Source organism: Dryas octopetala, chromosome 8 (assembly GCF_963921425.1).
Source record: "Dryas octopetala chromosome 8, drDryOcto1.1, whole genome shotgun sequence".
Classification (NCBI taxonomy): domain Eukaryota; kingdom Viridiplantae; phylum Streptophyta; class Magnoliopsida; order Rosales; family Rosaceae; genus Dryas; species Dryas octopetala.
Genome location: NC_141373.1, coordinates 13856851 through 13927584, shown reverse-complemented (window position 1 = coordinate 13927584; position 70734 = coordinate 13856851). Strand labels below are relative to the sequence as shown.

The 70734-nt window shown below is 35.5% G+C and overlaps 6 protein-coding genes and 2 long non-coding RNA genes across 17 annotated transcripts; 3 read left to right on the top strand and 5 right to left on the bottom strand.

Annotated features, from left to right (window-relative positions):
* Nucleotides 1-6710: 6710 nt before the first annotated feature.
* On the top strand, nucleotides 6711-9080 carry LOC147277440 (exocyst complex component SEC15A-like). Its single transcript, XM_086254845.1, has one exon. It carries the CDS (start codon nucleotides 6711-6713, stop codon nucleotides 9078-9080), a length of 2370 nt encoding a protein of 789 aa, XP_086110971.1.
* A 433-nt stretch (nucleotides 9081-9513) lies between these two features.
* On the bottom strand, nucleotides 9514-14399 carry LOC147277439 (uncharacterized). Of its 3 annotated transcripts, XM_086254847.1 has the most exons (10): nucleotides 14268-14399; nucleotides 13273-13320; nucleotides 12712-12781; nucleotides 12468-12558; nucleotides 12311-12372; nucleotides 11265-11569; nucleotides 11148-11178; nucleotides 10934-11065; nucleotides 9838-10027; nucleotides 9514-9720 (listed from the first exon to the last, which is right to left on the bottom strand). In XM_086254847.1, the coding sequence occupies exons 2-9, from the start codon at nucleotides 13318-13320 to the stop codon at nucleotides 9840-9842; spliced, it is 927 nt and encodes a 308-aa protein (XP_086110973.1). In that variant the 5' UTR covers nucleotides 14268-14399; the 3' UTR covers nucleotides 9514-9720; nucleotides 9838-9839. The 3 variants fall into 3 exon arrangements, with proteins under 3 accessions (XP_086110973.1, XP_086110972.1, XP_086110974.1); XM_086254846.1 differs by having other exon boundaries at nucleotides 9514-10027; XM_086254848.1 differs by having other exon boundaries at nucleotides 9514-10027; nucleotides 14278-14369.
* Nucleotides 14400-27377: 12978 nt separating this feature from the next.
* EMB2768 (Tyrosyl-tRNA synthetase, class Ib, bacterial/mitochondrial) lies at nucleotides 27378-32568 on the top strand. Of its 6 annotated transcripts, none has more exons than XR_015124039.1 (4): nucleotides 27378-28891; nucleotides 30247-30321; nucleotides 30440-30526; nucleotides 31286-32566. XR_015124039.1 is itself a non-coding variant. In XM_086255358.1 (1 exon), the coding sequence occupies exon 1, from the start codon at nucleotides 27409-27411 to the stop codon at nucleotides 28870-28872; it is 1464 nt and encodes a 487-aa protein (XP_086111484.1). In that variant the 5' UTR covers nucleotides 27378-27408; the 3' UTR covers nucleotides 28873-29020. The 6 variants fall into 6 exon arrangements, 1 of the variants encoding a protein (XP_086111484.1); XR_015124038.1 differs by having other exon boundaries at nucleotides 30406-30526; XR_015124040.1 differs by having other exon boundaries at nucleotides 30406-30526; nucleotides 32071-32561.
* A 7540-nt stretch (nucleotides 32569-40108) lies between these two features.
* SERK2 (somatic embryogenesis receptor-like kinase 2) lies at nucleotides 40109-47947 on the top strand. 2 transcript variants are annotated; one of them, XM_086253711.1, is made up of 11 exons: nucleotides 40109-40599; nucleotides 41518-41650; nucleotides 41768-41839; nucleotides 43538-43681; nucleotides 44401-44472; nucleotides 44609-44680; nucleotides 44767-44879; nucleotides 45325-45456; nucleotides 45532-45873; nucleotides 46114-46508; nucleotides 47368-47947. In XM_086253711.1, exons 1-11 carry the CDS (start codon nucleotides 40509-40511, stop codon nucleotides 47680-47682), a joined length of 1881 nt encoding a protein of 626 aa, XP_086109837.1. In that variant the 5' UTR covers nucleotides 40109-40508; the 3' UTR covers nucleotides 47683-47947. The 2 variants fall into 2 exon arrangements, with proteins under 2 accessions (XP_086109837.1, XP_086109838.1); XM_086253712.1 differs by lacking the exons at nucleotides 40109-40599; nucleotides 41518-41650; nucleotides 41768-41839 and having other exon boundaries at nucleotides 43567-43685.
* Nucleotides 47948-51704: 3757 nt separating this feature from the next.
* ATPD (F-type H+-transporting ATPase subunit delta) lies at nucleotides 51705-52686 on the bottom strand. Its single transcript, XM_086253713.1, has one exon. The coding sequence runs from the start codon at nucleotides 52592-52594 to the stop codon at nucleotides 51857-51859; it is 738 nt and encodes a 245-aa protein (XP_086109839.1). The 5' UTR covers nucleotides 52595-52686; the 3' UTR covers nucleotides 51705-51856.
* Nucleotides 52687-53611: 925 nt separating this feature from the next.
* Nucleotides 53612-61471, bottom strand: LOC147277435 (Regulator of Vps4 activity in the MVB pathway protein). Of its 2 annotated transcripts, XM_086254002.1 has the most exons (7): nucleotides 61332-61471; nucleotides 61120-61187; nucleotides 60556-60688; nucleotides 60296-60399; nucleotides 55239-55410; nucleotides 54939-55079; nucleotides 53612-54839 (listed from the first exon to the last, which is right to left on the bottom strand). In XM_086254002.1, the coding sequence occupies exons 2-7, from the start codon at nucleotides 61167-61169 to the stop codon at nucleotides 53850-53852; spliced, it is 1590 nt and encodes a 529-aa protein (XP_086110128.1). In that variant the 5' UTR covers nucleotides 61170-61187; nucleotides 61332-61471; the 3' UTR covers nucleotides 53612-53849. The 2 variants fall into 2 exon arrangements, with proteins under 2 accessions (XP_086110128.1, XP_086110126.1); XM_086254000.1 differs by lacking the exon at nucleotides 61332-61471 and having other exon boundaries at nucleotides 61120-61303.
* A 3671-nt stretch (nucleotides 61472-65142) lies between these two features.
* Nucleotides 65143-66904, bottom strand: LOC147277434 (uncharacterized). Its single transcript, XR_015123963.1, has 4 exons — nucleotides 66653-66904; nucleotides 66500-66566; nucleotides 65535-65594; nucleotides 65143-65374 (listed from the first exon to the last, which is right to left on the bottom strand). It is a non-coding gene; the product is annotated as an uncharacterized LOC147277434 (long non-coding RNA).
* A 66-nt stretch (nucleotides 66905-66970) lies between these two features.
* On the bottom strand, nucleotides 66971-68457 carry LOC147277433 (uncharacterized). The gene is made up of 3 exons (XR_015123964.1): nucleotides 68052-68457; nucleotides 67527-67585; nucleotides 66971-67156 (listed from the first exon to the last, which is right to left on the bottom strand). It is a non-coding gene; the product is annotated as an uncharacterized LOC147277433 (long non-coding RNA).
* Nucleotides 68458-70734: the final 2277 nt, after the last annotated feature.

Genomic DNA, 70734 nt, shown 5'->3' with positions numbered 1-70734 from the left:
TACTTATTTTTTCCGTTAACAATTATAATATTTCTTCTTCTTTAATTTGTTTTTATTTTTTCTTCTTTTAGTTTTTATTTTTTATTAATTTTATTATTTTAGTGTTATTTTTTAAATTTTTATAAATATTTTAATAGTGAAAAATAATATTTTAATATTTTTAACGAAAAATGTTAACGAATTTGACAGAATAACCTCATTTGACGCTTAAGTGAAGTACTAGTCATGACAGATGCACTTTTGAATGGGAAGTCTTGATCTGACTCCGACACGCAAGTTGGAGTTCTTTCCTCAAATTTTCCCTTTTTATTACGCTTTTATCCATGTAAGCATTTATTTGTGGGACCCACAATTGTCATGTTAGCAATTTACACGGAATATTAACAAAGTGATCGGAATAGACCAAAATGAGACAAATATATGGAAAAGTTTGAGGACCCTAAAAATTTAAAAAATTAATTAAAGGACAAAAGTGTCACTCTTTGAAAAAAAAAAAAAAAAAAACTTTATATATTGACGAAATGGACCAAAGTGTCACTCGTGGAAAAGTTCAAGGACCCTAGAAATTAAAAAAATAGTTGAAGGACCAAAGTGTCATTCGTAGAATAGTTGAAGGACCACTGCTGGAATTAACCCAATAAATAAATAAAAAAGTGTTGAGCGCTCGGCTCATTAAAAAGCATATCGGCTCATCAACGCAATTTTGCAGGTAGGCCAGCCTATCATGGTATTTTTGTTTATGGAATTATAGAAAAAAGCCAAAAAAAAGTGTTGCCCTCGGTGAAGATTAAAAAGCGTCGCATTTTTGTCCTTACGATTATGGAACAACTTCCACTTTTTTTTGTTAAGAACAATTTTCACTTTGTCAAAGTTGGAAATCAATTCTCTTTTGAGTATTGTTGAGAGATTGTTAGTGTCTTCTGGTACTTTAGTATTAATTAATGATAAATATGTAAATTCTACACTCCTCAATGTTAAATCAATGCACTTTAGTTTGTAATATTAAAAAGATTCACCAATTTTCTATAAATAATAAACTCACATTATAAGTGGAGGCGTCAATTCTACAGCGTTGACCCACTCCAAAGTGTCCTATATTATTTTGAGCAAATTACAATTTAGTATCTCAACTTTACATGTTGTTTCAACTTATTACCTCAACTTTGAAAACTTGCAAAAAAGTACCTCAACTTTCATTTTGTGTTAAAATAGTTACTCCGTTAGTTTAATCTGTCAAATAAACCGTTATCTACTGACGTGACAGAGGTATTTTCATCTTTTTATTCAAATTTTAAAAATAATAATATTTTTAAAAGGTCCATTGACTTTAGGTACCAAATTATAATATTTTTTCATTTCAACTACTAAAACATTTATGTCATTTCACTTTAGGTACTAAATTTCAGTTTAGGTACCAACTTTAAAAAATATGGTTATATCGAACTGTGACTGTCTAACAGTCATAACTTTTTTATTGATTTATTGTTTTTTCAATATTTGCAAGGCTTAAACTTTAATATTTAATCTTTGGATTATAGGACTTCATCCCCCAAACCTAAATCAAAAGTATGAAACCCTTAAAAATTTTGATTTTTTATAAATTTTAAATAGTCACAACTGTGACTGTTCGACAATTACAACTGTAACTGTTCGACAGTCACAACCGTATAACAAACTGATTTGTGACCTAATCCAAAATATTTTACTCTAGGTTAGTACCTAAACTAAAAAAATTAGTGTCTTGCTGCTTTATTAAAAAACTATTGATATTTGGTATTTAATCCTAATTTTCTAATTTTTAAAAACTTTTGAATAAACTTTTTTTAAAAAAGATTACAACTTTTAAAAATTAGAAAAAAAAAAAAAAAACAAAGAAATTGGGGGGGGGGGGTCGGGGGTTTAGGTAAGCGGTGAGGGGGGGCTGGGTTGGGTTGGGTAAGGTGGGGAAAGGGGCGACGAGACTGGGGGTGGGTCGGGCATGGAGAGGGGGGATGATGGCTGCGGCGAGCTGGGATGGCTGGGGGAAGGCTGGGTAGGGGCGGGGAGGGGAGGGACTGGGGCTGGGGGGATGAGTGTACGACGGAGCTGGAGCTGGAGCTGGGGTTGGGGGAGGAGGTGCAAAGGGGGCTGGGGGTTGGGGTGCGACGGCGCTGGGGCTGGGGGAGGGGGTGGGTCGAGCAGGGAGAAGGGGAGGGGGAAGGGGAAGGGGTGAGGCTGGAGGGAGGGGGAGCGATGGGGCTGGGGGAGGTGGTGGGTCTGGCAGGGAGAGGGAGAGGGGGAGGGGGAGGGGGAGGGGGTGGGGTGGGAGGGAGGATGGGTCGGGCAGGGGGGCGGGGAGGGGCTGAGGGAGGGGACTGGGTAAGGGGGATGGGAAAAAAAGTTTAAGAAATTTTGTTAAGAAATTTTAAAAATATTAAGAAATTTAAGAAATTTTTTTACTCAAAAGTTTTTTAAAGTATTATTATTTTTTAAATTTAAAGAAAAAGATGAAAATATCTCTACCACGTCAGCAGATAACGGTTTATTTGACAGAAAAACTAACGGAGGTACTACTTTGACACAAAATGAAAGTTGATGTACTTTTTTGCAAGTTTTCAAAGTTTGGGTACTAAATTGAAACAACATGTAAAATTGAGATTCTAAATTGTAATTTGCTCTATTATTTTTGTGTACTGAAAGATAATCATTGTTTGATAGTAACAACTATTATTACTGATTGATAGTGTCAAAACAATAACAATTGTTACTGTTGAAATTATGGTTGATGTGTCTCCATAAGCTTGAATTTTGTGTTTTATGTTAATTTATTAAATTTTGACATGTTTATGTAAGATAAAGTCAAAAAGTACTTGTAAGTATCAGTTTTATGCGATCTTTTGATAGTCACTGTGCATCATCATGTTTATGCACAAAAAAAAAAACTCGAAAGAACACAATAAAACATCAAAAAGAAAAGCTATAACTATGTTGGGGATTGCATTATCATCTATAACTATATTGTAAAACATGGGGGGAAAAAAAAGAAAAAAAAGGGCACCAAATGCTCAACTCATTAAAGTGGACTAGCTCATCATCATGTTTTTGCAGGTGGGTTGCCCTATCAAGCTATTTTTGAGTTTAGGCCTTACAAAAAAAATCACGATAACACCTCATTCAGAATTTAGAGGTTTGTCGAAATGTGAATAAGGCTGTAAATCAGCTCGATAGTTTGAGTTCAACTCCTATTCAACTATTTTGGGCTTGTAAAAGAAATGAGTCTAGCTAAAAAAAATATTAGGTCCATTAGAAAAATGAGCCAAGCTTGAGTATTATATTAGGTATACTCGGCTTGTAAAGGACGTAAGTTACTCGTATATTTTATGAGACAACTCGAGTTTGGTTTGAGCTTTACTTGTTTGCTAAAACTTGTCACATAATGGTTAGATATTTTAATTTTATAATTAATATATTAAAATAAAATATATGCCCTTTGTCATTAAGTAGAGTCAAACTTAAGTTCGAGTTTGTTTGAAAAATGAGGCAAGCAAAGCCAAGCATAAGCTCGAATTCGTTCCACAAACGTTAGGCCGAACTGAACTTAGAGTGGAAAAAAGGAAACGAGCTGAGCTTGAACATAACTCGTTGACGACGTTGAGCTTCATTCGAGTTTGAGCCGACCTCGAACTCAATAAATATATTCAAACCGAGTTCGAGCAATTATTATTATTATTTTGCTCACCCTTTACTGGCAGATATTTTCCAACTAATTCATTGGGTTCGAATTTTTGTCAATTTCAATTTGACAAAAATAAAAAAGTTAGTAATTAAATTTGTGCAAACTATTTAAAACCCCCAAGTTTGAACTTGGTTATTTATAAACCTCCACCCTTAATAAAACTATTTTCCAACCCCCTATTGGACATTTAATCTCTCCCAAAACCCCCTAGTCAACTAATAGTTTGACCCATATTTTTTTAATGTTCCAGTTTTACCCTTTTTTAATTTATCCCATTGATTATAACACAATAGGGGTTAGAATCACTCAACTCACTCAGACTCTCTCTCTGTCTCTTTGAGTTCTGTACGTTCTCTCTCTCTCTCTCTCTCTCTCTCTCTCTCTCTCTCCGCGTGGCTGTCCCCGGTGCTTGCTCCGTCGTCCGGCGATGGTTGCCGGCGATACCAGTCTCGATCTTCTCGTCTCTCCTCTCTCTTCCTCCCCCTGTATTCCACTCGCCATGAAAGCTAGCGTACACACCGAATCGGGTCTAGGCAGACCCGAGCTCCCTCGCCGGAGATCCGCCAGTTCCGGCGACGAAGAGGTGTCGGACCGTCATGGATGGCTTCCTCTCGTCGTCCTAAGTCCACTGGTGCCCTCAGAAGATTTGGACGACCCCTAAGTCTGCCGTTTCGAAGGAGAGAAGCCGGCGACATCCTCGCCGGCGATCTCTGTTTTCCGGCATCCATTTCCGTCGAGTCAGGTACTAATATTCTTCTCCTCATTGTACTCTTCAATTCTATGTGTTTGGATTGGACCAATTGTTGATGAATCAAAAAACCCCAAATCGAACCTCATTGTGTGTTGTTGTAACTGTGTATTGTTGTAAATGTGTGTTGCTCCAAAAATGTTTGAGTTCTGTGTTCTGTGTTTTGTGTTCTGTGTTTTAGTTTACATTTATTGATTAAACAGTTTCAGTTCGTGAAACAGTTTCAGCTCGTGAAACATGAGTTTTAAATGAATTTTGAATGAAATTATGGTTCTGAAATATGATGAATCAAATTTGCAGGTAGAAACAGATCGAGGCAATGGCGGCTGTCGTTTACTCATCGCGCGTGAGGTGATCGGACGACGTTGTATTGTTGGCTACTCCTCTCATCTCAATGACTTGTTGTATTGTTGGTTTTTTTTTATAAGGTTGCTGTGTTCTTTTTAGTGAAACGGAATTCAGTAAAGATGTAACTGTTTTAGTGAAGTGTAATTGTTTTAGTAAAGGTGTAATTGTTTTTTAATTAAGGTGTAATTGCATTTTAGTCGAGGTGTAATTGTTTCATCACTTAATTTAGTTTCAGTAAGTGAATTCATAACTGAATTCTTCAATTTAGTGTAACTGAATTTCTGAAATTCAGTTTCAGTGTAATTGAATTCTTGAAATTCAATTTCAGTGTAACTGAATTTTTGAAATTCAGTTTTAGTGTAATGAAATTCAATTTCAGTGTTTGATTTTAGTTTTAGTAAAATATTGAGTTTTAGCAAAAACTTCAATTCCAAAAAAAAAAAAACAGTTTCACCAAAATACAGTTACAGTGACGTCAGCATGTGTCAGCATGCGTCAGCGCGCGTCAGCATGCGTCAGAAGAGTAATTTAGGATTATAAGTTTTAGGGGGTTTTGAAAGAGTTTCTAGATGGGTGGGGGTTTAGACAAATTTTTTTGGTGAGTAGGGTGTTTAAAATTAGGCACTAATTAAATTTCAAGACATTTGGTTCAAACATATTTATCGGAAAGCTAATTCATCTTATTTTAAAGACTTTAGACGAGGTTTGAATATTCCTCATCTTTTTGCGCATTCCTTTCCTTGTACTGTGCTCGATCGATGTCGACGTGATGCCACGAGGTGGTTCTCAGCACGGTTGTCGTTATTAGTTTTATTTTCTCTCAACAAATTAAAAATGTGAAATTATACTCTTCTTTCGTAAAATTATTGTGCAAAGATAATAAGGAAAATAACTGCTGCGCTCTGTAAGTAAGTCTCTCTCACACAATCAAAGTTTCACATTTTGTTGAAAACATATCTGGGTTTTTGCTTCTCTGTTTGTCTTCTATTTTTGAATTACCTGGTGACACATTTGGGTGGACAACATATCTGCGTGCTGTTGTTTTGTTGTCTTTAATAATTGTGGTTCAACTAAGAGTAAAATTTGTATATGTTTATTGTTTTGTTTCTCAGTTATTTTTGTGATCGATGGACTTATATGATATTTGATTCATTGCCATCTATGCCCAGTGCCCATTTTGATCAAGCTTTTTCTTTTATTTTTGCTTTGTTTTGTTTTGTTTTTTGTTTTGTCTTTCTGGGGTTGTTCTTTAGCTTATTTCTGTTTCAACTTTCAAAGCTATCAATTATTTGACGAGAACCCATTTAGATATTTGCTGAAAGGGGACATTCTAATCCCTGTAATCTGGTATGCATATGTTGTTCAGGTACTTATTTAGGTTATGAGAATTTTTTTCCTAGAATACCATATTTTGTTTTCTTTGTTGGCTTATTCGCATAAATGTCCCTTGAAAGTAACTTTTATTCTCACTTTGTCCTCTTAAAGTTTAATCTTCTCACTCTACCCGCTTAAAGTTTAATCTTCTCACTTTACCCTCCGAACTTTATAAACTCTTTCAGTAAGTCATATTCTTTCAAATCCGACAATGACTCCGTCAAAAAAGCTGATGTGTCGCTCATCCACGTAAGCGACACGTCGGATTTTTTAACGGAGCCATTGATGGACTTGACGGAATATTGGATTTGTAAAGTTTGGGGGGCAAAGTGAGAAGATTCAAGTTTAAAGGGGTAAAGTGAGAATGCAAGGTACTTTCAAAGGACATTTGTGCGAATAAGCCTTTTTTGTTTGATTAGGATGAGTAAGATATAACTTTGTTTGTATCCTTCGCTAGCGTATAATTTTTATTTTATGTTTTCCTTTCGTATGATTTGATTTCAAAAGGATTATTTCAGACTAATAATGGGTTCAAAAGCAAAGAGAAGAATTGTCACAGAGAATGGGGATGCTGGAGAGGACTTGGTTCTCGCTACATTGATTGGGAATGGAGATGACCTGGGTCCTATTGTCAGGCATGCATTTGAGACGGGGAAGCCAGAATCACTCCTCCACCAACTCAAGCATGTTGTCAAAAAGAAGGAAGTTGAAATTGAGGAGCTCTGTAAGACTCACTATGAGGAATTCATTCGTGCAGTTGATGAACTTCGTGGTGTGTTGGTTGATGCCGAAGACCTAAAAGGCGAGCTCTCTAGTGATAACTTTAAGTTGCAAGAGGTTGGGAGTTCTTTGTTGATTAAACTTGAGGAGCTTCTTGAATCTTTTTCAGTAAAAAAGAATGTTACTGAAGCTATCAAAATGTCCAAAAACTGCGTACAGGTGTTGGAGCTCTGTGTCAAGTTTAATAAATACATATCTGAAGGCCAGTTTTACCCGGCATTGAAAACTTTGGATCTGATTGAGAAAAATTATTTGCAGAATATTCCTGTCAGGGCACTTAGAAAGATTATAGAGAAGAGAATTCCGGTGATTAAATTGCACATTGAGAAGAAAGTAACTAGTCAATTCAATGAATGGCTGGTTCACATAAGGAGTTCTGCAAAGGATATTGGCCAAACGGCAATAGGTCATGCTGCATCTGCGCGCCAGAGGAATGAAGAAATGGCCGAACGCCAAAGGAAAGCTGAGGAACAAAATGTTTCAGGGTCGGGAGATTTTGCATATACTTTAGATGTTGAAGAAATATATGAAGAATCTGTTTTGAAGGTTGACCTAACTCCTCTATATAGGGCATATCACATCCAAACTTGCCTTGGAATTCAAGAGAAGTTCTGGGAATATTACTATAGAAATAGATTGTTGCAGCTTAATTCAGACTTACAGATTTCTTCAGCACAGCCTTTTGTTGAATCCTATCAAACATTTTTGGCTCAAATTGCAGGATACTTCATAGTGGAGGAGCGGGTGCTGAGGACTGCTGGGGGCCTATTGTTGGCTGAGCAAGTTGAAACAATGTGGGAAACAACAATAGCGAAAATGAAATCTCTGTTAGAGGGGCAGTTCTCACAAATGAATTCCGCAACCCATCTTCTCTTGGTGAAGGATTATGTGACTCTTCTTTGCTCTACTCTTAGACAATATGGGTATGAAGTGGGAGCACTTCTTGAGACGCTTGACAAGAGCCGAGACAAATACCACGAGCTTCTTTCGGAAGAGTGTCGTAAACAAATTTCTAATGTTATTGCCAATGACACCTATGAGCAGATGGTCTTGAAAAAGGACACTGACTATGAAAATAATGTCTTGTCATTTAATCTCCAGACGTCAGATATAATATCAGCTTTCCCATACATTGCACCATTCTCCGCCACAGTACCTGATGCCTGCCGAATTGTTAGATCATTCATCAAAGGATCCGTTGATTTCTTGTCTCATGGGGCACATACTAATTCTTATGATCTTGTGAAGAAGTATTTGGACAAACTGTTGATTGATGTGTTAAATGAGGTGATACTTAATACAATTCAAAGTGGTAACATTGGTGTCTCTCAAGCCATGCAGATTGCTGCAAACCTAGCCGTACTTGAAAGAGCTTGTGACTTTTTTATTCGACATGCAGCTCAACTATGTGGGATCCCAATCCGGTCAGTTGAGAGGCCTCAAGCTTGTTTAACTGCTAAGGTGGTTCTAAAGACTTCAAGGGATGAAGCTTATCTTGCTTTGCTGAATTTGGTAAACACCAAGTTGGATGAGTTCATGGCACTTACACAAAATATCAATTGGACTTCAGAGGAACCAGTGCAGAATGGAAATGAGTATATGAATGAAGTTGTTATTTACCTCGACACTCTTTTGTCCACAGCACAACAAGTTTTACCTTTGGATGCTTTGTACAAGGTCGGGAGCGGGGCTCTTGATCACATTTCCAACTCTATAGTATCGGCTTTTCTTAGTGATATCATCAAGAGGTTCAATGCTAATGCAGTTATGGGTATCAACTATGATTTGAAGATGTTGGAGTCTTTTGCAGATGAGAGGTTTCATAGTACTGGCTTGAGCAAAATTTACAAAGAAGGTAGTTTTAGAGGTTGGTTGATAGAAGCACGACAATTGATAAACCTTTTGTTGAGCAGTCAGCCAGAGAACTTCATGAATCCTGTTATAAGGGAGAGAAACTACAATGCTTTGGATTATAAAAAAGTGGCTACTATCTGTGAGAAATTCAAGGATTCTCCTGATGGGATTTTTGGGAGCCTTTCAAACAGGAATACCAAGCAAAGTTCCCGTAAGAAATCAATGGACATGCTTAAGAAAAGATTGAAAGACTTCAACTGAGACTTGAAACGTCTTTCTTCCTTCTTCATTAGAATTAGGAGCTTCGTTTTTTATCCCCCTTGATTATTAATATAATTCTTTGCCATTGTTGCCTCTTGTTTCTGTTTAGGATGAATGGGATTCTTTATTTTTTTTCCTGCTAATTTGTGTTCATATAATAAAGTTTCTGCACAATCCTTCTCCTATTCAGTTGAAGTTTTTCTTTTTATTATTGTAACAATGATTTTACTTTCCATAGTAGCAAATGTGTCCAATATGACTTTCCCTAACCTTAGACTCTTGGTAGTTGTTGTGCACAGACTTTGGTTTATTTTCGTGTATGAAGATCTATATATGGTGCCATCAGTTTCTGTCATACTTCAAGATATCTATATTTCTTTTGACACAATGTAACCTGGTGTTTGCAAGAAATGTTCTGTGTTTTTTTCTTGGATCCATTATTAGTCTAGGTAGATAAGCACAGTGCAGTTTACGAGTGTTGAAGGGTTGGACGCTCAAGTTACAGGAGAGGATCAAGGGACCAAAATCAGAAATTTTAAGATCTGTTTTCTCAAAAGTCACAAACTAAACCAATGGGCATCAACTCCTCTACAAAGGAGATCTTTTTACTTTTCTCCAAGTCCTACATGCGGTCAGTTCCCTGGTATACAGCCCAAAGGCAGTCAGTTTCATCTTTTCACATTCTCACTGTCACATTTGTTAATTTACAGAAACAACTCAGAATTTCACTGTTACAAACAGAAACCCAGTCACTCACTATTAGGAGTGCAGCTTGACAAGTCGGGATACCCTTTCAAAGAAGATAGGGCACATGGTTGTGCTGAACATAATGGCACCCTTCATCCATTCTGGTGCTACCCTCTCAAATGTCCCCAAGGATAATGCACGGTACAGAAGTTCTGCTTCCCCAGCAGCTCTGTTCACCCATGTAAGACTGAAGGAGTAACCTATTACAACCATATATAATCATCAACTTTGATATTAAGTTGAAAGAGATTAATAGAAACAGGAAAATATGCGAAGAAGATTTCATAACTGCCATAATCAAATATCAAGACAGATCCCCTAAGTGCAACACCCTAAATAGTTGGGGGTCATCTTGGATGATTATATAGGAGCCTAGGAGGTTATGTCAATTCAGAACTGATACATGGACCTTTATCTACAAGCCTACATCTGATCTTCAATTGTAATCTAATCAAAATGATAAATGAACACTGACACAAAAAACTAAACCTACAATTGCAATCCTAATCTTGAAAACATCCTTCCCCTTGATAATTTGTGGGTTTAGTTTCACTAGAAACAAAACAGTTGTTACATCAGTTTATCTACTCAGCTTCTCCTTTTCTGGGTGGAACAATTGTTTAATTATAAGTCTGTAGAAGGATAGAAAAGACTATCATATTTAGCAATTCCAAGACATCAGCTGCACTTAAATGGTCTCACAAGCACATCTGATCCTAAATCATTTGCAGGCTTGATTGCATTAATAGCAAGCCAATCCTGATTTGTCAAGTTGCGGCTTGGCTCATTAGCAGCTCTGACTCAATTCCAGTATCCAACTGTCCATGCTACCTTCGAGAAGTGTTAACTAAACCTAGGTAGTTATCGATTCATGGTTCAATCCTATAGATGACCCTTTTGATATATTGTCATTCCTTAAAAACAAAACAAAAAAAACCCTTGAGCTTATTAAAGTAATTATAGGATCTATGGCAAGTGGCAAAACAATAGAATCTTAACAGAGTAAAACAGATAAACAGTCAAAAAATTTGAGAGAAATATTAACAAAAACAGTTTCAAAACTGAAATGTTGAACTGTAGATCTTTTCTCATATTCTAAGGATTACCACTTGATGGATGCACAGCTGAAATGCAAAATTCTTCAGTTTGATCAACAGTGGAGAACTTTATGCCCACCAGGTACTCAACAAGCACTTGAAAAAGGCAGTTAGCTGGGCCAGTCTGATTTATACTGCTCCCTGGAAACCACATATAGCCCATAAAATAACTTATACCTTATGAATAAGTAAAATAGAAGAAACTTCAAATTTAGACACAGACCTGATCCTTCAAAAGTTTTAAAGCATGGTGGCTGAAAGTTTACATTAGTCAGAGAAGAAGGAGAAGCCAATAAGTTTCTGCTAAAAATACATACTCAGATAGAATTTTCAGAAATACCTTCTGAACACCTACAAGAGCCTCCCTAGACACAGCTTCCTTGTGCAAGTCTTGTGCAGACTCTCTTAATATTTCATCATCTTGATGACTGCTAGAAGGCATAACCAAATCCCCTGTCTCAGACCCAGAATGCCTCCTTCGCTTATTTGTCTTCCTTCTCAGTGAACTATTGTCGACTCCTGCAACTTGACCACCACCAGGCATACACAGTTCTCTGTTGTCTGTTTTGCTATCCTTCAATCCACTCAAAATTCCCACCTGTTGTAACTTTTGGAGCCTCTCTACTTCTTCAGAAAGTTCTTTATCTGCCATTAATTTGAGCCATCAATAAACAGAAAGAGGTATTGGATGATAGATGTGAAGGCTTAGGCAAAGTAAACTACAGAGGATCTTAAATGTGGCACAATGGTAAGAAAATGGTGATCTCTGTTGAATACATTTAGAAAGACTAATTCCTAGTGCCAAAAGTTGGACTGCAGGTGGCCATAACATTTTAATACACTACTTAAGATTATCAGAGGAAGTAGGATGAGTATTCCGAAAGATTATTAAAATGATCTGCCCTCAAGAAAGAACCAGTTAAAAAAAAGTGACCTATTCATAGAAAACAGTCCCCCACAAGTTCAACTATTCCTAACAATTTCACTATAAAGAAATAGCTACCAGTTTGAACATGAACTCTCATTCAGTTCATTTTAGTCTTCAATCTTATTAAATCCAGGTAAATGGTAGCCTGGGTATCCTGAACTAAGTTGCAAGTGGCAAGTTCAACATGAACTTGAGCACCAACATTCCACATGTTTAATAATAAAAACCCATATTTTCTATTATTCTTTCTAACAACTACATGCCAAATTTGTGTTCATGAATTTTCCAAAATGCAAATATAGGCATCACCAAGATCACATTCCATAATTTACATGAACAGATAATTCCTATAAAACTCATCCTTAGAACAGACAAAGAAACTCAAGGACCCAGATGCTTTCACATGGATTATAACAGTTAACAGGCATCATTAATTAGATAAAACAGTGTTGACTTACTCTTTTGATTCTCTTCCATTAAAAGCTTCTGGTACTCGGAACATTGTTCATCTTTGGTGGACCTGCAATTAATGCAACATATGTTTTAAGAGCCTGTTATTTAGGCTATAATAAAGGTTGAATAATTGGAATTACAATGGAATTTAGAATTGCATGCCTAATAGAAGCCACTTCACTTCTCAGGTCATTAACTTGTGAATGCAACCTCTCATTTTCAGTTTTCAAGTGTTGTATTAACTCCTCTGCAGCTGCAACAGAGAAAATATTCAACAAAGTTGGGTCAGAGAGAAGCACTAAAGTTCGAGCCTTAGTTGTGGCACATACTAATGCAAAAAAATGTGAAAATGAGATGAAAAATAATGATAAAAACAAATTGTAAGGTGGAGAAAAAAAATATATACCAGAGACATAATTCAAGAACTTTACTTCTTGATCTTTATTAAGCTGATCCAACTCCGACAATTTCTTTGTCTGACATAGCATAGAATAACAACCACCATTAATTAAACAAAGAAAGCTGATACAATGGATTAGATTAAAGATAAATTCGAAATTTAAAATGTCTAAGGTATATAGGTTCGTATCCACATGTTCAAAATCAACCCAAAATTCAGAAATAAGAAAAAAAAAAAAATTAAAATTTACTTTCCATTTCCTTAACCTGAAATTTTCCTCAGAAAGATAATAGAATAACAACCATCACCAATTAAACAAACAACGCTGATACAATGGATTAGATTAAACAGAAATTTAAAATTTAAAATGTTTGTAGCGTGTAGGTTTGCATATGTTCAAAATCAACTCAAAATTCATAAATATGAAAAAAAAAAAAAAATTACTTTCCATTTCCTTAACCTCAAATTTTCCTGAGAAACCCTAATAGCAAAATTCAAATTTAATATACAATCGAAAAAGGGAGCACCAAAAATAATAAAAATAAATGCGAAAGAGCACTAGGATACCTTGAGTTTTGTGTACTTGTCGTAGAGTTCCGAGTAGAGAGTCTCCATCTGCAAACAAAATGTAAAAAAAAAAGTAAAGAAGAAATTAGCTACATCTTTCAGATTATATGGTAATTTGCAAAGCTAAAGACATTTTTCAGAAGCCCTAAACGGAAATCGAAATGCGGAGGCCTCTAAGAGGTGCAAACCCTAACCCTAATAGTTCTACTTGTAAACTGTATATGGAGGACGATTTTTGTGATATTCAGGTCGTGGTGGTGGTGGTGTGTAAATAAAGATGCGTAGAGAGAACAGAGACCAAGGAAGTGATGGAAGGAAATTGTCTGTCAAGGTAAGATTGACATTTGCTACGCTACTACGAATGATAAATTTATAGTACAAGAAAATTGTCTGTTAAGGTAAAACTCACTTACAAGTCACAGCCATGTGGATGAGTTCAAGTTTACAATGATGGATTTATAGTACAAAATAATAATAAAGATGAAGTCACAACCCATTTGAGCACTGCAAATTCTGAGTAGTAGTTGGGACTTAGGTGGGATTTTGGGCTCTAAAGTCTAGACTTATAGGTGTTGTAGTAAACTCCAGCATTCAACATCCTCCAACTTAGCATACGTGCTAAAAAGAGAACTACGCACATAGAACTACAAAATCGAACTAAATCGAACTAGAAATAAAACAAACCATAGAAGAAATGCACAGAACCAACAATTTGTACCCTTCAAAAGAGCAAATAATAAGAGAGCAGTGTAACACAAGCAGCAAGAGAATTGTCAAAACAGAGCAAGAAGGTCGCAGCCACAGAAACAAAATCAAACCAAAAGAAAAAAAATCATCTGAAACTCAAAAGATCTCATTCCCAAATTCACAGGAGAAAAAGAATGAACAAATCACCAAAAATGCAAGATTAAAATGAATAATCATTAAAAACCCATCACACATCTCATTCCCAAAATCGTAGGACAAAAATCTAGGGCAAAAATAAACGAGTTTACCTTCTAGTACCTCTATGGGTGAGACGAGAGAAGACAAGGCGGGAAACTGGAATGAATGAATTTCAAAAAGGAAAGATGGAGATAGTGGGTTCAGTGAGCTTAAGACCGGAGAGCAGCGCGAGAAAGTGTGAGAAAATAAATTATAAATCCGGTCTCCGTTGTTTATAAAATATTTCGATATAAAAGCAAAGGTTAATTTGTGTAAAATTTTAGGGTTATTTCATATTTAGTACTTAAACTTTGACCCTTGTCTTAATGTGGTACCTAAACTTTTATTTGTCCCAATTGAGCACCTAAACTTTTATTTTGTGTCTAATAGGTACCAAAATGAATTTTTGTTAAAATTGTCAATAAAAATTAAGGACAATATAGTCAAAGTATATTTTAATTATTTTTTTTATATGTTTAAAATTATTAAAAAAAAACACACAACAAACAAAAAAAATTAAAAATTAAAATGAAAATATAAATTTTTTGAAGTGACTATATTGCCCCTAACTTTTGTTGATAATTTTAACAGAAATTCATTTTGGTACCTATTAGACACAAAATAAAAGTTTAGGTACTCAATTGGGACAAATAAAAGTTTAGGTACCACATTAAGACACTGGTCAAAGTTCAGGTACTAAATATGAAAAAAAAACCCAAAATTTTAATTTTGAACTTAATTGTAAATTGTAATAAGGGATTAATGTCATTCTACTTCTCAGATTATTACATTTTCATCCGTTTGTTTAACAGACTTCTAATTTGAAAAATTAAATACCTGTTTGGTATCCTACAATCCTACTCAAATTTTTTTCAAAAATTAAGATTTTTTTTTAATGTAAGTTTTCAAAATCAATTTTTAAAATTTGAAAACTTGTTTGGTATGAAATTTGAAAATAATTTTTAAATTTTAAAAATGATGGAAACTAAGGGAAAAGAAAGTGTAAAAAAAAAAAACGATGTTTTATCGTTTAAAAAGATGCCTATTTTTAAATTTTTTTTCCTAAAAACTGTTTTTGAAAATGGTCTACCAAACATGTTTTTTTGTTTTTGAAAACAAAAACAAATTGGTTTATGAATAAGATACCAAACAAGCCCTAAGGACTTTGACTTTTTCAATTTTTGCCAATTGAAGATATTCCGTCAATTTACATATTTTTCATCCAAAGCTTCATTGATGGAGGGATGATCAACCCAAATTTAGCGGGAAATGAAGGAGGGGAAAATAATAAGATCTAAATGGAATGAACCATTTTGCCCTCAAAAAGGACCCTACGTGATTGACACATAATGTTATACAAACAGAAATTTGGATGAAAAATGTGTAAATTGACGGACGAACCTCACTTGGCAAAATTAAAAAAAGTTAGAGTCCTTAATTTTTCAAATTAGAAGTCTATGGAATAAACTGATATAAGCTAGTGTAATAATCTGAAGAGCAAAATGACATTAATCCCTTATAATAAAATATAAACTATGAAGACTTTAATGAAAAAAATTGATATAACGGACACCCAAGTGAAACTAGGAATAGACTACGAGGACCATATTGATTATTTACCCCAAAAAAAAAAATAGCGCTTTCAGGGCCTTCAGGCCCACACCAAATTCCAAGAGAAATTTGGAAAATTAATCTATTTTTGTTTCTATTAAAGACTTTTAACATTTTTTAAAAGATATACATATAAATTTGACCATCAAGTAATGCATGAGCTTCTCTCGAGAAGTGTTCGAACACCCCTCGAGTAATATAGGAGTTTGAAACCGCATTCAATACTCGATAAACCAAATTTAATATTTGAGTAAAATAAACAAATCATATATATAAAATCATGAACTAAAACATAATTTAAACTTGGCTTCTTGAATAACTTGGCCAAAAAAAAAATTTGGCTTCTCGAATAACTAAGTATGGAATAACTTATTTAAATTCTCAACACTACAAAAAATATGAGTAAAGCACACCCTCATTGGTGGCATAAAATGGGGTGGCAATTAGGCAATAGGGGCTGAAGTGTCTCGATTTTAACAAAAATGGGTGTCAATTGGGTAATAGGAACTGAAGTTCCCAATTGACACCTCATTTTGTGCCACTAAAAAAGGGTGTGCTTTGCTCACATTTCTTGTAGTGCAAGTTAGTTCTAGCTTTACTAAAACCTTGAAAATCATCAAAATATAGATATATAGCTTGCAAAAATTAGAATACCTTATTTTCATTTTTGTGAATCGATATAACGACCATGCATAATTAGATAAATATAGTTTGTCCAAAGAAACCATGATATGAAATCTAAAGACATGAAAAAACAAAATTTGAAATTTCTATCTATTTTAATAATTCATGCATTGAAACCTCGAAAAATAATCGTCACACATAAGTTGAACTCCTTAAAATTTAAATAGAATATTTCTAAAATCATGTATCGCCAAACTCATAATTTATTTATTTTCATGCAAAAATGTAACTCAACATGTCAATCACTTGATTTAAAACAATTTCATGAGTGCATAAGATCTAAAAATTTAAGCACAACCATTAAATCATCATGCAAGATCCTAAGATAATACTTCTCAAAACTATAAGGCTAAAAAAATTATTCAAAAATACTTATATATTCTTTTCCATAAACGAATTTCTCAAGTTTAATGATTATGAAAATGTTTCATTTAATTTCTTAGAATAAATAACTATGAAAGAAATCTCAATTTAAATAAGCTTAATTATGAAAATCATTGAAAAACCAAAGTCCAACTCATTGTACGAGCATGCTATGCTCGATCTTCCTCAGAATCATTTTGAACGTCGTGATAAGCGATGTCGTCTATACAATATATAAAACAATCGGTTTAGACTCACTCCAAATATACAAATTAAAAGTGAGCATGAGGCCTAATCGTCTCACCCAAACTTATAGATTTCCAAAATAATATTGGCATGTAAATTGAGGCGTTCATTATCCGAAATGGCATGATTATCGATAACATATATCGATAGATGTCGTATAACTTATAATTCCTAAGAAAACCTTTATCATGCGTTACGTCCAAACATTCCGAAATATTATAATCCGTCTAAGCATGCAACTCATTGTTTTAAACACACTCAATAATCTTTGGTAACGTTCGGTTAAACAATTATTCTCTAATTTATGATTAAAAAAAACCCTATTTAAATCCAATTCCTTTTCGAATATTCCAACTCACCAACACATTTTAATTCATCACATAAATCGAAATAAAGGTGTGGGTTATACCTCCATCACAATTCCGTTCAAAAGTCAATTTTGTATCGAAAAAAGTTTCCAATCACGGTTCCATTTATATTTTGATTTCTCTGAGCAACTTTATTAACATATTCAAATTGAACAATTGACTTGTTAGAAGTCTAAAAATGGACTAAAAGCTAGCCAAGGTCGGGGTGGTCGTGAGGCGGGCTCAACCACCATGGTGGCCTCACCCAATTTCACATATCCTCACAGTTTTGGGTTGGGGTGGACCTCTAGATGTCCCTAGGGATCGGAAATTGCCCAAAAACCACCTAGGGCCAACAGATTCAGCAAACCTGCGTGGCTCTATATGCCCAAATTGGAAACTAGCTTTCAAAATACCAAGTTTATACATGATCGGTGATATGAGTTTTGAAGCCCAAGAAATAAGAGAAGAATTGTGGCGGAAGCCATAACCTTCTCGACGTTGATTCGCCTTGTGTGGTGGTCGGCGAAGTGTGAGACCGGCTTGCGGAGGACTAGCTAGCCGAATGACAGTGGTCTCGCCCAGAATGGTGGCAAAACGGATAGAACGAGTATGTGATTCAGGGGGGGTCGAGTCCACTTATATATAGCCCTCTTCAAATTACCAAAATGCCCCTCCAGTACTTTAAACTCTCATAATTTTGGGACATAACTCGGATTCGCGATCCATTTTCACCAACGCACCCGTGGACTCGAGCTCTATCTAACCATGCCAAAATTAGAGCTTAAATATTTATTTTTCAATTATATCCTTTGAAAAATCCAAACTTTTCTATTAAGGACATTTGCATCCAAATTGTTAAGATCGAATTTCACCATTAGCGTCCGAAAAATGTTCCGTAGAATTCTATGGACTCCTATTTTTCAACAACTTCAATTTCAACAAATTCCAAGTCCTCTAAAAATATTTTAATTTCCACCAATATATGCCACATATTCAAAATAACTCAAATAACCTTAATTAACTAATTAATGCTTAAAATTCAAAGTAAATTGAATAAATTCTAGGGAATCACCAAACATTCAATTTATCTTGAATAAATTCCGCAAATCTTCAAAATTTCTCATTGTTTCCAAATTAATTTAGAAAAAATTTATGGGGTTACATAACCCACTTTCATGTTAGGGCTTTTTAATTAAGTCTAAACTAAATAAAATTTGGATCAAGTTGTTACACATCATGTAAATCGATCATGAAACAAAATTATATAGTGTACGTATGTAGATAGAATAAGTCAAACTTGATGGGATCGAGGATATGCAAAATTTATTCAATAAATGTAATATTATGATTTTCTTTTTCTTTTCTATTTAAGAAGATTAAAGCTTGAGAAAGAAATTAAGATGTGTAGTTACAAGCTTCACTACAACAAATCTGGGCAAGAGCAACTATTAATTTCCTATCTCTTAGCCCCCTTCAACAACTGATGTTAGTTGTAAAATATCTTAGCCACCATACATCAACTAAATTCATGTTAGTTGTACAAAGTGTTCGAGGTGGCATAAGGACAACAATTTAAGACTACTCCTGGGCATTGGTGGCTTCCAAAGATGAATATTCCTGACTTTGATGTAGACATGGTGGTTTCCATTTGTGTCTGGAAGGTGCCTGGTTAATCTACCATTTAAACAATAGTTTGTCTTGGAATTGCTATTATTAATTTATACTATACCTTTGACCAACCAATATTTCATAAACCAATGATTTTTTGGTTGAAAAATTCTCGATCCACGTACTGTTGTTTAATGGTTTGAGAGGCTTTTAATACTTTCGCTAGAGCAATTGGTTTGCACATTGCTTACTGGACAACCCCCAAGATTTTGCTTACATTTTATGCAACTATTATATTCATTAGTTGTGGCAGTCAATTGTTAAATGGGGATCACCATTTCTCACCCACTCTCAGTCCATTATATATATATATAGTTGCATACCAACAGAAAAAAAAAATAGCATTAAGCTTACAGCATGAGCTTCTACGTAATATTATTTGATTTTGTAGTACAAATAGCATTAATTACTCTAAATTAAATCAACAATTGTAACAAAAACAAAATCAACAAGTAACAAAATAAAAATAATCACTTCAATTTTACGTAGTCTAGCTACAATGTAGGGAAGCACATAAGCACAATGAGCAAATACAAATTAAAATTAACAGATTGATAGATAATCTATGCTTAATTTCCAGAATTCTTTACGTGGTAGATCGATTAATTTACGTAACAAGCTTCTGAATTCTACACATATCGAATAGCTGAGAGAGCGTCACGTACGTACTGATCATGGTTTAACAGAAGATCAGCTAATCAATCAATTAATCTCACCACCACGCCCTGTGCTTATAGGTGGCTTACTCGCACTAACAAGAATTTCCTGCACATATATAACAACAAATTAATGACCTAAATTATCAGCTTGAGAGAGAGAGAGAGAGAGAGAGAGAGAGAGAGAGAGAGAGAGAGAGAGAGATATGACGAGTAATTTTTAAAGTGACACTGTAATATCACTGCATGGTATTATTAATTCTATAGTTTAAAAATATGTAGTTCATTCCTAATCTTCATTATATATAGTACGTGAATTAGTAATAATATTACGTACGTACTGATGAGTGTACGTCACACTAAAAACTTCTCAATCAGAATGGAGTTATATATACCGTGCTTTCTGGGGCTGTTGGAGCGGGAGGATCAGCTTCTGGGTTAGCTGGCGTGGCTGGTGGATCATCATCAACTTGTTCAGTTTCTGGAGTTGTAGGTGAATCTGCAGCTTGTTGTGTGGTACATGAAGGATCAGCTGCCTCAATACCCAAACACTTGAACAGAGCTCTTAAAGCTGCTTTAAGGAAATTGCCGTAGGGCTTGGGCTTGGGAAGATAGAAGACAACTATCTGCTCACTCATCTCCTCTCCTGATTTTGATGATGGCTTTTCCATTTTTTGATTCTTTCATTTCTTCGATCTTCCCCTCCCATTAGCATTATATAGTTCATATTCCTGGTCTTCGATCATTACAAATTGAATAAAAGAATTGGGTTCTTTGGGTTACGTAAAATGTACAACATTGTCCTCTTTTTTCTTCCATTCACCACAAATTAATATATCGTTCACACAGCAGTACAGCACACAACCTATTCTACTAGCTAGTACGCGGCTAATTAACTATCATATATATGTCATAGTAGATGGTATAGTACATGCATGTTTATTAACAACTATTTAGTCATAATAATTAATTAATGTAATAACTAATAATTGGACTACATGCACCTGTTATTGATTACATGCATTAATTAGTTAATGCAATATGGAAATTAATGGAACCCCTCGGACACTTTGTCGTATTTGATTACAAGTTAGGGTTCTGTATTCCCAAAATATCCCCCAACAACTTACCTAGCTAGAAGGCCAAAGTTGCGTTTATAGAAACATATTATAGCATGTGTTGACTGCTAGCTATCATAGTATATACTATACATATTGCAAGTAGGGGGCAATGTTGTCATTTTTGTAGATAGTAGGCTACAGGTTGACTAGTTACCCTAAAAAAAAAAAAGTCCACAGGTTGACTGGTGCATATGGGTCATTTTTTATCTGGAATATCAAAAGCCCATTGTATAGGACTAGTGGAACTCAAATCAGGCTATTTGTTTTAAGATCAAGGATAAACTATGACGACTTTGACTTAATGCATGTGTTAGGGGGCCTTAACAGCTATACATGCAACCTACTCGATCTTGAAGAAGGAATATGTCAGAAAAATAGTATTTACTCATTGACTTCATTTTCTAGCTTATATTCCTAGTGTAACCCATAGATAATAGTCGATGTGAGGGTGATTAATTTACTACAATTTTTATAAGTGATGGTAGAGTTTAGTTAACAAAGTAGTATACGAGACAAGTTACTAATTAAGAATAAGCATACACAAAGATAAAGCTTCAACCAACGGGAATGGTTTCTTTGAAACAATTGTTAAGAGAGTCACCAAAGAGGGGAAAGATACACCAACATGAGGAAAGAGGACGAACCCTCTAACATTGGTGAACGACCTCTCCCACCTGCTACAGTTAATCATTGAGAACAATTATCGAGCTAAAGAAAATATAAATTGAGAGCTTTGAGAGAGAGGAAAGCAAGTCACGAACTGAGAAAAAAAAATGGAGGTCTATTTTTCTGGTCATACTTCTTAATCTTCAAACTCTAAATCTGTTCTATTATAAAGTCAAAGAGAATTTGGTGTTGTTTCACCAAAATTGAAATTAAAAGAACATTTGCTAAATAAAACAATCATATAATAATAGTCTAATAAAATGAGGTCTACAAGTTAGTTATAAACAAAATTTAAAAATTAAGAAGTGTTGCTTGAACTTTGAAGTCATCCACTGAAATGATACTAGCTTAAGCTAATTTGAATGTGTCTGTTTGTTTAATTTGGGGCCTTTGGGCCTTCAGGTAACGTGGCCCGAATTTATTATCACAAGAACGTGGTCATTGTATCATGGGAGACAAATACCGATTGACCATAACACTAGTGGGTGAGTGTAATTCGTCTCGAGGATATAGTGTCGAACACTAGCCTTAACTAAATTTTGGAGGTTTTTCTAACCTAGCCTTTTCCTTGCAATTATTTCATACTTAGTGTGATTAGTTGTATGCATTAAATTTCATATTTAATATGCATTATTTTTATTATTTAATAAATATAGCAAATCGAAGTCGTGTTGAACCTGCTAGTTTTGCTTCTTGATTTTTTTGTTTTTCTAGTTTTTGTTTAAATAATACATTGTACAAGAAATAGTGCCACACCAATATCTAGTTGGTAAAACGTACATATTGCATTTAAGGGCTGTGTTAGTGAATTGGGGTTGGCCTAGTTAGCCGAGGACAAAAGTTCTCCCCTACACACCTGCAGGGTTGTTTGAACCATCCCCCTCACCTGTAATAAAAATAAATAAATAAATAAATAAAAAAGGGTGTGTTAATATCCCTGGATTGTATCCCGGCCTACTTTTTCTCTCATTCTTTCTTTAACATGATTTTCTCCCTTATTATTCTTATAATTACTTCCTTATAATATAGCTCAAGTGATGAGGGTAGGTGAGATAATGAGTTAGAATTAGGATAGTGTGGCTAAAAAATAAAATAAAAAACTTACTTATAGTACGTGTAAGTTAGTTGTATAGAATTAGACTTTGCACCATTTGAATATATAATATCGAATAATATCTTCCACTACTCATGTTTTAACAATGTTGTGTTTCTTGGCGTACGACCCTTTGGATAGTAACGTCCCGAAATTTTTTTGAGCCTTTAGTTTGTGACTATTTAATTTTTGAGTAATTATTTGAGGTTATTAGAATTTTCTATAATTTATTTGGTGAAAATATGAACTTTATCCTCTTGAGTTTCAAAGAATTTTCACACTTTTTTGTGGGCAAATGGTCAAAGTGAGAACATGGTTGCACAGTACTCGAAGATACCGGTTGGACAAAATTTAGTTTGTGTGAATAGATTTTGGGAAGAAGTATTATGAATTTTTGAAGTTGGAGAAGCATTTATGATTATTTTGAATTTTCCTAGAATTTAATTTGAGGGGTTGAATTTTTCTTAAAAGTTCTGAAGGTCAAAATATTGTTTTGAGCTCTTAGGTAAATAGTACTCACGCACTGAGACGAGTATGTATGATTTCTCTCAATCCCTAGCTATTTTTGTTGAGTTTTCAAAATTTGAATAATATTGTAAATTAAAAGAAAATTAAAAATTAAAAATGTGCTGTCTTGGATTGACAAGTACGTATTGCCCACGCGCGCTTACGTGAGAGGCTAAAGACGTTGATGAAGCGCTGACTGGGCGTTGATGAAGCAAGAGACAACCGAGAATCTCGACCGTTGGATTCATGCAAGCTAGTGACATGTGAAGCCTTGAGGGGATGTAGAACTAAAGATAACATGCATGTTTGCATTGCACCGAATTTGATACATTTTTATCTCGACCGTTCATCATCATTTACGAGATTAGATTTGGGCTGTTGATTCCAGATGTGGAAGAAGTTGTCGCCTTAGCCAAAACAACGTCGTTTTGTCACGCAACCCATGCCTCGACCATTTCTCTCTCTCTCTCTCTCTCTCTCTCTCTCTCTCTCTCGACCCACGTGTCTCCAACCGGTTTTACCTGGACTTCTCACTTGTTTACTCACATAAATACCCATTTACACTCTCATAACAACCCAACATGTTGACCTATTGATTCCCGCACAATCCGACTTAGTTTATCCTTTGATTTGTGATTTTTTGATCAAATAGATATGAACCCTCGATGCACGAAAAACCATTTAAACCATCTATTTTTTATAGATCAATCCTAGCCATTCACTCCAACCCTTCAAGTCTATAAATAGAGGCCACCCCCCTTTCTCATTCACTCCATTCAGCTGAGTTTTGAGAGTTGTTTGAGAGGTTTATTCTCTAAACTCTCTCTCTCTCTAGCTAGGATTGTGAACACAAATCATTTTTTTGGGAGTTTTCCAATTCCACCCTTTAGGACATTCCACTTGTTGGGAGTCCTTGAATAATTTTCCCTCCCCCTTGGAACAAACTTCATTTTAATGCATTCAAAAACCCATAGAAATATAGAATATTAATGGTTGAAACCAAGAAAAATATTTTGCATGGAGTCCAGGGCTTATACAATGTTTGGTGATCTAAAATAAACTGACATTTTCTTTTAATTTAAATATTGTATATAGAGAGCCTTTTTTTCTACAAATTATTACTCATCGTTAGATTTCTCCAAGTTGCACCATATACACGAGAGAAAGAAATTCTTCCCACCCCCACACTACAAATTCTTTTCTTTCCACTATCATCATCTTTACTGATAAGTGATAACAGTTATAATTTATAAAGACCAACTATTAAAGAAAGCTCTGTTTTCTAGATACATGGAGAAGATGAATGGTGAAACAAAACAAAACTGTCACTTTTTTTAGGCTACAAATAAGGCACTACAAGCTAGTGAAGCTAGCCGTGATCAAACCACGGGTCCAACATACGCGCGTATGCTTCAAGAAACATAAAAACATGCAACTACAATATAATTTGGAAAGAAAAAAATGTTGTAAGTACTAATTAACCTCGAGCTTAACACATCTCCTCTCCTCAATAGAACAGTAAGTTAAGAAACTTAATGGCACAAAAAGGAACTTTGCTGGTCTATCTTAGGAAAATATATGAAACCCAAAACAAATCATTAGCTATGAAAGAATAGGTATTCAGTGAGTTCAGTTTTTATATCTAAAATCATAGAAATTAAAATAGTTTCTTTCTATGAAAAAGGAAACACATTACTCAAGACTCAAAACACAAACATATAATAATAGTTTGCAAGTTACTACAACAAAGAATAATTATCATCATGTTTGCCATTAGGAGATTTGATAAACGATGCAATATTATGAGTCACGAGTTTTCAAATAATTAATTATAAACTTCCTCCATCAAGACTAATTACAGTACGTACTTGACAATAATTTACTGCCCACTTCCATGCAATGCATCCACTAGTGAGTAATTTCTTTATTATTATCGTAAGCAAAAACTTCAGAATCCAAATTGTTCAACCAGAAATGTCTTTGGTGATCAAGTTAATTAGGATGATAGAGAGACCTTCACAAGGGCACCGCCAACACCTAATTAGCTAGATAGTCTTAGGTACTCATGAGGCTTTTTCCTTGTCAATTCAATTAGAAGCATATCATATGTATGACCTTCAAACTTAACCAACAAGAGGGATAGATGAAGCTTGGGGTTGGAGAGTAATGTACAAAAGATCGAAAAAGGTCCAGCTGAATGTAATTATGTGCCTGACCCAAAGCGCTTAGTTTCATCATATGTGCTAACATGCATTGTTTAATTTTGCTGCTATATGCATGTAATAAAACCAAGTCTTTATTCTTTTCAATTAAATTATTTAGAGTCCGTTTGGTACCCTATTTAAAAATTGTTTTATGTATTTAAAAACACCAAATTGTTTTTAAATTAAAAAAATGTGTTTGGTAGGCTATTTTTTAAAATGATTATTTGAAAAAAATTCAAAAACAACTCCTTTTCTAAAAATGATAAAATATTGTTTTTCAAAGTTTTTTTTTTCCTATCCCATGTCTATCTCTGCCTCACCTCACCACACTCTGCTTCATCTCCCTTTATAGTTGGCCATGATATACAGCAAAAACCCACACTCCTATAGACAGAGAGAGTGTTTCAGATTTTAAAATCAGATCTAGAGACAAGCAAAACCAGTGATCCAAACGAGGTGGAATCAAGTTTTGTAGGAGCGGGTCGAGTCCGTGAGCCCGAGGAGTTTCTTCCGCTGATGAGGTTGATGGTGCTTGAGGCTCCATTTGCAATTTTTCTATTTGGTTGCCGAGAAAGTCATAGATATCTAGAACTCATTGTTCTGCTTCGTTTTGGGTGAGGATTAGTTGGAATTTTTCATTACCAAACAGATATTTAAATTATAAAATTGTTCCTCAAAATTCATATTTTCAAAATAAATCATAGTTTTTTTAAATATTTTTTGAATTAGATACCAAATGAGGTCTTAGTAAAATCTTCATAATTTTTTTTTTTAGTAAAATTAACTTTGATAAATGGCATTCTTGTCTCTGGATGAGCATTTATGCACAGTTAAAAACAATATACAAAATAAATATCATTTACATATTGATAATTTGAAATTTACTAAAATTTACTCATCAGGTTATAAAATTAAATAAATTACTTTAAAGTCTATTTTACAGTTCTTAATGATAAACAAACTCATCTAAAATATTGCAACGATAAATAGGTCCACTTTATACAAATAAAGTACACGTTATGTTTTTTCTGTGTTTTTTGCACCAAGCGCTTGGTACCCTGATGGGTTTATTTTTTAAAACTAAGCAAATTGACATTGTCATATAGTGACAATTAATAACAGTATAACACAGGTGTTTTTAGCAATTAAAATAGTTACTGTCGCACAGTGACAATTATTGAGCGCTCGGTGAAGTACCGAGCGCTCGGTGACTTCTGTGTCACGCGCTTCTCATTAAAGTGGACTTGACTGAGATTTCTTGTAGCAAGTGAGCTGGGTTATCAACTTAATTTATGAATTGGACTTTAAAAAAAATAACCCATAAAACTTTCCACAAATTGTACATAATTGAACTACTAAAATACTTTACAAAGAGAAATAATTAAAAACCAACAATTGAAAACTCAGATACCCTAATCCTCTATAGTTGTTAAGAATGAATTAGCACAAAATAAAAAGAGCAACAATAACATGTATCTAGTAATAGAAAAATTTACATGTAACGGGTGTATACACTCACACTCTCTCAATAAGTGGTCACATGACTAGTATGTTAAGAGATATTGTGATCGAGAGTGTGGGTGTATATACCTGTTACATAAAAGTCTTTCTCATCACGTAATGATAGTGGTATTGTGACTTGAAATTGAGTGGAATTTGGAAAACTAAACTAAATTTAAGTCAAATACAATCTATTAACCTTTTTTTTTTTTTAGAAATTTGACCCTTGAATAGTGCTCGAGCTCTCCTTATCGATCACTACTCGAGAGGGGTTTAAGCACTTTTCGAGGGGAGTCGAATACTACTCGAGGGTCAAAATTTTAAAAATTTTCAAAAAATGGTGAAACTCTTTAATGAAAATCAAAATGAATTAATTTTTCAAAATTTCTCGGGAAAAAATGAGCCTCACGTGACTAGTAAAAAAATTCACGTGACCAGTGGAAAAAATGTACTCCAACTCCACTATATCCTGACCCTCAGCAAGGATAACCAAAGCTCTCTTTTCAGAAAATTTTGTTGACTACTAGCTACTAGCCTGTGAATATGATGAGAATGGCTGGCGCTGCAGCCGCCACTTCAAGGCCCTTCTTCTTTCCCCATTTCTTCACTTGTTCTCCGTTGCCCACCCTTCACCGCCCCAACTCCACAAACCCAACAACAACCACCCTCCTCTCCGCCGCCGTGAAGTGCTTACACTCCTCCCCTCGGCGTCCAAATGTGGTCGACATTCTCGAAGAGCGAGGGTTGCTCGAATCTCTCACCAGTGAGCATCTCAGGCAGTCCTGCTCTGACTCCACCCTCCCTCCTCTCAAGGTCTACTGCGGCTTCGACCCCACAGCCCAGTCCCTCCACTTGGGCAACCTCCTCGCCATCATTGTCCTCTCCTGGTTCCACAAATGCGGCCATCGACCCGTCGCTCTCATCGGCGGCGCCACCGCCCGCGTCGGAGACCCTTCCGGCAAGAGCTTGGAAAGGCCCGAGCTTGACCCGGAGACTCTGTCCCAGAACACCTTGGGAATCTCCAACACCATCAAGAGAATTTTGGGTTCTGGGGTTTCTGGGGTTTCCATATTGAACAACTACGATTGGTGGAAGGAGGTTCGGCTCTTGGATTTTCTGAAAGAGGTGGGTCGATTTGCGAGGGTTGGGAGTATGATGGCCAAGGAGAGCGTGAAGAAGAGGTTGGAGTCAGAACAAGGAATGAGCTACACAGAGTTCACATACCAGTTGCTGCAGGGCTATGACTTCCTCTACCTTTTTCGCAAGGAGGGGGTCAATGTGCAGATTGGGGGAAGCGATCAATGGGGGAATATAACCGCAGGGACGGAGCTGATTCGAAAGATTCTTGGGGGTGCCAGCAATGCAGAGGCTTATGGGTTGACATTCCCTCTTCTCTTGAAGAGTGATGGCACCAAATTCGGAAAGTCTGAAGATGGTGCCATATGGCTTTCGCCGTCTTTGCTTTCTCCCTACAAGTTCTATCAGTACTTCTTCTCTGTTCCGGACGCGGATGTGGTCAGGTTCTTGAAGATGCTCACTTTCGTGGACATGGAGGACATCAAAGAGTTGGAGTGCGAGATGAAGAGACCCGGTTACTTGCCCAACACGGCTCAGCGCAGGCTTGCGGAAGAGGTGACCCGGTTTGTGCACGGTCAAGAGGGTCTAGATGAGGCTCTAAAGGCAACTGAAGCATTGAGGCCTGGAGCTGACACTAAATTGGACTGGAACACTATTCAAACCATTTCGGAGGATGTGCCTTCCTGCTCTTTGCCGTATCATCAGGTCATTGATCTCTCTCTTGTTGATCTTTCAGTCTCGGCTGGCTTGCTTGACAGCAAATCCGCTGCTCGGCGTCTGTTGAAGCAAGGGGGGCTTTATTTGAACAACTCCAGAGTTGATAATGAAAGTAAGAGAATTCAGCCTCAAGACATTGTGGAGGGAAAGCTTCTCCTTTTATCTGCAGGCAAGAAGAACAAGGTTCTTGTACAGATATTAAGGAACACCTGAGCTGCCTACCTCATGGATGGTATCTCTCATATTTCTTAGATTTTAATGTGAAAAATTACTGCATTTTAGAATTCAGCCTCAGACTATTCATGTTTGTTCCATTTTTTGGTCGCATATCTATGAAAGCAAAACCAAACAATTGGATTCAGAGTACTGTTGAAAACTCCTATGCTTAAACTATTATCGGGGCTTTTCTTTTTCCCGCTTTTTCAACAAGAGTGGAGAAGTTAGAATACATGCATGTTGTTAGTGAATTTCTGGAGTCTCTGTGTTTTTATGGGGTTCCTTTATCTACGTTTCCATTGATGGTTTGATTTGTTTACATTTAAAGGGGTAGGGTTGGTTGTCTTTTTGGTCTTGAGATACATGGTTTACCTTGTCAAGAGATAACCACTGATTGAGGGATTGAAGTTACTACCTAGGTATATTAATGCCTCTGCCAAACATTTTCTCTTCTATTTCTACTCATTTATTCATGCTGTTACTTGTGATTCTATTGTTAAAATGTTTCAGCTGTTTTTGTTTTAGAAGTTGTAGTCTTTAATATTAAACTTTCGCATTTGGTCCATAACCTAATAATATTTCAGAGCAATTTTTTTCCACTTACTTTTCATTTCAATTATCTTTTTATTTTTATTTGAAGCAACATGTACCCCCATGCTAAGGGATTAATGTTGTTGCTCTACGATTCTAAGATTAGCAGAAGGAAGCATGAATCCTTTGTCCTTGAACGTCATTCTTAGCACTTTTAACATGTTGCTAGAGGTCGCATGTGTGAACGTTCTCTGTCCCTCTCCCTCTCCTTTTTACAATGCAATGAAGGTAATGTTTTTCCAGTTGGCCCGTAGAATTAAATATTTGGGAAATAAAATTTAATCTGCTTCTTCAGCCTCTTCACTTGTGTTCCTTCATAGATCAGTGAGCTTTACCACATTGGTTATTGAGTGAAAACTGAACTCTTTCTCATTTTAATCAAGAAGTAACGAAAACAACTTTTATGCATAACAAGCTAGTTAGAGGTTCCAACCAACTAATAACACACCTAACAGCCTATTAACAGTTTTGGTTACATTCTAACTAACACCAGCTAACATGGACTTGACTCTTTGACTCGGCTGACTATGTGAGCTGGCATCCTTTGTATCCTTTCCTTCTTCAGTTATTATCTGGTTATTATATCATGATGCTCAATTTTTGGGTCTAGAAAAGCCTTCAGGATGTGTTTGAGTGGACCATTTAATTATTGAGAATAGGATGAAGTGGAATATCGATGTTGGTATGAAGTGCTCAATTTCTACCATCACCATCTTATCCCTCTGGCCCTCTCCATCTCGTCCCTTCTCATATTACAATTCTCATAATTTTCTCTTGAAGTTGTCATGAAGGCCAACTCTGATCATCAATCCAATTTTGATTCTGACTCTAACTGCGAGGCCGTCCCTCTCAAAGGTAAATTCTTGCTCTTCCTAACCTTTCATTTTTTGCAATCTCTGCAACTTTAACATGGGTCATCTGTTTTCATTTTATTCATAGACAGAGACATACAGACTCACAATCTCATTCACAGAAACTCTGGTCATAGCCACTATGGATCAATTGACATCCAGTTCCACGTGCTCACCCGCCAACCTCGCTTTTGAGGGAGTGAAAAGAGGTACATTTTTTCACTTGAATGTTTCTGAAAGAATATTTTGGGTGGACATAATGAGGGAGCAATCATTTATGTTATATGAGTCCATTTGAATCGAAAACCAAAACTTTGTTACATGCTAAATTACTGTTCTGCATTTTACTTTTTCTTTATGAAACCATTACTCTGTATTGATACAGTTTACTTTTTATTGCTTTTGGTTTCATTGTTAGAAAGTTGGCAATAAAAAATTTAAAAAATGGTTTTCTACTTTCCTTCTGTTTACTTAGTATTAAGTCCACTATTGAGTGGTGCAAATTGTAAAGGCTTTTGTTTCAGAAACCTGGTCAAGTCTGTTGTTCATTGAGGCTGCAAAGGATTTGATTCCATTAATGGAATCCTAGCTTAAAAAGAACCAAACCACAATGAAGAGAAAGATGAAGTAATTTATAAAAAAAAAAAAAAAAAATTATTTAACTGGATGGACTTCTGAGAAATTTGTTATATTCTATGTTCTCTTAAGATTCTTGAAATCCTGCTTTTTATATCTTATAATGATTGGTTGTTGCATAGATGGAGGAATGTGAAAGAAAACAAAGGAAAGAAATAAAATTGAAATGTGAGACTAGCCTCAAGTAGGAAAGAATAAATTTTATGAATTATGACACATTATGTTTGCAAGGATTTGTAAAGCACTTGAAGTTATGCAGATAGCATCCAACATTGGTGTTAAATCGGTTCCTAATTTAATATGTTCTGACCTCTATTTTATTGTGAGTTTAGGGTTTGAAAGGATTGGGTCACATGGAGGCTGCGGATGTCAGCTAATCACTTGAATGCATGAAATTACCATTGAATTTCTTGACAATTACGCAGCTTTTTTTCACAGTTATAGTTTTTTTCATTTCCATTGTATACATGTTTGGGTATAATGAGGTTTCAATAATTTTGAGGATTTGATTTATAAATTTTCTAAAATTTATTATGATTGTTGAGTTCAATTTGTAAATTGGTAATATATTGATTTTTCTTTTTATTTAGTTACTTCAAATAAAATTCTGTTATGTCAATTTTCAATTTAGATAGTCTTATAAAAAGTCTTCTCTGTATTGCTTAAGAGTTCGCTTCATTTAATGCAGATAAATTTGTTACAGTTTCTTTCTAATTTTTTTTGTTGATGCCCCTAGCTTTTGTCATTATCTCTATTGTAGAATGTTTAGCAACCTCAACAAAAAAGCCACTTCTGTAATGTTTGTTTCTGCGCAGTTTATTGTAATTGCCATCAATCTTCATATTAATTTTTATAGGCTAAATGTAAATTAATAACTTTTTCTATTGCCTATCTAAGCTGAAAGCAAATATACACTTTTATTTGTGCTTACTGTTGTTCCTATAGGAAACTTAGGAATCGAATTTATCTTTTTTGATTGACTATTTATATTGAATATGAAGTGCTTGATGAAATGTGTCTATTAATGTTGTTCATTATTATTAAAAGATATTGGTGGATTGAGAGTGAGGATTTTTGGCCCTTTTGTTGGGGTGTCCTCCTTTTTGCTACTTTGAAGGTCATATCCTGAATTGCGAATGGCATATAAGTAGGAGTCATGTTGCTAAAATTTCCCAAATCGAGAAGAACAAGGAAGAAAATGATCATTTGAAACCCGAGCAGCCAATATCAGCATTTTTCCTGTTCACGAGAAAAAGGGAAGTAGCTATCACATGTTAAGAATGGAAAAACATGACAGAGGAACAAAAAGGGCCTTTGGAAGAGATCGCAATGAAAAGCATGTGCAAGAGATGGAGGTCTATAAACAAAATAAGGAAGAGGAAGCTGACAATCTCATAAAGGAATTGGAAGAGTTGATGAAATGAAACTACAAAAGCACCAAGTCTTGCAACTGCTTAGAAGAAAGAGAAGACTTGACCATGACTATGAGTAGGGATGAATTGACCTTGGTTTATGTCTATCATTTTGCTTCTTTTTTCCATCCAGCTTCATAAAAACATAAGATGTAACATGTTAATATACTGTGTTGGGTAGCAAGGGAAGCTATCTACTAATTTTGACTGTGAATTCGTATTGTTAAATGATTAAATCAGTTGTCGTCAATCTAACAACACGTTTTTTTTTTCTTTAACAAATATAGCAACAGTTTTCAAGTCTTCAAATGTAAAGACTGGTATTTATCAATATTATTGCATAACCTATTCGCTAACCATAAAGGGTTCATGATAGAGGCTAATAATTAATTTTGGTTTACTAACCAATACAACCGATAGTTAAAATAAATAACAACTTCTTTGGCGGCGGATGAAGTTTTAGTGGAGAATCTCAAGGATCTTTTGGCTAGCTTTGAGCATGGTCTATGCCAATTTAGGAGGCGAGAATCCAACAAGGTTACACATTCTTTAGCTCATTATGCTTTGTCTAATTATGGTTAGATGAGAATGCCGGCCCTTCATGGCTTGGCTCGTCTTTGTATGAGGATTATTACCATTAAATAAAATTATGTTTCATCTCAAAAAAAAAAAAGGGTCGGCATTAAAGGGCCGTCATTCTATTAGATGAGAATGCCGGCCCTTCTTGACTTGGAGTCGTGTCTTTGGAAGGACACGACTCCAAGTCATTTTCTTTAGACTACTAACCAGCTCTTTACAGGCTATTACAGAGGAAATTTCATTAATAAACATGAAAGATACACCTAGTCAAGGGGACATAGTCTTAAGTGCATTATAAGCTCTTCGAACATTATCATGTTCATTAATAGGATACTTCCATATTGCTTGACGTAATCTTGGATCACCTTCAAGAGCGCGCACTAGTAATAATCGCAATATTTGGATCCAACTCGATTTTTGGAGTCTCAACTCCTTCACTTTGAGACTCGACTCTTTAAGACTCAGAATCACAAATTGGTGCAGATGAAGAAATGTCGTTTGTCTTCTTAAAATAAGAAAGAATATTTTTTTCTTCTCTTCAGAATTTGTGGATGATTCGACATTATAAACTAAAACATATTGGTAATATATTAAAAACATGACATGTAAGGATATTTTACAAAACAAAATCACACAATAACAATCTATTTTCTAGCAATATGCAACTAGAATTTAATATTGAAATTTAGAGCTTATTTGGTTTCCAAACTTGCACTTTCAATAATTGAGATTGAGCTTAAAAGCAATCCCACATCAACAAATTACACGAGTTTTCCTTGAGTTCCTAAACAATTTGGATAATCAAATATTAATTCTCATTTAATTTTACAAACATTTAAGAGTAAATTAGAAATACTACAATTATTGCATAAAAATTGAATCCCTAAATTCTTAAATCTCTAAATGGCTAAGAGCATAAAATATAAAAGGGACCAGTGAGGGATGGAGAGAGGCAAAGAGACAAATTTAGGACACTTTTTGTTTTCTTAAATTTAGGAAATTTAAGAAAACAAAAATTTAGGACACTAATTCTTGCATCGATCTGAGTTTGAAGATTTTGTATATCATTATTTGAGAAACCGAGTTCAACATTGAGAATTTCTATGTCATCGAGAATTTGTGGATTTACAGTTTCCATAGTGAATTGAAGATTTTGCAGTGCATACTTAAATCTTGTATGTTTTTTCATCACACTATTAACGACATTATACAACACAGAAAATAGTGAAGACAGTGATTTCAGTGTCATACCCTCGAGCAGTACTCTCAGGTAAGCTGTTTATAAGACCAATTCTTTCATTGATCCGAGTTCGAAGATTATGTATATCATCACTTGAGAAATCGAGTTCAATATTTATAATTTTCATGTCGTCGAGAATCTGTTTACAGTTCCCATCGTGAAGATTTTGTAGTGCAGACTTAAAATCTCGTATGTTTTTTTATCACATTATTAACAACATTATACAACCTAGAAAATAGTGAAGACATGTGAAAAGAGTAGTTCCACTGTCATGATTACTTTATCAAATATGTCATTTTGGCCACCAATTAGGAAATTGCATCACCTATGGCAAAATTGTTGATAAAGTTCAACAAAGATTTTCTTCTTGAAATTAAGACCTACACTTGGAAGACTCACTTACCTTCTAATGATGTTAATTTGCACTAAGCTTGACAAGCTAAATATAGATTTTTTGTAGGGCTTTAATAAGGATAAGTCAGGATTCATCTAGTCAATTGGGATATCAAGCAACGCAAATCTTCTTCTTTCTCAAAAAATTCACTAACATCTTCATGAGAATTATCTAGACAATCATCAGCAAATTCAAACGTTTTGTCTAATATGAAATTATCAAAATTTCAAAAATATCCATTAGATTTTTCTTATTTAAACAATTTCTTCAATCCAAAATCATAAAGTACATCATAAGACACAAAAATTGTATCCTTACTTGGAATCTCCTCATGAATAGAAGATCTAGAGAAATCCATAAGACCAATTTGCTCTTTCTCTTCCTGACATATTTCCTAATTGATTTGATTGATTTGATTAATTATTTCTTCCATATAGTTACTATCCCCCTCTTTAGTCATAGAATCTATAAGCCAACACGTTATTATAACCTCATATTGATCCCAAGTCGCAAAAGCATCAAAATCTACATCTTTGTGAGGAGCAGTGTATTCACCAGTAATAAAACCCCAAAGTCTTTAGTCAGTGATATATGAATGAACACTCTAATAAAACCCCAAAGTCTTTAGTCAGTGATATATGAATGAACACTCTGTACCTACTCAAAATAATTGGAGCCATCAAATATTTTAATTGGTGAAAGACTCTGAAATAAAATCCATTTTAGTAAAGCACAAATAGATACTAAAAGAAAATCTTAATTGATAATAAAAAAAAGTCAATTACCTACAGCAGCAGAGACGGCAACAACAACACATTGGTGAAGAACGGCATCAAAAGACAATATAGATTTTTAGGTAAAATCTTGAAAACCAAGAACAATTGCAACTCAACAGCAACCGTAACAATTTTTATTATGAACATAATAAATTTTACTTCGCCCATATTAATTTTTACATCCCTTGATTGGTTAAACATATGTCTTTCTAACAGAAGCCTGATAGATCTTTCCAAGTTATCAATTTGTTCAGTATAACCAGGCTTGCAGTAAGGGCAACAAAAAATACAGCTACAACATGTTACAAATGCCCCAGTTTTTGCAAAAACAAGCTGACCATAAATTATAGCATACCCTAGAGTAGTACTCCCAGGTACCCATCTCAGGTAAGCTGTTAATAAGACCAATTCTTGCATCGATTCGAGTTCGAAGATTTTGTATATCATCATTTGAGAAACTGAGTTCAACATTGAGAATTTTCATGTCGTCGAGAATCTATGGATTTACAGTTTCCATAGTAAATTGAAGATTTTGCAGTGCAGACTTAAATCTCGTATGTTTTTTCATCACACTATTAACGACATTATACAACGCAGAAAATAGTGAAGACAATGGTTTCACTGTCATACCCTCGAGCAGTACTCTCAGGTAAGCTGTTTATAAGACCAATTCTTTCATTGATCCGAGTTCGAAGATTATGAATATCATCACTTGAGAAATCGAGTTCAACATTTAGAATTTCCATGTCGTCGAGAATCTGTTTACAGTTCTCATCGTGAAGATTTTGTAGTGCAGACTTAAATCTCATATGTTTTTTCATCACATTATTAACAACATTATGCAACCTATAAAATAGTGAAGACATGTGAAGACATGTGAAGAGAGTGGTTCCACTGCCATGATTACTTTATCAAATATGTCATGCCGGCCACCAATTGGGAAATCGCATCACTTATGGCAAAATTGTTGATAAAGTTCAACAAATATTTTCTTTTTGAAATTAAGACCTACACTTAGAACACTCACTTACCTTCTAATGATGTTTGCAATAATCTTGATAAGCTGAACATAGATTTTTTGTGGGGGCTTTAATGAGGATAAATCAAGATTCATCTAGTCAATTAAGACACTATTTGCAGACCTAAATTTCTTGGTGGATTGAGTATGAAGAAGTCTCATGAATTAGACTTGTTTGGCTAAAATTGGATGAAAACTTTTTCAAAATGACCAAGGTATGTGGGCTCAAGTGTTCAATGACAAATTCTTAAAAGATTGTGACATCCTACCTATCCTATCTACTGAGGACCTGTCATATTCTAACTGCTCTAGCACTTGGAGAAGTGTGTTGTATAAGGTTCAAATCATTTCTCAGAGTTTGAAGTGGAGGATTGGGACCGGTAAAAATATCATATTTTGGAAAGACAATTGACTAGGATGTGGGACTCTTGAGAATTTTGCCCTATTTCCCTTTGATGATGACACACTTAGTTGGACTGTTAATGACTCTCTAACAAACTCAGGTTGAAATGTTGAGTGGTTAATGACATGCCTTCCCCTTGAGATTGTTGATAGAATCTTTAGTGTCCATACTGGTTTTAGCAGAGGTTATGAGGATAGATGCATTTGGAGCCTTACCTTTTTAGGGGAATTCTCTGTCAGCTTTGTATAACTTTTTGCTTTTGACCTGGAGAATGAAGCCTTGTCTTGGAGTTTCATCTAGAAGATTAAGATGTCTTCTAAGCTCAAAACCTTAATGTGGTTAGTGGCCCATGATAAAATTATGACTGATGTTCAAAGGCAGAGGAGGAATCTTACTCATGATGCTACTTGTCCTCGATACTTGACTAGTGCTGAGTCTCTTGACCATCTTTTCCGGGGGTGTAAGTTTGCTATGGATGTTTAATATGCTATGGGAATGCATGGTGAGCATGCTCATTCTTTTTCTCTTGGTTTTGTTGACTGAATGACAATAAATCTTAAATCCAATTATGTGAATGTTTTTTGTGTTCCTTAGCCTCTTATTGTCACTGCTTCCTTGTGGTTTATTTGAAAATAGAGGTGCTCTAGCATATTTAATGAAGGTTTTAGTTCCCCTATGTTACCTCTATACATTATCCTCAATTTTGCTCGAAGTGATTTGATGTCAACTATAGGGCTGTTGTTAAGCTTTTTAGACAAGTTGTTCATATTCACTAGATTGCTCCTCATTTGGGTTGGGAGTTGTAAGGGTGAGACTAGCAATTAAGTTGGATGCAAGTGGTTTGATTCAAGATGATGTTGGGACTTGGTTGTCATGGTTTGATTTCAATCTTGGTGCTGGCTCTATTCTTGAAGTAGAGCTTTGGGATATCCTTAAAAGGTTATGTCTTGCATGAGATGGTGGCTATAGACGGATTTTGGTGACAAGTGACTCTAGTACTGCTGTCAGCCTTATTTCTAACCAAGTAGACCTTTCTCATCCTCTTTATAATTTGATTTTTTATGGTAAAAAGATGTTGAGTAAAGATTATGATTGTTCTATTCAATGTATCTTAGGTTTTTTTTCAAATTTGATACCTGAACTATTACCTGTGTCTCAATTAAGTACCTGAACTTTTATTTTGTACCAATATAGTACCTAAGTTGATTTCCGTTAATAAAATTGACGGAAGTGAGTCATATGCTTTGCAGGTGACCACATATCCAAGGTCAGTTTAGTCATTTCATATGACTACTTTAATATCTTCTTAGTCACTGTACATTCATTTGTGGTCAACTGAGGTCAATGAGAAAGAGGAGAACTTAGGGTTCGCGCAACTAGCTACATGATGCATATCCAAATATATGTTTGCATACAACAACCAAGCCTAGCCCTCTATCACATATTTCAATAAACATAGCCTTCTATCTATCACAAAGCCACCAAACATTTGTAACAAAATAGTAATAAGAAAAACAGAGCATTGCTACAACCACTCACTACCCATATCCTAAACCCCATTGCTCACAAAATTTATAATCTACATTTGGCTTATTCTTTTTTCCCAATTAACCACATCAAGAATATCATCACCCAAGAGAAACTAGAAATAGTCATAACACATTTACCCAGGTTCAAATCTTTGAAATTTCTTCTTCCATCAATGGATAGTCAATTGGTTGTCAAGTTGGAATAAAATGGGCTACTTTTTCTCTCTTTTTTCTACAATTTATGTCGTAAATAGGTGAAGTTTGATGGATGGGGGCTTAGTTATGGTGGAAAAGAAGGCGTCAACGCATGAGAGAATGTGGCAATGGTGGGAAAAAGGACAGGCTGGGGAAGAGAGATGATGGGTAAACAATCCCGCTTGAATTGACTAAAAAAGCTTTGGATTTCACAGCTTCCGATAATTTTATTAACGGAAATCAACTTAGGTACTACATTGGTACAAAATAAAAGTTCAGGTACTTAATATGGACAAATAAAAGTTCAGGTATTTAATTGGGACACGGGATTCAGGCACCAAATTTGAAAAAAACCCATGTATCTTTAGAATAGGGACGGATCCACGTTGTGGCCTAGGAGGGCTAAAGCCCACCCAAAAAAAAAATACCTACTTTTCAGCCCAGCCCACCCAATAAAATAAAAAAAGTTTCTTTTACTGGTATGGTCAGTGCTGTCTGCCTATCCCCTTGTCACTAACTTTCTGCCTCTCTCCAAGACTCCAAGTCTCCATCGTTCTCTGCCTTTTTCTATGGTAAGCGGGTGGTTAGGTGAGCGGGGAATTCCTCGCTCTATGGTGAGCGAGTACCCAATTCTCCGCTCACCTAACCACCCGCTCACTACAGAGCGAAAAATTCAATGATCGGGACCGTCTATTTTTTAAATCTATCTTTAAGGGTCATTCCTGTAAAAAATCAGCCAAATCGATAATTATTTGGTTTTCCAAACTTTGCAGACAAATACAATTTGTCGGATAAGGTTGAAATGATGTTGACAGTAATACCCTGGCTAAATAGTTTTCGATTTGGCTGAATTTTTGCAAGGGTAATCTTTTAATGATGCTATAAAATATGGATGGTTTCGATCATTGAAATTCGTTGCTGGGTAATTAGGTGAGCGGAGAATTCTCCACTCTATGGTGAACAATTGATCATTTCTGCATTACTGTATATGTATATATATATATTTATATTTTTTGGCCAAAAAGCCTAAATATAAATATATAATATACATCATATTTGCACAAACAATACAAAAGTGTACAGCACCCAAAATCCAGAAGAAAATAAAAATAAAAGGAAGGGTCATAATCAAATAAAATTATGTTACTAAGTATTACTTGGCTTCATTATCAGGAGAGTCCAAGATCCGGACCCTTCGTAATGCCTCTCAAATCGGAATGCTGCTTATCAAAAAAAAAAAAAAAAAAAATCGGAATGCTGGATGGTCCTGTTTCAGTTTCCAACTTTATGTTTTTTTTCAATATTTTATTGATATCTATATAAAAATAGAATCCAACAATTTATTAAATTATTAATTAAAATCATAAAGGGAAGGGAGAACTTGGACCGAATCTGAGGTGGGTTTGGTGTGGGCCCCCACGTACTCAAGCCCAGATTTTGACTGAAAACGGGGTTGCCCACGGTCACGTCCCTTTCCACGTTGTAGCGCCAAGGCGTTTTGACTGCGTGCGGGCAGCGGTCAGCACCGTTCGGGCAGCTCTCTCTCCTTTTGCACTCTCACTCTCTCTCTCTCTCTCTCTCTCACTTCTTTCTCTGTGTGTGCGCACGCCTCACTCAAAAAAAGAGAGCGAGGAAAAAAAAAAGAACAAAAGAAAAACAGAGAAAGATAATAATCCCACGCAAACACTCAGACAGAGAGAGAGAGCAAAAGGGGAAGTTTGGCAAAAAGGGGGAGCAGAGAAAGAGAATAAAATGTTTGAAAATGTGTGATTTTTTTTATGGGTTCCTTTGGAGGGTGAGATCAGGCTTTTGATTTTGGTTGAGTGGGTGAAATTTGTGATTTTGGGAAGTGGGTAATGGTGGGTTTGTTAGGGTCAGATTCGTGAGCTAGGATTTTGGCAATCTGAGTTGTGGGTTTTTGCGGGGAGGTGGTGGTGGTGGGGTTTCTGTGATGGTGTGTTTGGGTGTGATATACCATATGGATCTGAGACTTGTGAAAAACAAGTGAGATGGAGAGGAAGGTTGGGAATTCACTTTGTCTCTGGTTGATCTTGGTGGCTCATCCACTATGGATGACAATGGTAGTTGCTAATATGGAAGGTGTGTAGTTGTTGCTTTATTTGGCTAGCTCACTCCGGCTGTTTTTCGTTTCCTCATTTTATTCCCTTTCGAATTTGTTTTTGTTTTCTGGATATTATGAGGTTCTGGAAATGGGTTTGTTTTCTTTTCTTTTTTATTTCTTGTAAAATTTGTTGGGGGTAGTGGAATTGGGTATGCTCATTTAAGTTTGGTTACTTACTTTGTTCTGGGTGCTGAAAAACATTTATGAATCTTGAATATTGGGGTGTTTATTTATTTATTTTATTATGCTTTTGATTTGTTGACATAACTATTAAATTAGATGAAATTGTAGCTGATCCTAGTGTGATAGACAAAGCAAAGCCTTGAAAGTTGTACAAATTTATGGCTTCTATTGGCATTTCAGTTGCTATAACTTAAGTAGTTGATATTAAGTGCCACATTTGGTTCTCTGAATACGAATTTATGGTTTGTGTTGGTTGGGAAAAACCTCTATTTTTCTTTTTTAAGAAAATTCATGAGCCAATAAGACTCTGAGGACCATAGTTTCTTTCTGTAGGCCTTTTTTTAATAACTTCTCTACCATGGTCAAAGAAGTCTTGAACCCACAAAACTTTATGCTTGAAAACCCACTTCCACAATTTGTTTGTTTTTTTGACCAGTTGTGAGTGAACGAGTTTAAAAGAGGAGTACATGTTATTTGCTTTGTAAATCAAGTCCTGCAAATTTGGAAAACTTGTATGTCTACTACTGTATAAGCATTATATGTTACATTAAGTTCTTTGGCATAAAGGTTTTATTATCTGTTTCTGGACATTCTAGATTAGTGTACTTCTCAAAATGCAAAGGTCTTGGTCTGATATGTAACTATGTTGTATCTTTCAAGTGTGTTACGGTTTACAGTATGCAACAAACTAATTTTCTTCTATTTTCAAACAGGTGATGCTTTGCATAGTCTAAGGACCAACTTGGACGACCCTAACAATGTCCTGCAAAGTTGGGATCCTACTCTTGTCAACCCGTGTACATGGTTTCATGTCACATGCAACAATGAAAATAGCGTCATAAGAGTGTATGTGTCTCATCTTTGACGTCTTCAAAGTTCATGCTCATTTTATTAGCTGTTAATGTTTTTGTATCACTTCTATTAGGAAGAATTCATGATGCTTTGTTTTATGTGTAATCTCAGTGATCTTGGAAACGCGGCCTTGTCTGGTGCACTTGTTCCACAGCTTGGCCTTCTCAAGAATTTACAATATTTGTAAGTTACTTTGATCCTGTGTTTTTGTGTTACATTCTTTTTCCTGAGTGTTGTTAGTCCTAATGGAGTTATTTCTCTTTACTTCCTGTTTGTCTTTGTACTTAATTATTTGATTTTTCTGCATATAAAAGAAGTGTATTTAGCAGCTAAGCACAAGGGGGCATTATGAACTCAATATCTACCTAGGCCATGGCTCAAGTGATTGGTGGAAGGTTAGCGTGGGATAATATTCTTGCCATTAGGATGATCCTTCATTTCACTGGAAACATTAATACTATGAACCTTAAGATCATGGTTGTCAGTTGTGTTAGAAAACAGAAGCAGAGGTAGAATAGGATGACAAACATGATGTGTGCAGGTACATTGAATTCCTGGAATGAATACAATTAGGTTGTATAATGAAATAAGCACCTAGCCCGCTCTTTGTATCATTTGCTTGTGTGGCCATGGTATCTACTTAGAGTGAAGGACCAAAAGTTATGAAAATTCAAGAAGTATTAATGGCAAATAGGTCCCCCACCCAGAAAGGGGCTTGTAAAAATGACAAGTAGAGTTGGCCTTGTATATTTTACAACTGGATGAAACTGTATAAAGCTGCTATATAATTTCGCAGATTGCATGGTGAGCATGGTCAACTTATGATTCAATTTATTTTACATAATACAATAAGGAGGATTGTAAGTGATTACTCGCGCTTGTGTGGTGTATTTTATACTTGGATGAAAACTATATACCAAAGCAGATAGCTACATGGACTGATTAAAAAAATATAAGGTTTTTTAATCAAGTTAAAATGAACGTAGATCAACTCCAAACTTAATCTATTTATTGGTTGGATTTTGGTTGATAGTACTTTTTGAATCAAAATTTTAGCAGAAACTTCTTTGTTTAAGGTGGTTTAGGTCAAACTTTGGAAGTTCTATATCGACACAGTTTCTGGTTACACACCATTTGTGAACAATGAGATTTGGCTTCATGTACAGATCTGTTTTTTTTTTTTTTTTTAAGTATTCATGCTTTTTTCAGTTCACAATCTTTAAGTGTGTCGTATAATGTTCTCAAAATCTGTTATCTCACTTTTGTTCAATGTTCTCAAAATATGTTAACTGGTTTGTTCTTTTTTTTTTTTTTTGGCTCCTTCTTGTCCAGAACATAAATATTGTCTATTAGAAGCTGTATTCTTTGGTATTAAACTTGCAATTCAATAGTAGCTATGTTGTTACACTGGAAAATACGTGCACACTTTTATTTATGTCCAACATTGGAACCCATTTTTGTGCCAGATGTTTGATTTGGGATGTTCATCTTTTACCCATTCAGTGAGTTATTCATTGGAGTTGGATTTTTGGGGAAAAACACACTGTAACACTGTGCACATGCCCAAACCCAAAGAAAGTGTTTGGTCCAATATCCAATTATCTGGAAATCACTGATGATATTATCTAGCACTCTTACTTTTCTGTAGACATACATGCTTTCAGATCATAATCTAGATATTCCAAAAGGTGTAGTAACTTAAAACTTTGATGTTGAATATGTTCATAATGATTCATTTTCCAGATGTACTAATGAACCCAAAACGAAAAAGAATAATGAGATCTACCAATTACTTTTCTTATGGTTTATTTCCCCAATCCATCTTATATTATTGTAAACTTTCCCTGATCTATTAAATATTGTTGGTATTTTTAATGACAGGGAACTCTACAGTAATAACATAAGTGGACCAATTCCAAGTGAACTGGGAAATCTAACCAGCTTGGTGAGCTTGGATCTTTATTTGAATAGTTTTACCGGTCAAATCCCAGACACCTTGGGCAAGCTGTCAAAACTCCGATTCCTGTGGGTATACTTATCTTTGACCTTATTTCTTTAATGTCCATGTTGTAGACATACATGTCATGTCATGCGAGTGATTTCTGGCTTGTATTCTGAGGGCCTAACATAGAGTACATGGGTCAAAGAGTAAGAGACAAATTAAACAAGTCTTAAGGAGATATCTCTTGGCATTGAAAAATACAATTTTATTTGATAAATATCTTTTTGTCATTTTATCTGTTATTGGGAAATGGAAAAAGGCAAAAATATATGCCATAATATTTTGAAATTCAAGTACATAACAAAACATATATGAAATTCACTGCTTCATGTTTAAGATTCTAAAGGTACATATATTGATAAAATAATTAATGCACTTGATTGGTGAATAGTGCAAAAGTAGGAGATTAAATTGATTTGATATAAAAATAAATATAAAATAAAGTTATTGGCTTCTATCCTTGAACTGCCTATCCCCATGCTGTTGATGGCATAAAGGAGCCTAAGTTCAATGTTTTGTGTGTCTTCAAGATTACACAAACATATATCAGATCAGGTATATATACATATACATATATACATGCATACATATACTTGTATAAAACCTTATGCTTGTTCTGTTGTAACAGACTAGCATAAATAATTTATAGTTTTCTTATCCTTATATGATTCAAGGGAGTACTATTCATTGATTGATTATAGATCTTAACATTTATTTTCTTGGAACTTTTGTGTAAGGATAGCCGGCTTAACAACAACAGCCTGGTGGGACCCATTCCCATGTCATTGACTAATATCTCCTCACTTCAAGTATTGTGAGTGCTAGTTTGATCTTAGTATTCTGTTTTCATAACTCTCTCTCTCTCTCTCTCTCTCTCTCTCTCTCTCTCTCTCTCTCTCTCTCGTTCATTGGAAGAATTATATGTTCTGATGTTGCATTGTGAAATGCAGGGATCTATCAAATAACCGCCTCTCAGGAGAAGTTCCAGACAATGGCTCCTTCTCCTTATTCACTCCCATAAGGTTTTTTTGTTAATGCCTGAACTTTCTTGCCATTTCTGATTCTGATTTTGACGATATGCTGAATGATTGTTTTTCATCATTTGCAGTTTTGCTAATAACTTGAATCTATGTGGCCCAGTAACTGGACGCCCCTGCCCAGGATCTCCTCCATTTTCACCTCCCCCACCTTTTGTCCCACCACCTCCAATTTCAACACCAGGTGATCTTCCTATTGCTGAATATAAAATTTTAGGGTTATAGATGAGTCTTAAATATAGGAGCATGCCTTCATCCTGAGGCTATGTGGCAAGTTTTCACCCAGAAGCATGACCTGGTCCTACATTTCACATCTATATTTAGCCTGGTTGTTATTGTTAAGTTCATTGTTTTTCTATTGTCTTTGTGAAGTTTTATTTAAGTAGTAGTTGCAATAGCTGGCCTGCTGGGAGCTTTATAGCATCCTTTATCTGCAAAGGTTATCATATTTCATCTTTAGCTGGCATATTTCTTCTTTTCAGCACTAGTTATTTTTCAGTTCCAGAGTTGAATAAGATGCACTATCCTTCTGAACATTAAATTTGATGAAGTAGTTGGCATAACCTTTCTATTGGGCTATAAAACTTTGAGTAGGTGTTATTTAATCTTTATTTTCAACATCATTACAGGAGGGAATAGTGCCACTGGGGCTATTGCTGGTGGAGTTGCTGCTGGTGCTGCTTTACTATTTGCTGCCCCTGCAATTGCATTTGCATGGTGGCGCCGGAGGAAGCCGCAAGAATTTTTCTTTGATGTACCTGGTTAGTAAATATAACTGAAATGCGGGTCAATTTCGCTTTAATGGTTTGTTTAAATCTATCTACATCTCTTTGCAGCGGAGGAGGATCCTGAAGTACATCTGGGGCAGCTTAAGAGGTTTTCTTTGCGAGAATTACAAGTTGCAACAGATAGTTTTAGCAACAAAAACATTTTGGGGAGAGGTGGATTTGGTAAGGTCTACAAAGGGCGCCTAGCAGATGGTTCACTGGTCGCTGTGAAAAGACTGAAAGAAGAGCGCACACCTGGTGGAGAGTTGCAGTTTCAAACAGAAGTAGAGATGATCAGCATGGCTGTGCATCGAAATCTTCTTCGGTTGCGTGGGTTCTGTATGACACCAACTGAACGGTTACTTGTTTATCCTTATATGGCTAATGGGAGTGTTGCCTCATGTTTAAGAGGTAGAGCTTCATTCCATTTAAATGCACTTTAAATAATGCTTTACTGCTTGCATGAGGGCAGCTTCCTTTGTCTTATTGGTTTTGTGCTTGTTTATTGAGTATTGACTTTCACAGTCTAACAATTGTTTTCTGATTGTACATATCTTCCCCAATATGTTGTGATAACTGTGCAAATTTCCAGAAGGAATGACTTTTTGTGTTGAATCATTTATTCATGCCGTTATTTATGCATTCTTCTAGAACGCCCACCATCCCAACCACCTCTTGACTGGCCAACTCGGAAGCGAATTGCATTGGGATCTGCAAGGGGTCTTTCTTATTTGCATGATCACTGTGACCCAAAGATTATTCATCGTGATGTGAAAGCTGCAAACATTTTGCTGGATGAGGAGTTTGAAGCTGTTGTTGGAGACTTTGGGTTGGCTAAACTTATGGACTATAAAGACACCCACGTCACTACTGCTGTACGTGGCACAATTGGACATATAGCTCCAGAGTACCTCTCTACAGGGAAGTCTTCTGAGAAAACTGATGTTTTCGGTTATGGTATCATGCTTCTGGAGCTTATCACTGGTCAGAGGGCCTTCGATCTTGCTCGGCTTGCAAATGATGATGATGTGATGTTGCTTGATTGGGTATGTATCTGTTCCATTATCACCCATGTTCATGAATTCACTTTACTTCTGCCATTATTTTTGAGCTAATGCCATCAGTAAATAATTTCTTGGACCGTAGGGGTGAAGTTCCACTGTAGGTTTGTATCTCTATATTATCTACTTTCAAGTAAAACTTTAGAAACCAACAGGCTTTGTCTTGATATCCATCCTTGGAATGGAGGTCAGGATTATTGAGAGTATCAACCTTCGGAGGTAGGGTAGGAATGCTTAGCCATATTTTTAAGGTCACAAAGTGAACTTTTCTTATGTATAGCAATAAAATATAGACATTGAGAGAACGCAAATGAAAATTAATATGGTGAAGATGATGCTGTTACCCAAATATGCAAATCTCAACATAACATATTGAGGGAAGGGGAAGAGATGGCATTTTTTTCCTTGTGATTTATATATTTGGCTAACCATATGGAGGTTCAGTACAGAACATTTAGAAGAATTAAGACTCTGGCTCCAGTTTATAGGTTGTACCAACAACTGTAGGATGAAGTAATCAAACTCATACTGGATAGTTTTCCTTAAATTTTTATGCCGAATTAAATGGAAGGTGCTAAAAGGTTGCAGATGTCTATCATTGCCGTTTGTTAAAATTGAATTAGAAGTTAAAATCAAGAGCTAACTGCACAAAACATTTGTATGATGTACCTGCTTGTTGCTTTGATATTTGTTTCCCCATTTAGATGCTGCGCCTTGCTTAACTCTCTTTTAGATATTTAGAGAACAATGATTAACAATCTGGTGTCTGGGGTTCTCAGGATTGTTAAAAGAGACTGAAATATGAAATTTCTTCAACATCTGATACATCTGAGTGCTTTATCAGGTGAAAGGACTGCTGAAAGAGAAAAAGCTAGAAATGCTGGTTGATCCTGATCTCCAGAGCAATTATATAGAAGCTGAGGTAGAGCAGCTAATTCAAGTTGCACTGCTCTGCACCCAAGGCTCTCCAATGGACCGGCCCAAGATGTCAGAAGTAGTGAGAATGCTTGAAGGTGATGGCTTGGCAGAAAGATGGGATGAGTGGCAAAAGGTCGAAGTGCTCCGCCAGGAAGTGGAGTTAGCTCCTCATCCGAATTCTGATTGGATTGTTGACTCAACAGAAAATTTGCATGCAGTTGAGTTATCTGGTCCAAGGTGACCTTGGCATGGTAGCAGTGGAAAAAAAGGGAATTATTTTCAACTTAATTTTTTTAACTATAATTTTTTTTTTCTTCTTTGATGACAATATCCTGATTAATGTATCTTGTAAGTCCATTCTGCATTTTATTCGTTACACTTGTGCATATGAGTTGCTTTACTAAGGTGCAATTTGTATCATCTGCTGCAGTTTGACAAACAGACAAAGCCATATTTTTATATATAAGAAGCTGTGGCAGTTTAATCATTTGTGCTCTGCATAATTATGCCAGTGGTTGAATTTTTGTTTCATTGGGACATCTACTCCTGGAATGAACTCTCTTGAAGTTTACTTCAAGTTTTGATGGTTAAATTTTAATTGAATGAACTTGCAGGCAGAAGTTAAGTTGATGACCCAGAAAATATGTTTATATAATGCATTGCTGTGAACACTGTCAATAGAGCAATGCTTGGGTCCTCAGGACCAATTTTGTCCTCATGGTCAATCAAATGAGTTTATAATAGGGTTTACCATCCCAACTCTATCTTCTCTTTTATGGTGGAGCTTATTTGATTGACCATGAGGATAAAGTTGGTCCTCAAGCATGAGGATCCACGCATTGCTCATGATTTATTTCTCGGTAGTTAAAATGGATGAATTTCTGCCTTTGGGGTCTTAAAAAATGAATGGATCACTGCATTTCAGTTATGTTATTGATGTCTTTTTTTTTTTTTTTGGCCAATGGATGTTATTGATGTCTTAGTTATGAATTAACTTTTCTATTGTGCATGGCCAAAACAAAAACTTTTCTATTGTGCATTCATTTTTGGTGGCAACACTGTCTAATTTGTTATATAAATAACAAAATTTAAATTTTCTATTGTGCATTTATTGTTTTGTAATATTGTTAAATAAAGATCAAAATTCAACAATTAAAAGAAAAAAGACAGCATAGTGATTAGTGAGTAATAATTGCAAAGTAGTGGGGTTTTAACTGCTTGTCTTTTTCCACTTTTTTTAAGTAATTGTTTAATTTTTTAATTTTGTCCCTTAAAAATATGGTTATATTATGCTAATTATTTTGTTAAATAAGGTCATTTTAAGCAATCCTATTTTAGAAAATTACATTAAAATCAATCAAACCTTTCTAAATACTAAAATAGTCAATGTAGACTTTTTTTAACCATAATGGTCAATGGGTTTTAATATTCTCTTTCATAATGGTCAATGGGCCCAAACCTAATTGCTTATGTCAACCATTTTAAGTTGCATGAATTACCTAATTTGTCCTTACCTTCTCCCATGTATACACCCGGCGAAATTCAATAACTTTTATTTGTTTTTTTCAACAAAGAAATGTTCTCAATGGCTGAGTTGGTATCCAAAGTACAACCCCACTCTCTTTGGATCCTCTCTCTCTCTTTCTTTTTTAAAGTATTGTAATTAATTATGTAATTAGAATATCGTGTGTGTGTGTGAGAAAAAGAGAGAGAGGGAGAGAGTGGGGGTTTGGCTCAAATATGTTGATTGTCACATAGTCACCAATTTAAAAATAATAACTGTGTGATAGTTACCAATTCAAAAACGATAATTGTTACATATTTACTAATTAAAAAACGTTATCTGTCACACAGTTACAATTCAAAAACTGTGACTGTCACACAGTTACCAATTAAAAAATGGTAATTGTCACACATTAATTACCAATTTTAGTATGTTAATTACAGTGAATTAACGTTAATGATAGTAGGGGTGGGCATCGTTCAGGGTGGTCGAGTTGGGACCCAACCCACCGACCGTCTGAGAGGCTCAGGTTGCAGTTTTTTTAGCCCGTAACCTCCCAAATAGTAGGCAGTCGACTGGGTTGTGCCAGACTTGGGTTCAATTAGAGTCGATAATGACGATGAGAAGAGAAATCTGGTGCCAACATCGCTGAAATTCGGCAAAAGCTGAGTCAGAAAGGAAAGAGAGAGCAAGAAGACTGAAGAAGAAGTCAAAAAGACTGAAAATGAGAGTGAGGAGGAGGAGAAGAGAAGCTTGGTAAGTGAAAATATGGGGACTGGCTAGCGGCTAGGTCTATGAAAATATCAGATGAAGAGTGAGAAGGATGAGGGATAAGAGGAGAAAAAATATATATATTATTTAATTGTGTGGGCGGGTCGGTTTTCTAACGGTTAGTGGAGGCCTAAAGCCGAAACCGGACCATTTATAGTCGGGTTGGGCTCCCATTTACTAGCAAGCTAGGCCGTGTTGATGTGGACCTGACCCAACCCAACCCGACCAGTCGGGTCGGGTTGATCGGGTTTGCACCCACCCTTAAATGGTAGTTAGTTTCTTTAATCTAAAATTGTCACATATCAGTTTGTGGTTGTTATTGACAATTTCTAAAAATTGAATATTGCTTATGTCATTAACGTGTCAAGCTTGTGGTTATTGACTTTTTTGTAATTTTTAAAAATTGGACACTGCTAACATCAGCAGCATGTCAGCACAGTGGCAAGATTTGTAAATTCCTTTTTATTTTTTGTTCCATTATTACTGTGCCTTTTTGTTACTTCATTTTAGTTGATGCACATTATTGTATAATTCATTGACCATTTTGATATTTGAAATTATTTTTTTTGTTTTTCTGTAATTGGCCCATCTTTTTTTTGGTGAAGTTGGTAACACCAAAATTCTCTTTTGGCTTAATAATAGTATAGATGGACTTCAAAATGTGTGGATTATTAGTTTGTGGTCTTCTTCTGCTTGGGTGGTTCACAAATCTGGCACAAGCTATCATTAAACCATCTAAACCACAAACCTAATGCACAAACTTGGGAATTAGTAGTTGTTATAGGCCTTGGAATGCTGCTGCCACTGGCGGTAGTGGGCCTTGAGTTAGTGGTAGAATGTTGCTGGTACTGGCAGTAGTGGGTTTTCAACAGTATAACTAGTTGGGCTTCGTAAGCCCACTGGCCGTAGTGCGTAGACGACTATTGGTGGGGAACAACTGATTTGGTAGTAATGATTGGCCTTAAAATATTAGGGTAAATCGGTAGGTAATAAAGATGCTGATTTGATCAAAGGAATTCTAAAAAGCACCTTTTCTTTTGCTTTCTACACCCCACATGATCAATATTATTTGTTTTCGGCTTTTTTACAAATCACATCAGGGCTATACCCGGTTTACAAGTCACCATATAAATAAAAAATTAAAGCAATCTACCACCTGAATTAAAAAAATTTACAATCTATCTACCTCCGTCTAAGTCCGTCAATTTTTCTATTAAAAAACAAGGGCATTTTAGTTTTTTCAAGTAAATTTTAAGGAATATTTAATTTTTTTTAATCCACATCAAATATGTTTAAGAGTTATATTATTTATACCCTAAAATATTTTTTCTATACCCAAATAGAGGGGGTGGGGGGGGGGGGGAGGATGGGTGAGCTGAAAAGATTAAAATATCTTTATTTTTAATAGAAAAATTGACAAACTTGAACGGGAAGTGGATAGATTGCAAAATTTTTTTAATTTAAATGATAGATTGCTTCAATCTTTTATTTAAGTGGTGACTTGCAAATCGAAATATAGTCTGAGTAGATGATTTGTAAAAAAGTCTTTATTTTCTAAAACTTCTTATATGGAGTTTAGAAAGAAAACAATGTGGTTTTTTTTTTTTTTTTTTTATTTCTCTGGACCGAATTGGTGTGAATCACCATTTCTCTTATATTGAGAATCAACGCACCAAAATAATTGGGTCATGAAAACATAGACAGACGAAACCCAATAAGAGAAATCATGATTCGAATCAAATGACAATTCTGTAGTGCTTTCCTATGACATTTTCGCCTAAAAGGGGAATGCAAAATTGTAATTATTCTCATTATTATGTTTGGTAATAATGCTCTAGACTTGCATTGCGAAATAAAAAAAGGGTTGAAAACAAGAACAAGTTTTAACACTTTGCCTTGAAGATTGCCAATTTGCCACTCATTCACAATCAAGTCCATTTATGAAGTAAACCTTCAAGATTGCCCCCCTCATTATAATTCCCCAAAAATTTAAAACATGCATTTTATATTTCCAAACATGGTTTTACTTTTACACATTACACCATACCCAAAAAACAAAAAAACAAAAAAATCAAAATAAAATAGTAAAACCCAAATATTAAAAAAAAAAAAAAAAAAATGAAGAGCAAATGGGATCCAGTTATAAATTGAGCTTTATATCACCCAAATCAAGCTGAGCAGCAATTTCCTCAAGCTGCTTCTTGACACTCATGTCAATAAGCTTGGACCCAGAGTTCCCATACCTGACCGTGAACCCTGCAACCAAGGTCGGATCGATGACCGACTTGATCCTCACGTTCTTGGCACCCGTCAGCTTCTGCACCTGCTTCGCAATCTGGGCCAGGTGCTGCGGCTCCAGCTTCACCACCGAGCTCACGGTGGCGAGCTCCGTGTCGGTGATCTTGTTGTACACCACCTCGAACTCCTTGACGACGTCGTTTATGATGTCGATGCGCTTGGCGTCGACGAGGACGTTGAGGAAGTTGACGGTGTGGGGCAGGAGGGTGGAGGACTTGGCGATCTCGTCGAGGACTTGGCGTTTCTTGTCGAGGCCGATGGTGGGGTTGGTGAAGAAGTCGAAGACGGGGCGTTCGGAGAAGAGTTTTTCGAGTTTTTCCACGTCGGCGGCGGTGGTCTCGAGGGTGCTGCTGGAGTTGGCCACTTGGGCGAGGGCCGTGGCGTAGCTGGAGGCGGCGGAGGCGGACATTCGGGCTCCGGCGGCTCCGGCTCCGCGGCGGACGGCGGAGGAGAGCTTGAGAGGGGTGAAGGTGGAGGAGAAGGAGAAGGAGAGGGTGGAGGTTCTTGGTGTCAGTGTGGAGGAGAGTTGTGGTGGGGTTTTGGATTGGAGTGAGATTGGGGTGTTTTGGAGGGTCGCCATTGGAGAGTGAATGAATGGAATGGCTCTCTCTCTCTCTCTCTCTCTCTCTCTCTCTCTCAGTTGTTGGTTGAGAGTCTTGAGACTTGAGAGAAGTGGAAATTGGAAAGTGGTTTGGGGATATGATATTGAGGATGGACGGTTGGGATGGTGAAGAAGGAAGTGATGGACGGTGGAGATGTGATGGATTTTTATCCTATTTGGAGGTTCGTAGCCACTTATATCTCGAGGAGATAATGGGGTTGACGCGTGGATAACTTCAATAGGATAGGCTATATTTTTTATGTTCACCATAGGAGGTCGTTTTTGTTTTGGTCTATTATCTATATAGGAAGTCTTGGTTCACCTATTATTAATGGAAAATACTTGAGTACTCAAAGATAAGTATCAAATTTGTACTCACAATTAATCATATAAATCCATGATAGAATCTACTACTTTATTTCTTATGGTAGACTTCATTATAGGCTCATGTAATTGATTGTAAAGATAAATTTATACTCATTTCTAAATACCCAAACACTACCTTTATTAATAAACACTATCTTTATTAATAGAATTGATGTGTGAATAATTTAACACTGAATGATTGTTAATTAGCCCACTTTCAAGTTAGATTTCTGTCACGTTCCATTTCTACAAAATACTCATTCACGATTTAGGAGTGATTAATTTTGTTAAAATTATTAGTTACCAACCATTTATTTCTAATTCTTGTAAGTTGTCAAGTTCAACCTTCTAACACTCTCAGATTTATATAGCAGGCCTAAATTCGAGAGTTAATCCTAAATTCCAAATTCTAAGCCACAAGTATCCACTAAGTGACAAAAATTGTCAGCACTGAAATGTCAAACTTACAGGAAAACCCCCCACATAAGCAGAAAGGGATCCCACAAGCAGATCCCGCTCCTGAAGATCCTTGTTGCTTAAAATAACAACTGTTGGCAAACATTATACTTGGCCTTCTTGCTCCCCACATCGAAAAACCCAGTTAGAAGCTATGAAACTAGAAGTCAAGAATGGCATGAAAAAAATATTTATTTCCAACAAAACAATTCTCCACTATCAACTTCTCAACAACAAAAAAAAAACACCAATGCATCCATTACACTTATATAAAGAACGACACCACACTGCTATACAAATAACTTTAAAACACCACCCAAGTAAAAGTTCTATGATTGTATCAACATATCTACTGACCGGCAAGACCAGGGAAAAGAAAATAGAGCAGAGGTCTAATAGGATAATATTCAACTCAGCGTTCATGGGAGGAGAAAGAATTATCTGTAGAAGAGTGAGCTCCAGATCCGACATTTGAATTTTGTGATGTAAATAAGTTTGGGTACGAATAGTACGGGTCATCATCCATTGAAGTCAGTCTCTGAGGCTGGTGAAGAACAGATTCATGTTCAAAAGCATGGTCTTTGGGAAGCGAGGAATTAAAATCCGCTTTAAGCGAGTCCATAGAAGAAAGATTCGATGTCTCTGTTCCCTGGACATATTCATGGACATGATGGGGTTCTGGAGAATTAATAACACCATCAGAATCCCCATTAGGGCTACGATGATCAGAATCTGGCTTTTCTCTAGTAGCTGACTGATTAGGAATGTCTACATAAAATGGGTTTTCACAGCTATTTTCTGGGACTTCATCACTTTTCTTGGTAAGCTCGTTGATTCTGACCTGTGCAAGACTAGCGGCTGAACGAGCCGCTGCTGCTGCACGTTCTGCAGATTGTGCAGCAGCCTGAGCAGCAGCTAACACATCCTGAAAATCCACATTGGCAGCACTTTTTGTTCTTGAAATATAGGGTTGTGGTGGATTGCTTTGTCTCGTAGAAAATGATGCAGAAGAAAGTGATGGTGCAGATATAAATGGCAAAAACTGTTTATCTTCCACACGACCAACTGAAGCATGAGGCTGTTCATGTTTGTTAGCAGTTGATCTTTCTTCCGTCACTTCTCCAGACTCAAAGGATGGATCCTGGGTTGGATTTTCGATGGCCCCAGTATATTTTGACAAGTCATGAGCAATTTCAGGGTGTGGCGCCATCACTGGTGCTGAGGCTGTCTTCTCGATTGGTTGTAATGGTACCGTAGGAACTTCAGGAAAGTCTGACGAGTCCAAACCATCATCAGAATCAGGCTGTTCTTTAAGAGCTTGATCAGGGGCATACAATGTTTCATCGTGTTTTTCTTCGGGGAGGGGCAGTTTAGACCCACTGACGAACTGTGTCGGACCATTCTGACAGAGAGGACAGGTTTAAAGTAGATAGAGGTGATAAGAAAATGGGAAAGAAATAAAAGAAAAATGTGTCAAAGCAGGGGAGTCTATTTTATTTACCAACAAATCTTCATGCGGTTTGTAAATTTCAGCTTCAGATGCAGCAGGATCCCAATCCAGCCCATGCTCTTCAGCAATTTCTTTTAGAAGCTTCAGTTTTTTCTCAGGTGAAGGAGCACGAACGGATAGCAGTTCTATCAACTGCAGTTAAAATCCAGAGTCACAAAGAGAAGTTAGAAAACTAAATAGCATGAGCACTAAAAGATGAACTGCAGTTCTATCCTTGCAGTTCAGTGCACTAAAAGATGAATATCAGGGGGGGGGGAAAAAAGGACACCATGAGAAGAATGTTCATAAAACCTGGCGATTGACACCACAATCTGGCATGAGCTCTGTTGCAGCTGATACAAATTCTTTCCCATATTTAGAGGCAAATAGCATTTGAACTTGCAGTAACTCCGGAAGATCGGCACATCTTGGTGCAGCAAAACACACAGTGGATATTGCTTCTTTCAAGTCTATAGGACATTCCCTATATCAAAATTGAGATTTTAGCAATTCAATTTCTAAAGATTCGATGAGTTTTAGACTGTTAAGTAACTACACATGGTATGTCATCTCCTTGCCACATCAGTTTGTAAAAGTCTTTGTGGTGCAGGATGCAAGTTAACTAGGAACCAAGATCAACTTTAGAATTAATTTAAGCTTTGAAACTCACTCAGCATGCACACCCATCAACATATCACGAAATCCACAGTATGAAATCAGCATGAAACAAGGTAACTTTAATTCCTGCAATAAGTTCCTTAAGATTCAGAAACTTAAGTGGATTCAACGATTGCGTAGACTCCTCTAGTTTAGGGTTTGTTCAAATTCCAATGCAAGTCTTAATTCCATTATATTATTGTACATTGAAGTTATTCAACATAAGATAAGATATGTGTAAAACTCAAGCTCAGGTTTAGAAGGATGTCCTTATCCATGCACAACTAGTACTTTCCTAATAGTCTCCTCATATGCTCCTTCAAGGATAGTCAAAGTGAAGTCCATAAAAACTTCCTAAAACTGATATTATTTTACCCTCTATACCACAACCACCCCGATTACAACAACCGGGTTAGAGAGAAGAGACACTAGCATTGCGTGGGTTTCCTTTTTGACTCGATTGCAATTTTCCAAGGACAAGATCTGTTTGGTTTCAAGAATATAGTGATAAGAAAGGGTACTAAAGTTTTTATTTGTAACAAGAATATAGTGAGATCGGAGTCAGGGGATAGACACAAGGAGAAGGGGGGATGTAGAATGAAAGAAATAAAGCATTGTGTTGGGATATGACTATGGAGATATCCTAGGGAGACAGATTTGTTGTGGCACATTGTGATTAGAAAGCAAGTATGGGGAGGCTGCAAATGGATGAGATGCTAAACCTTTGTTGCGAGGGACAAGCCGTAGTCCATGAAAATATATCTCTCAAGGCTATTCGTCTTTTTTAGAGTGCTGTAAATTTTTCGCAGGGAATGGGGAGAAGGTGATATTTTGGAAGGACAAGTGATTGGAGGAGTTGTTGCAAATGACATTTCCTAGTTATACTTGCAGTCCATAAAAAATGATGAATGCAACTCAAGGTTTGTAGATGTTATTCAATTTCCTAGTAATTGGAATATCAGTTTCAAGAGGAACTTTAATGATTTGTAGGTGGAAAAACTTGCTTTTCTGTTAGCAAAGCTGAAAAGGATTCATTTGTTCCCTTTCAAGGGTGGATTCAAGGGTTGGGAAATTAGAAGGATCGGGGGTGTTTTCAAGTAATTCTTACAGTATGCTTTTGCACAATCGATTGGCACCACTTTTTTTTTTATTATCCGTTCAAATCTGGAAGTCGAAAGCTCCCAACATTTAAAGTTTAGGTTTGGTTAGTGGCTAGAGGGAGGCTGAACACATATGATCAGCTTCAAAAGAGAAGGCTTTATGTCTGTTTTTAACAACATTGGCGTATCTTATGTAAGGCAGGGACGGAGAGTGTGAACCATGTTTTTGTCCATACTCTTTACAACTCTGGTGGAAGTTGTCTAGGGAGACTAAAGCAAACTGGGTCGTTCCAAAATGGTGTTTTAAGCTGTTAAGCACTCAGTTCAAGTCTTTGGGCAAGGGAAAGAAAGTTAAGACTCTATGGGGGGTGGTGTTTGGTGATGGCATTTTTTTGGGTTATTTGTGTAGAACGTAATAGAAGAATTTCCGAGAATTACAATGGGTTTGGGGCGGAAGAATTCTGGGATCAAGTCAGATTTTGGTGAAGCCTTGTGGGCCTCGGTTACTGCTGATTTAAGAAAGGTTTTTTTTCAAAAATTATGCTAGATTGGCTGGATGTGGTGAAGTAATGTTTGCTGTATTGTTTTCTGCGACTGCTGTTTTGGTGTCTTGTTCTATTTGTAATAGACTGGAGTATCTTGCTGTTTACTGATTAATTGTAACTAGGCAGTGAATTCCTTATCCATGTGTTTGCATATATCTTTTGAGTTAATAAATACATGTTTCTTTTCCAAAAAAATCCACCAAGGATCCATTTAGTAACATTTTTGTTTCTAGTGTTTATTTTTCTTTTCACTAAAAAGATAGATGGAAAATGAGGAAGGAAGATAATAGATAAGAGAGGTGAGGAAAACATGAGGGAGACTACATAAAACTAAAACTTAAAAGAAAAAACTATTTAAAATTGTTTTTAGTTTTTATTTTATGGATCTTTATATACATGCAGGTGGCTTTCAAGTGCACACGTCCGCACTTGCGCAACAGAAGTTTTTTGTCTATACCCTATATATATATATATATATATATATATATATATTCTTCTCTTTCCCTTGCATCTATTATCTCTCTTCTTACAATCCTCTCATCTGTCTGTCTTTAATTAAAAACAAAAACATTACTAAACATGCCTTAAATGATTCTTACTTTTTCCATACCACTTTAAGGTCTCAAAAGCTGAAGCAACTCCCAATTAACATCCTTATCTAATATAAACTGAAGCAGTCTTACTTCTGTACTATGAGAAAACATAGACTAGCATACGAGCTTAGTCAAATACTATACATGTTAAGTTGAACGCCACAAATCTTAAGATTTGCAGACCAAGCCACAACAAAGTGTGATTTAAGTAATAAAACTTTTTTTTTTTTCTTAGGAAGTGTTATGTGATACCATATCCTCATATCCTAAGTCCCACTTCCTTGTACATAAGCATGTATGAAGCAATGCAAAGTACTTGGCATCCTTTGTAGTCTCTTTTCCTTATCCTACTACTGATTTTATATGTGCAACCATGCATGTGCGTGCACATGTGTGAGTCTGTGCAACTATAAAGATGGTGGTACAGTTAATAGCCGCTTGCAATGTGGAGGCTATTTGCCCTCTTAGCTATAATGCATGGTTTACAAGTCTCTTTGAACTAAGAAGTTTGAAGTGTTTGAAGTGTTGGCCTGAAGAAATATTAATCACATCATAACAATTACAAAGTTAACGACTAACAAAAACAATTATTATTTGGTAATGGAAGGAAAATTAGAAAAAATAATAATTTAAACTAAGTATGAAATCAAAGGTACATGACAATTTGTGTAATCAATGATTTCAATTATGAGACATTTTATTCTTTATTTTACTAATAATGGTCTTCGTTTTCCAGTACACCCACCTTCTCTCAAGGAAAGGGAACAAAGAGTACAAATGGAATGAGGATTATCAGAATAATTAATGTTTTCAACAGTTCATATCTACTTTTGAAAATTTCTTTTAGAAGAACAGATATTTATTGAAAAAAAACAGCTAGCTGTTGACCAGGAATGCACCTTAATAAAACAAGCAAAAAATGAAATACACCATAACTCTCCAAACACAGAAATTCCTAAGAAAAACTAACGCACATCTGCATTCCAATCAATATATATAGCTGAAAAAGAAGACTTCAACCGCCACAGAATCTGGCCAAAATCTGAGTTCCAAAACTCCTCCACTCCCACCCCCATCATAATCCTCAAAATTTTTATTTCTTTAAATCTAGAAAACCCAAACTACTGCTAACACCAAAGCAACTCCAAAAGACTTTGGCTTTCTTTTCCCCCCACCCAGCACTTTATGCTGTTCACATAGGAGTAACAATTCTCTAAAACGAAACAAGAGAATTTTTTAAGATACGGAAGAGGAAGTGGGAGCAATTTGGGATAGAGTTAGGGCATCTTTGTCAAAACATTTCAGGAATATCCCATTTAGTGCAGTTATTTTTAATTTGGGTAGAGTTAGGGCATCTTTGTCCAAAATAGACCCTCCACTCCCCCATTTCACCTATTGATTGCTTGAGTACAGCTGCTCTCAATTACTGCATTTTCCAGTTTCCACCACAACATCCTTTTCGAAAGCTAACTTCTCTATGAAATTCCTCTTTCTCCTAGCATTTGCCACCTTTTCGAAAATATTGTGCTCCTGTCCCCTTCCATTGCCCACACTAATTTAGCTCTTTGCCTCCAAAAAAATTTCTTCTATAGAATTTAATTCATCAAGCATTAATCCCAATTGAACTGTTTCCCTTTTTCTTCAAGATCTAGTCATTCCCTTCCTTCGTGAATATCCAGCTCCTTCAATTTCATCTCCACTTGTTTTCCTTTATCAATTGCTCAAATCTTGAATCTTTACTTTACAATCTTTAATTTCCTCATAGACTTGGACAAGTTCTGCTCCCCACCGTTCCTTAAACCTTGCCTTGAATGACGAGGAAAGTTCTTAAATCATGATATGTTCATGCTTTCAGCAATACATACCTGCTACTAAATGCAATAGATGCAACCTAGAATATCCCAGATTACTCACTAACACATAACTGAACTTCTTGCAAGTTTAGAAGGAATTACAATGTATCAATTGCTTTCTAAGGATTAGATTCTATAAAGTAAATGTAAACATGGACGCATCAAAAACTAAGATATCTTTCTCTTTTGTTTTTTGTTAACAAGATATCTTTCTTTTAATAATCAACAAACAATGAAATTTTTCACCAAATTTACTGAATTTTCATTATTTACTCATTCCATTTTTGTCAAATTTATTGATGATACATGCACGGAGGCTTTCAAAATTTACCAAAATTAACCTTGATTTAATTCCATAACCTAGCATCAAAATAGCAGAGATAGCCGCATGCATTTTACCCATGCTCCCCAAATCAACTGAATTTTTTCAGTTACAAATATCAGTACATACAATATTCCTTCTGCAGTATGACATTATTTTAATTTGGGTTTTAACCAAACATTAAACTAGAGGGTTGGGTTAAGATAAAACTTTAGAAAAATAAGAAATAGAAATCACATTCTAAATTATTATAACAAACAGAAAAATAGTACAAGCAAATCATCAGATTAGGTAATAACCTTTGTAATTCAATAATTGGAAGGCGGACAGTAATAAGCTCACAAAATAGCTCAAGGATCTCCTGAGCTGCCATCATATTCTCTTCTCTAATAATATGCTCTACCTGAAATGCAAATATCAATGACCAAATTACTAAACAATCACTAGAAAAATCTACATTTTGAAACTTTCTAATTAAAGTAGCCATTTCATATATTCCATAAATAGCAATTAGTCTTGCTGCAAAAAAAAAATAAAAATTAGGGAAAAGTGGTATTACCCGAATCCGTGCGGTAGCTTCTTGACCAGTCTCAAGAAGCTTGACAATGTCACGGCGCATCTGTCTAATCTGAATTTCTCTCCTGTTCCTCAACAATTTTATCCGTGGAATAGTCAATTTCAGCAGGGTTTTGCTGTAAACATAAACCACGAACATGCATAAGATCACTGAAAACAAGCATAGTTGCATTGCATACATACAGAACATAAATAACTCAAGACCCATGTCTGCAAAATAGTCAGTTTATCATATTATTGTTTGGCTTCTAAGAAATTTAACAGAAATAATAGAAAAAGGGAAAAACAGTCCTGAAAATTGGGTATCTTTTGATGATTTTATTTCTTGCACCATTACAATTAACTAAACTAAGTTAGATTTCAGCTCTTATTCGGACTATTTTACACTTCCTAAACAGCCAAACAGCCAAACAGCAATACAAAATCGATCCAAGTTTCCGATCTCATATAACTCACAAACCCAGAAAGCAAAAAGAAGTGAAAACCAAAATCGAAACAGGACACAAAGCTAATAGATCAGAAGAACAAGAGCTGGGGTGATAGGTACCATTTGGCGGCTTTGAAGCCCTTGTTGAAGAAGGAATCGAGCATCGACATGGGTCAGGATCCAAATCCCTAATTCCACACAAAAAAACAAAGATTTCGGTAACTCTTAGTGTAACAACGATTCAATGTTTTATTGGGTTGTTGATGTCAGAGGAAAAGAAGGGAATGGATGACGATGGAGATTGAATTATGAGTAGTAAGTAAGTGCCTTACCTGCTACGTAAAAGTGACACACAGTTTTAGCTACGGACGAGACGCGTCGGTACAAGTTTCCTTACGAGACAAGGAGCTTCTTTCTGTCCGTCCGTACTGCGTAGCTTATTTATGTTTGCGCGGGCGGTGTGTGTGCTGCTGATATTTTATTGGTCTGTGTGCTGCTGATATTTTTTAGCCCTAGGCTCGGGGACTTCTTCTGCTGAAGCTACCATTCTCCCTTCCAAAATCCACGTACGTACTAGTTTTTTTTTTTTGGTTTTTTTTTTTGTAGTACTCAAATTATGAAAAATTATTAGGTGTATCCGATACATCATTACATTGTGTAATCAATCTAACGTATAAGGATATTATTGGACAGTATATTTATATTAGTAGGGTATAATATTAATAACATTCACTCATATTATAACACGTTGGATTAATTATACTAAATTATGATCTATGTTCCAATTAGGTACCCAAATTTTAATGTGTCTAATTTGATACTTAAACTTGAATTTGTCCAAATTTAATACTAAACTTTTATTGCCTTAATGGTGAGAAACTTAGGCTTAATTCTTCAAGAGAACAATGTTTAGACAAAAGTTAATGCTGTGTTTTGGGAATTCGTAATCAAATCTTGTTCTTCCATGTAGAATTTTTACTCCAATGCTCATATTATTATTTAAAATAATAATTTATGAGATTTTAAATTCCAAAATTTGTGGGATTTAAGTCCCACAATTTAAGGGATTAAAATTCTAAATTTTATGAGATTTGAATTTTAGGGATCACATTATGTTAACTTTAGGTTTCGATCCCCTAAACCTCTGGAGGCGTTATACGAAAGGATTAGGTCAGTTGTACTAAGGGGAGGCTTAGTCTAGACTGTAGAGCTAGTGAAATAGATACTTTCGCTACCAGTTCAATAAAGGGTAGTGGGCCACATTGGATCGATCGTCAGTTTACATCTAAGAAATTGGTATCTTAGTGGACCCATTTGCGATTAGTTTGTCGATGCCTTGTTGTCATACGGATATTCTGATTCTCTCAGTTAATCCAATTACGCTTTGTATATGTGCTTATGATGCTAGATGTGATATATCATGATGATTACCACTGTTTTATATTTTTTTCCTACTTATTTAAAACTTTTTTGGAATTTTTTTGTGAAATTACCAAAATATCCTTGTATTTTAGTTCTCTATACACTCATGACTTGTGTTTGAACCCATAAACATTAATGATAAATTATATATATCATTTAAGTTTAAATGTTCATTTTTTTATTAATTCATTTATGATTATTTGAATTTCTATAAGTGAAAATTACTAAAATACCCTTATTTGTATATTCATTATTTTCAATTTATTTTTCTCTACACTCATGTTTGGTGTTTTAGCTTATAAGTACTATTTTGAAGACTAAGTATGTAATGCTCCAAAATCCGGGTATGCCACAGTAGCACCTACGTTGAGAACACATGAGACTAGTTGTATTACTCATATCTCAAGTATTATAATCTTAAATATTCTCAAAATAGGTTAACTCTTTTGAGTTTAAATAAAACGTGTTAGATCAGAGTTTTTAATGTCAGCGGAAACAAATAATTTAAATAAACATTTCAGCCCACCAATGTTACGAATATAGCAAAAGTAATCTTGAGGAACATAGAAAGATATTCATAAGTTACAAGCATAACCAACCTAAAGATAAAAACTAGATGACAAATGTTCGAAATATGTACAAGACAACAAGCGAGGATCATAACACAAAATACGTGATAGCAAAATGATTGGCATCAACATTGACATGCCCGAAGAAAGGATCCAAACCAGATAGTATACTAAAGCTGACAAGAAGTAAGACCACGCCCTCAATCCAAGTCGTCAACTGGAACGTGATATGCACTCACAACATAGGGGTTAAGCATCACATACGTGGATAGCTTTCTCTCAGGGGAGCCTAACTAGGTTTGAAAATAGTAACACAAATATTTACTACTTATTAGCCAGTGAAAGATATTAGAAACAAGCACAAGCACAAATTAGAGAATCAGTATCAGTTATCGAAACCAACTACATGCTCACTCACATCTCAAAACATTTCGGAAGCTTCCAAGTTTAGTATCATACCTGATGACCGAACTCATAATGGCCAACTACCACCCTACCTGATTTATCAGTGAAAACTGAACTGGTAGCAAGAGTATCCATTTCTGGTTATAACAATTTTAGACTGGAAGCCAAAACTGACATCTACCATCCTAATTGTATAACCGTCTCCGGAGGTTTAGAGAATCGAAACTCAAGGTCATCAATAATGTGACACCTTACTCTCAGGTCATCCAACAAATCATTTATCTCAATAATGGAAAAAAAACCATGCAATAGATGGCAACCAAAAACAATGCAACTTTCACATGCATAAATATTTACTTTGCATAATATATGCAATAAAAGGGTCTCTAACAGGGTGTGAGTTTCCCCCTATTTGAAGTCCAAAGCACGTCTTGATTCCCACAAGTATAAATCCAACTTACAATTATTTGTCTATCACCGGATTTGTTGCTCGGGAAACTGGAGTTCCTAGTCCGACAAATTCTTCAATGTTAAAACCTAACTTTGGTGTTAAGTCGTCTTGTGACTTGACCAGAGTAACGTCTAGTTTAACAGGTTAATTTTGAGGTTTGACATTAGCGTAGTTGCACAACTGTGATTGAGTGGTGCATATGATCTATGCACCCAAATTCTTCGAAGGACTACCAAATATAATTCTATTTCTGCACATAGTTTCGGCCTTTGTTTGTGGATTTTGTGACAATAATGTATAAACCATATTGTCCAAATAATTATGCAAGCAAATGATGTTTGAGGAACCTCTGGATGGAAGGGATCACCGTTTCTTACATTGTCTTGCAATTCTCATGTAGAAAAAGAAACAAAAAGGTAGGTACATTTGATTGCTGCTGTATCTGTTGTGTCTTAGTTATGAAACTAAACATCTTTTTTTGGACTCTTCTCATTCTTGCAGGTTCGGAAAAGCTGGTGCACAAAATGTGACCTCTTCCCAAATAATAAAACATTGGAGAAAACTATAAGTACTTGTAGGAAAAGACCAGCTACTGTTCCTTTTGTTGATTGACAAGTCAATATATAGATGTTTCCGGTATCCTCGGCCTCCCTGCATGGCTTCACTACTACAAAAAACGTAATATACAACGGATAAAATCCGTTGTGTAAGTTGCCAAAATACCGTCGTCTAATCGACCGACGTCTATTGGGTTACTATTACACAACGGTTTTTTTTCCGTTGTCTTGATGACATTAACACAATGGTTATGAGAGTAAAACCGTTGTATATACACCCTTAAAAACCCATGGTTTAAAAGAAACTGTTGTTGAGTAGGTACATACACAACGGTGTTATACTCATATTCATTGTGTTAATGTCATCAAGACAACTTATAATTATTGTGTTAATGTCATTAAGACAACGGTTACGTTTATTAATGCATGTATTTTACAACTATTTTAAGTATAAACACGAGGTGAAATTGTCATTAAAACAACGGTTTATTTATAATAACCGTTGTGTAAGATAATAATTTCAATTTGCTTTTGATGTATATAATGCTTTTGTACATCGGTTTCTATTGAAAACCGTTATAGGATGACACTTAGTACAACGGATTTTAACAATATAACCATTGTGTAAGATAATAATTTTAATTTGATTTTGATGTATATAATGCTTTGGTACATCGATTTCTATTGAAAATTATTGCAATACAACACTTAGTTATAGTATACCAATGCACGCTCATGCTCAAAATTAAACCAAAAAATACTTCATATATATATGTAAGATTACATTACATGATAGGTTCCATAAGTATAATCAGTTGTACAAAAAATACATTCAGTCAAACTAGCTTAAAAGAAGAGGTGCCAAAAAAAAAAAAAAAAACCTAGCTTAACATAACACCTTTACTTCCTTCCAACTTCAGCTCCTAAGTCACAAGCATATGCATCCATATCTGCCAGCTTCTTACTGCCAACTACAATCAAAACAAAGCTAATAGAATACCAATGCAATGCAAAGCAATAGACAGTAAATAGAAAAATTGAAAACACTATTATAATCCTTGATAATTTTGTAAATTTACAGAATTTGAACAACGTGAAACTTAAGAGTAACAATGGAAGATTGATACTCACAAAGATGAACCTTCTGATGGGTTTCTAGCATAACCCCCATCTGCTCTATCCACCCATGGCCTAAACAAAAGAAAAAATAACTGAGTACACACCAAAAGTAATCAAGAAGACCCCATCATAATCAGGTTATTAATGAAAATATAAATTAGAGAGATACCAGCAGCAAAATAGATCAAGCCAATACACACACACACACACACACACTCACACACAATCAGAATCAAGCAAGATAGAAATTAGAGAAAATTGGAGCAATTAAGAACTAGAGCCAAAGGAGAGAGCAACGTGTTCTGCTCTTATCTAATTATCTTCCCTTATCTACTTGGACAATACAAAGACCACCCTGCTGTCTTTTGACAAAATTTTGCGAGTACCAGTCATAAACCAATTCATGCTGTCGCCTCTTTTACCTGACAGCTGAAAGCATAATTACTAGAGCCAAAAATTTGAAAGTTTTCTTACACTGCTGGAAATGGTTGATCTCAGCATATCTATCCATGCGTAGGAATAATAGGCCGTCAAGTGTTTTGAGGTATTTGTATTTAGCTTATCATTGGACATATACTCTAGTAAAAGGCCATTTCCATACACTTAGGAATCGAAGGTGGATAGACTAACCTAGCTAGCCATGCAGGTGGAGAACACAAAGAATGTAAAGAAAGAGACAATAAGTATTGCTAAAAGTTAATAGTTTTTAGATATGTTAAAAAACATTGAAATGATCCTTCCATCTCCTTCATTTTCTATGAAGAAATGTAATGATGAAAGTATTTAAGACAATGTAAAGTACATTAGAAAGGGCTTGGTTGGTGCCTGCACCTCTTCTATGTCCTGTTTTGTCTACAATAATAAATTAAGAAATCCCCATTTCTTATATGGCATACTCAAAACCACTGAATTAGCTAAAAGGAAACCATGGGCTGTAGTCAAATGATAGAGAAGCCTATTTTGGAAGATGTACTTACCCAAAATCAACAGCAGCAGTGCGAAGAGCTGGGATTGAACCATATCCACTGCAATGCCCTGTTATCACTTTAGAACCAAAACTTTCTTTTGAGTTTAAGCAATGAAGCATAACACTGAAAAATAGGGGGAAGCCTTGAAAGGCGAATACAAACCTTAGAAACCAGTTGAAGAAGTTTATAGGCGGGGCTTCAACATCCAATGATATCATCGTTGCTTGAGCAACGGCACTTGCAGCCTACGAAGGAGGACCCACAAAATTCACAATCAACCATAATGCATCGAAACTGCTTGAGCACCAAGAGTTGTAAAGAAAAATAGGAAAAACATCAGAAAATATAATTTAAACCATTATCTTGTTTGGTAAATCTTCCCCATTTTCCACATCAATGGCTACAGACATTTACATTTTCTGCCATCCCCCCCCCCCCCCCCCAAAAAAAAAGAGGGAGAAAGACTGAAACTTTAGAAAATTTTATAAATACATTTACTGTGAGAAAGGAATTCATAAGAAATAAAGGGGACCAAGTAATATATATTAAACATATAATAAAGGGGACCAAGTAACCTCCCTCTAAAATTTTTCCTTGCGTTCAAGATAAACAACTGATGTTCTGGTTGGCTGTATAATTTTTACAGCAACAGGCTTGGATTTGTACCTAGAAACATAATCTGGAAAGCTTCAGCAATCTTAAATCTATAACATAAAATTCCTCAATTGCAGCAGAGAACAACACTCAGATTTATGAATATTATATATACACACACCAATAAGAAATAAACTTATGATCCACTTATTAACTTTTTGCAAGCAAGTAAAATGACATCTCATATAAGGTTTCAGCAAATTATTTAGTGTAAGAAGCAACATCCTGCCACAAAGTCAAAACATCTAAAGATATCCCTCTTTGCCATCGCACTCTACATAGGGCAACTTTACTTCTGTGATTCAAAATAACTACAATGCCAGCTGTGTTTTAAAATTTTTTCCTTTCACTAAAGTGTATGTGATACATAAAATATACTAACCTTTACAATTACACTTTTCGACTCTCTTCAATCACAGAGTGTCCTCTCCAATTTTCCTCCTGTTCGGATAATTGGGCCAATAGACCAAAATGAAACTCTTTGTTACCACCGCTTATTATGCAAATGGTGCTGCATGCACCAAAACCCAAACCTATTGATTCTCTAACATGCCTTTATATATAAAATTGATGGTCTAATAATAAATTGGTCTCATCAACTGATATTATGTCTTGTATGTACCCAAAGCTATTGATTCTTTATAAATACTTTATATCTAAACTTAAAAGTCTAATAACAATATAGTTCATCAATAACCTTGTGAAGATATGGAAACATTTTTTTTTTCCAGAGAGAAGTTCTAAATGAAGAAATACAAACAAAAAGCAAAAATTAAAAACATAAAAATTATAAAAAACCCCAAATTACATGGAACCCGAACCCTAACCCTAATTTTCAATAAATCTGTGGAAATACATATAGACAGAGAAGGGGGAGGACAGGGAGAGGGAGAGAGAGAGAATATACCTTCAACCAAAACAACGAGCCTAGCGACTCGCGTCGTTGGGCGTGATATATCTGGATGTGGGTTTGAGCGACCCAAAGTGGCGGTCGTCGTTCGACCCAACCTCGACCACGATTCGAGCAATGCCGATGATGCTGTCGGCGGTGGAAAGAGAAGGAGATAAATGATTTTGGGTTTCAATGAGATCGAGAAAGAGATAGAGAGGTGCGATGTGAGCTTTTTTAGTCTTCCAGATCTGATCAGATCTCATCTAGATCTTGTATAGATCTTTCTATGAGATCTAAGGCGAGAGAGAGAGAGAGAGAGAGAGAGAGACAGAATGAAGCTGGTAAGAAGAACAATGGTAGATCGGTGAAGTCAGAGGGATGAGGGATGAGTGTGTCTGAACAAAAGCCCTTCTCTGACTTAAGTGCGATATGAATGTTTCATTAATTCATTAACGCACGCCTCCGGTTTTTGCCAAATACAAAGACCCGCAAATTCGGTATTTTTGTGTAACTTATCTACCACAACAGTTTTGGTCCAAAACCATTGTTTTTAATAATGTTGGGAAAATCCTATGACCAAATAACATGGCCTATTATACATTCATATCACGAATTTTACAAAATCGTTGTGTAGTTAATTAAGATCACGATTTTTACAAAAATTGTTATCTATTGACCGATGTATATTCACTTTTTTGTAGTAGTGAAAGATCATATTGAGTTGGGAGAGATCAGATTGAGTTGGGAGAGAGCAGAGATCGAAAGGGTTTGAGAGAAGGAGATAGAGGAAGAGAGAGAGAGAGCAACAGAGAAGATTTGAGAGAGGGAGATAGAGGAAGAGAGAGAGAGAGCAACAGAGAAGATTTGAGAGGAGAGAGAGAGAGAGAGAGAGAGAGAGAAAGAGAGCAGATCGAGGTGGCTTTTTTTCAATAATGCGGGCGTGGGTTTGTCCAATACGAAGAGTCGCAAAATCTTTATTTTTGTGTAACTTGCCAAACACAACGGTTTAGGCTAATATTGTTGTGTTTAATAATTTAGGAAAATTCATCTGAGCAAATAGTATTGGATATGATATCTTTATATAACAGTTTCTTAGAAACCGTTGTGTGATAAATTAAGATAACGGTCAAAATAAGAACCATTGTCTATTGACTGTTGTCTATTTATATAATTGTAGTAGTGCTTTGATTGCTTAGTAATTGTTGTTTATGTGTTTCCCTTGTATATGATCATCATTTCGTAGTCTATTGGAGAAAGCATGATGTGGATTATTGTGCTATTTTTTTAGAAAAAATCCCAGTAGCTTGGTAATCTCATATATATATTTGAACGAGTTGTTATCTCATAATTCTCTTTGCAGTTTGCAATAATGCCACTTCACTTCATGAATCTGTGAGTTTTTTCACAAGTTGAGATCTTGATGGTTATTTCAGGTTCAAGAGAATTATGCTTTTCACAGTGGAAAAGCCTGGTCTGCCCGCCTAGTAATGGAAATGGATTAATTAGAAAATTGAATTTGAAATGGATTAATTAGACAAATTGAATTTTGATTAACTCCACTCGAGACAAATTGCATGTGATTAACTCCACACAAGACAAATGGGAATGGATGAGTTAGAAAATTGAATTGATTTTGAAACAATTGATAATTACAAAATTTGGCCGATCAATGACTCGTTATGATTTATACATGGTTTTGAGGTTAGATTAGAGTCGCTGGAATTTTCTTGACAGATTTGATGTTTTGATTTTGGAATGATGAACGAATGATCTATTTATTAACAAAGTGAAAGAAAATGAATGAACTTGTAAATCAGAGAATGCAAGCAAAGACTCAAAGAAAAAGCTGTGTATTTCTCATTAACCAAATTACAAGAATGAGCCTAGCTCACGATTCTTACACAGTGATACTAACTAATCCACCTGTCATCATTGCATTGGCTAATTAACAACTAAATCAATAACAAACACAACCACTAGATTGTTGACACTTGTACATCAGCTGGTAGTATGCTTAACATCCCCCCTCAACCTCAGCAAGGGAACCAAGCCTGTAGCAATGATGATGATATAGAGGGCTATGAAGTCCCTTAGGGAGAACATTCAATCTTGAGAATCAAATAACACAAATGCATATTCCTCATCCAATTTAGACCTCTTGCATTCTGCACCCCAGAGTACTGAAGCAATATCTTTCTGATATCTGTTCCGAGAACATTTGCTAATCGAAGAATCATCATTCGCATCAAGTCGTTGCCAAGACACAGTGAACCAAATGAATTATGTGCTCTACTTCTTCAACCTTGCTTTCAATCAACATTACTACACTCCTGACCAACAATCTTTACACTACAAGAATCACTACCACAAAATCAACTACAACTACAATCCCTTTGTAACTCCAATAAACTTCAACTTTTTTTATTTTTTATTTTATTTTTTACAACTCCTTTGCAAGACAACTTCAACTTCAACTTTTTTTTTTTTTTTTTTTTTTTTTTTTTTTTTTTTTTTTTTTTTTTACAACTCCTTTGCAAGACAACTGCAAGAAACCACCACATGACAACTACAACTTCAACTTCAACTACAACTCAGAACCCAATCAACTACAATTCCTTTGCAACACAACTTTAACTACAACTCACAATCACACAATCACCATATCACCAACACCAAGAAGAAGTACAATCACCATAGC

Coding starts and splice junctions, on each gene's coding strand:
- LOC147277435 (XM_086254002.1), bottom strand. CDS start 61,169: ATGTCGATGCTCGATTCCTTCTTCAACAAGGGCTTCAAAGCCGCCAAA. Junction 60,689..61,119: donor GGCTTCAAAGCCGCCAAATG/GTACCTATCACC, acceptor TTATGTTTACAG/CAAAACCCTGCTGAAATTGA. Junction 60,400..60,555: donor AAGCTACCGCACGGATTCGG/GTAATACCACTT, acceptor TTTGCATTTCAG/GTAGAGCATATTATTAGAGA.
- LOC147277439 (XM_086254846.1), bottom strand. CDS start 13,320: ATGGAGACTCTCTACTCGGAACTCTACGACAAGTACACAAAACTCAAG. Junction 12,559..12,711: donor GTTCTTGAATTATGTCTCTG/GTATATATTTTT, acceptor TCTCTGTTGCAG/CTGCAGAGGAGTTAATACAA. Junction 12,373..12,467: donor AGTGAAGTGGCTTCTATTAG/GCATGCAATTCT, acceptor CATTAATTGCAG/GTCCACCAAAGATGAACAAT.
- EMB2768 (XM_086255358.1), top strand. CDS start 27,409: ATGATGAGAATGGCTGGCGCTGCAGCCGCCACTTCAAGGCCCTTCTTC.
- ATPD (XM_086253713.1), bottom strand. CDS start 52,594: ATGGCGACCCTCCAAAACACCCCAATCTCACTCCAATCCAAAACCCCA.
- SERK2 (XM_086253711.1), top strand. CDS start 40,509: ATGGAGAGGAAGGTTGGGAATTCACTTTGTCTCTGGTTGATCTTGGTG. Junction 40,600..41,517: donor GGTAGTTGCTAATATGGAAG/GTGTGTAGTTGT, acceptor ATTTTCAAACAG/GTGATGCTTTGCATAGTCTA. Junction 45,874..46,113: donor TGTTGCCTCATGTTTAAGAG/GTAGAGCTTCAT, acceptor GCATTCTTCTAG/AACGCCCACCATCCCAACCA.
- LOC147277440 (XM_086254845.1), top strand. CDS start 6,711: ATGGGTTCAAAAGCAAAGAGAAGAATTGTCACAGAGAATGGGGATGCT.